Genomic DNA, 72,089 nt, shown 5'->3' on the forward strand with positions numbered 1-72,089 from the left:
AACACTCTGATTTTGCTAAGCTTTATTCAAGTGATCATGAAAAAAAACACAGGTACTGCAAAATATCTCAGCACATATCTAAACCCAGACAACCTTTAAGGCATAATAAAAGCATAGAAATATTCTTCATCAAATATATTTCCTTTATTCTTCTACCATTCCTACATAATATTTTAAGGAAGGAAAGAGTGCTCTAAGATTCCATCTAAAAGGATGAAAAGGTAATCTGCTTTAATTAATTTTGATAATGGTTTAGAGTCATGGCCTCAAAGTGAAGAATTTTCTTTACTCTTACACCTTAACAGTTGGTTTGGTATTATGCAGGAAAATGTCACTTTGTATTTTAGAGCCATTTCTAATTAACATGGAAAAAAATAACTTTAATATATAGAGAAGAAAGCAGATAAAGATAATTGTTGCTTCAGTTGCATGCAATTAGAACAACTCAAATTGCTTACAGGTAATTCATTCTCTTGACTTCCACTTTGCTTCACTAATCCATACCATGTGTAGAAAGAGCATCATGAGGTCCTGGATGCTAAGCTAAAAATCAGAATGTAATAACAAATATTTGTTATTGGTGATTCCCTTCTGCAGGGAACAGAGGGCCCCATATGCCGGCCAGACCCCTTCCACAGGGAGCTCTGCTGCCTCCCTGGAGCCCGGGTCAGGGATGTTACCAGGAGGCTGCCTACTGTAGTGCAGCCCTCGGATTACTATCCCTTATTAGTTATACAGGCAGGGAATGATGAGATTAATAACAGAGGGCTAAAAGCTATCAAAAGGGACTTTAAGACACTGGGGAAAGCAGTTGAGGGAACAGGGGCACAGGTAATCTTTTCATCTATACCCTTAGTCACAGGCTGGAATACAGAGAAGAACAGGAAAGCATATTTGATGAACGAGTGGCTCAGAGGTTGGTGCATCCAACATAACTTTGGATTCTTTGATATTGGGGAACTTCATCTTGCCACAGGTCTGCAATCAGCAGATGGGACACAACTATCACAGAAGGGGAGAAGGACCCTGGCACATAAGCTGGCTGGGCTTGTTGAGAGGGCTTTAAACTAGAATGGAAGGGGGAGGGGGTTAAACATGACAGCACCAGAGATAAATCAAAGGGAATTGAGGATGGTAGGCTAGAGCTAGGAGTAAAAGCAGCAGCCCAGCTGAAGTGCACGCAGTATGGGTAACAAACAAGAGGAGATGGAAGCTCTGGTGCTGGAGGAAAACTATGATATTGTCGCCATCACTGAAACGTGGTGGGATAGCTCACATGATTGGTGTGCTGTAATCAATGGCTACAGACTCTTCAGGAGAGACAGGCAAGGGAGAAAGGGCGGGGGAGTGGCTCTGTATATTAAGGATGCTCTGGATGTCGTGGAGGTAGAAATCAGGGATGATCAAGTTGAGTCATTATGGGTGAGACTTAAGGCGAAGGCCAACAAGGCTGATATCCTGGTTGGAGTCTGTTACAGACCACCCAACCAGGAAGAAGAGGTTGATTTATTACTCTTTAAGCAACTGGAGGCTGCCTCAATATCACCTGCCCTTGTTCTGGTGGGCGACTTTAACCTACCAGACATCTGCTGGGACTTAAACACTGCAGAGAAGAAGCAGTCTAGAAGGTTTCTGCAATGTGTGGAAGACAACTTCCTATCCCAGCTGTTACGTGAGCCTACCAGGGGGGCAGCCCTGTTTGACCTGCTGCTCACAAATAGAGAGTTTTCAATCCATGGAGAAACCAGGAGGGGCATCAACAGAACCTCCACACTGGACTTCCGAAGGGCAGACTTCAGCCTATTTAAGGAACTAATTCAGAAAGTTCCTTGGGAAATAGCCCTTAGAAACAAAGGGGTCCAGGAAGGTTGGACCTGCTTCAAGAAAGAACTCCTGAAGGCACAGGAGCAGGCAGTGCCACTGAGCCGGAAGATGAGCCGACGAGGGAGGCAGCCAGGCTGGATGGGCAGGGAGCTGCTGAAGGAATTAAAGATTAAAAAGAGAGTGTATCACCTTTGGAAAAGAGGGGAGGTGTCCCAGGAGAAGTTCAAGGAGGTTGCTAGGTCTTGTAGAGGAAAAATTAGAGAGGCAAAAGCCCACTTGGAGCTCAGGCTGGCCACGGCTGCCAAGGAAAATAAAAAGTGTTTCTTTAAATATATGAATGGCAAGAGAAGGGCCAAGGACAACCTCCAGTCCTTACTAGATAGAGATGGGAACATAGTGACAAAGGATGAGGAAAAAGTAGAGGTGCTTAACACCTTCTTTGCCTCAATCTTCACTAGTGGGACAGGTTGTCTCCAGGACAGCTGGACTCCTGAAGTGGTGGATGGAGTCAGGGACCAGTACAGTCCCCCCTCTAATCCATGAGGAAGCAGTAAGGGATCTGCTAAGTCACTTGGATCCTCACAAGTCCATGGGACCGGATGGGATCCACCCTAGGGTGCTGAGAGAGCTGGCAGCTGAGCTGGCCAAGCCACTCTCCATCATTTATCAGCAGTCCAGGCTCACTGGAGAGGTCCCTGAAGACTGGAAGCTGGCCAATGTGATTCCCATACACAAGAAGGGTCGTAAGGAGGAGCCAGAAAACTACAGACCTGTGAGCCTGACCTCAGTGCCAGGCAAGGTCATGGAACAGGTCATCTTGGGTGCCATCACAAAGCACCTACAGGATAGCCAAGGGATCAGGCCCAGCCAGCATGGGTTTAGGAAGGGCAGGTCCTGCCTCACCAACCTGATCTCCTTTTATGATCAGGTTACCCGCCTGGTGAATGTGGGGAAGGCTGTGGATGTAGTCTACTTGGACTTCAGCAAAGCCTTTGACACTGTCTGCCACAAGAAGCTCCTAGCCAAGCTGGCAGCTCATGGTTTGGACAGATTCACTCTGTGCTGGATCAAGAACTGGCTGGATGGCAGAGCTCAGAGAGTGGTGGTGAATGGTGCCACATCCAGTTGGCAGCCAGTCACTAGTGATGTTCCCCAAGGATCAGTGCTGGGCTCAGTCCTGTTCAATATCTTTATTGATGACCTGGACGAGGGCATTGAGTCCAGCATCAGTAAGTTTGCAGATGACACCAAGCTAGGAGCAGGTGTTGATCTGTTGGAAGGTAGGAGAGCCCTGCAGAGGGACCTGGACAGGCTGGATGGGTGGGCAGAGGCCAATGGGATGAGATTTAACAAGGCCAAGTGCAGGGTTCTGCACTTCGGCCACAATAACCCCAAGCAATGCTACAGGCTGGGGACTGAGTGGCTGGAGAGCAGCCAGGAGGAAAGGGACCTGGGGGTACTGATAGATAGTAAGCTGAAGATGAGCCAGCAGTGTGCCCAGGTGGCCAAGAGAGCCAATGGCATCCTGGCCTGGATCAGGAACAGTGTGGCCAGTAGGACAAGGGAGGTTATTCTTCCCCTGTACTCAGCACTGGTCAGGCCACACCTTGAGTACTGTGTCCAGTTCTGGGCCCCTCAATTCAAGAAAGATGTTGAGGTGCTGGAGCATGTCCAGAGAAGGGCAACAAAGCTGGTGAGGGGCCTGGAGCACAAATCCTATGAGGAGAGGTTGAGGGAGCTGGGCCTGTTTAGCCTGGAGAGGAGGAGGCTCAGGGGTGATCTTATTACTGCCTACAACTACCTGAAGGGGCATTGTAGCCAGGTGGGGGTTAGCCTCTTCTCCCAGGCAACCAGCAATAGAACAAGGGGACACAGTCTCAAGTTGTGCCAGGGTAGATATAGGCTGGATGTTAGGAAGAAGTTCTTCACAGAGAGAGTGATTTCCCATTTGAATGGGGCTGCCCAGGGAGGTGGTGGAGGCACCGTCCCTGGGGGTCTTCAAGAAAAGACTGGATGAGGCACTCAGTGCCATGGTCTAGTTGACTGGCTAGGGCTGGGTGATAGGTTGGACTCGATGATCTTGGAGGTCTCTTCCAACCTGGTTGATTCTATGATTCTATGATTCTATGAAATGCAGCATCTTAGGTTTATCTTTATGTCAATTATACCCCTACAGATGGTTTCTTCACAGCCCTCTAAACTTCCATAATCCCTTTCCTCATACATAAATCCTTTCACTCAGTTTGTCATGTAGACGCTCTAGGACACATGCTCTACAATTTTAGTACATCTTTCTTCAAAACCGAGTGAACTAAGTTCGACAATAAATGTCAGATGAAGATAAAATGAGTTCCACAAAGTGACAGCATTACACTCCTAGACTTACAGCTCACTTTATGCAAACCAGCATCTTATTAAACTTTATTATTGCTGGTGACTGGTCAAGGAATTTAAATATGGTGTGTATTAATACACCTCAATCAATTTTCTTCTTAGGCGTGTAGGAACATATTTGAAATGCCGTGAACTGAAGCCACAGATCATCTGTCATATTCCCCTTTTAAGAGCTGGCTGCATCATCACACAACTGTACAATTCAGCAAAAGGCAAACCTTTGTGTGGATACAAAACTAACTCAAACAACAAGAAAGGGAGCACAATTAACTACTGATTGATTCCCCTCTGCTACATACAATTATTCCCTCTCCTTACCAGCTTCCTCCACTGAAAGAGCTGCTTATTTTATGCTTCTGAACACATTTTCAGAAGGGTAAGGAAAGGACAAATTTGGGAAATTACGAGATCTTTGTTCTGCATGACAAAATTATGACAGAGCATAAATTTACATAAAGTTCACTTTCCTTCAGAGAAACTTAATTTCTATGCAGAGGTTTGTATGTCTTAGGAATTCAGGGACTGGATTTGTTTGGCTTTGTGCAACACTCACCATCTGGCTCCTTGTGTCCCTTCCGTAGACGAGTTTACTTTCCTGTCAATTCTGTGTATTTGAAAAGTTTTTAATCTTTCTTTTGAGATCTTAGAAATGGCTCCACAGAGTCTGGCATGTAGCAGCATGTGGAGAACTTTCCTGAGTGAATATTAGTCATTCATTGTGCTGTGTGCCAACTGTACTTTTTGCCTGTTTTGTCTGTTTTATAACTGCAGAGAGGACATTGAATAGAAGACCACGAGCATGGAAAAAACCCTCTGTTCTTCACACACTGTGGTCTGCAAGTGGGCTTGAAGACCCACTAGCATCTTGTAGTTTCTTGTTTTCTACTGTCTATTGAAAGGTTAAGGTGAATCTTCAATATACAGAGTTGCTATGATATCATTTGCATTTTTGCCAGCACACCTACAAACAAAATGTTTTAAATGTTTGTCTCCCTGTAATGGCAGCTATTTATCCAGTCTGATGCCTATTCTACCTTTACAGGGAGGAAATACTTCTTCACTGTCTGGATGTTCAGTTACAGATTCCTCTCATCTGAGGGCATTTTCTGTTCCCTTTTTATAAACAAGTATCTCTTGTCACTCTCTCAGGCTATCTTTTTCCTTGTCCATCTTCTGTTACCTATCCTCCCGTACTTCACGTCCTCCAAGTCTAGTTGAAATGGGAACATTTCCTTTTACACCATTTCAAAAATAAAGCATGAAAAGCAAAAAAAAGACAAAACACAAGGAAAAAATCAACAGAAGAGCTCATCAGAAATACATTTCTATGAGGGTAATGAAGAGGTAGAGGAAGGCTGCCAGCAGAATGGCAAGGAAGTCAACATAGCAACACAACTGGTAGGGGAAGGAAAGAGCAGCGCTGCTGGTTGGGACATAGGTCCATATGTTACATTCAGTAGACACAGGTGTCTGTTTTCTTTCACTGTATTGAAAATTATCCCTTCTCTTCTACTGACAATTTCTGTATTTTTTTCATCTCACGTGAATAAAACAGAACCCCTATGAAAGGCTGACACTCTGCACTGTTCCTACAGTACCTGGCTGCATAACTCAGGAGTGTTATGTTTGCCTGCAGATAGCTCTGCAGGCACTCCATGTGCAGCAATCCCACAGGAGAGAGTGGCAGGAGGAGACAAAACCCTGGCACCATCATGCATCTGACAGAAATCTCTATATAAGTTGTTTAACTGACCTGGAGAAGTAGACAACTTCTCTTTTGAGGCTCCTGGTCCCAGGTGACTCAAATCTGTTGACTGCATGTCTCTGCAAGCATTTGTATATGAAACTCTGCCTTTGCATGGGCAGAAGTAAAAGATTAGCAAACACTAGCTGGGGTAGTGGCCTCTGACTCACACAGAGGGAGCACAGAGGTGTATTTGTGTGAAGTAGATTACTGTAGTATTTCAGATATGAAGCTGCACTTGTTTACCAGCAGACCTTGAGTTCATCCTGATGTCTGCGCAAACATGGGCTGCAGCATGTGAATCATGGCTCAGAATCCTCCCTCCTGTGTGCCTGTATGGCACTCTCCATGTTCTCCAACCCGGTTCCTGTCTTCATGACAGGACATTTTTTTCTCCATAAGCACAGTGAGACAGATCAGATGCAATGAAAGCAAGAGACATTTAACATCCATAGTTACACACAGTCCAACACCATGCATCCTGGAATAAACTGGAACTCAGGAAGTTCCACCTTAACATGAGCTAGAACTTCTTTGTTGTGACAGTGCCGGGGCACTGGAACAGGTTGCCCAGAGAGGCTGTGGACTCTCCTTCTCTGGAGACTCACAAAACCCACTTGGATGTGTTCCTGTGCAACCTGACCTAATGTCCCATGTTGAGGCTATAGGGTTAAAAAAAAATTCCTGGGACTAGAAGATTGTTATTCAATCCCATAATTCTGCTATCTCTTTATAGACTGACTACAAGGTCATTTCGTGCTCCTTTCCTCCTCCTCCTGCCCTGAGTGTGTGGCAGGAGCCACTTTATTGGGAACATGTAAGCAGTAGGCCTCTTGGATGGTGGAGGCATTGGGGGGGGGGGGGGGTGGGAGGATTGGAACACTGGGGAGTGTAGATATAGTTTTTTGGGGATGGGGGAAACTTCAAGGGGGTTTGCCATGGTAATTGCTTTTGTAATGTCTATTGCTGTTTTCTCTCTCTACATATAATTCTGTATTTTCTATCCAATTTGATTTGAGAGTTTAATCTCTGTCGTGCTCTCTTTAAAAGAAAACTACGACACCTAAGCAATCCTGCTTTGGCATGTGTAACTCCCAAACCACCACACCATCACATCTTATTTTGGCACTTCAACATGGGGCTAATTCAATTTGACTGATTGCTAATTAAGTTTGGAAGTTAAGATGAATCTATTTTACATTTTATTTTCTATTCTTTATCCATTAGAGGTGTGGATTTTCTGCCATTGATTGAGAGAGAAATTTTTCTGCCTTTTTTTTTTTTTTTTTTTATTAGGCTATGGAGAAAGCTTAAAGTGATGTTCCTGAAATTCGGAGATTATGTTCTAAACTAGGTTGGCTTTAATATTACTGAAATTATTACCAACTCTGCTTTTACTAAGTCAGGAAATATTACAACTCTTCTTTCTCCTCCCACAGCTTTAATGCGTGTTGTCTGGACTAAAACTGAACTCCCAGATCCCTGTAGGAAGTTCTGTGCACACAATATAGTCGTGTATTTATCATGTATGAATATAGCCCTAATAATTCTGGGTTTAGGAATAGTGATAGCATTGTGTATGAAAAATTTCAATGTTACTGCCTTAAGACAATGAAGGAGGCATTTTCTAAAAGTTCTCAAGCTCCTGATATAGAAGGAAAACAATCCATTTCATGTTCCATAAACAATTGTTCACTAATTCCTATGGGGTGAGATAAAGGGGGACAGCTACTACAGATTCTGGGGAATTTGGCCAGAATTATTTACTAGTAGCATTGCAGACAGCCTAAGTGCTTCTTCTCCTCAATCTGTTCAGGCTTCAGCTGTTTGTATTCTGCACCTAGTTCAAATCCACAGACTTCTAACCCTAAATCAAATTCAAACTCACAGGCATCAGATTAGACACTTAGTGATTCAGACCCACTAGAAGGAACTTCTGCTACCTTTCTTGCTCCTGCAAAAAGTGCAGGCTAAGACCAAACATTTGACAAAGAGTGATTCAAGAGAAGACTTAGGAAAGGGAACCTCTGGTACACAAGAGAAGAAGAGGAGCCTTAGAGATTGACCAATACACTCAGGTTTCAATGCTCTGATGAAAGGAGCTTTGTGAGATTGGCTGCCAAGAAGGAGGATGTCTCTGAGGAGATAAGAGTGCTCTTAGGAAAGTTCTGTTTCTAGGCCAGGGACAACCAGGACACAGAAGAGGCACCCAGGATTCCAGTGATCCCTTCAGAGAAATCAGGGAAGTTAGAAAGGAATATTCAAGGGAATCAGGAGAACCAATCATAAGCTGGATGGTGAGATGCTGGTGCAAATGCCCTACAGGTAGGAGACAAGTCTGCAAAACAGCTAGGGCCACTCACAAAGGAGAGTGTAATGGGCAAATACCTAGCAAGTCCTCTTGGTAAGGTTAGCTTGTGGACACGCCTCCTGTTGGCTGTGGCTATGAGATATCCTTCCCGAGATGATCTGCCATGGCGAGCTAAGAAGTGGAACACAACTGAGCAGGGAATTAAGCTTCTGAAGGAGTCTGCTGTGAAGGAAGTGCTTTATGGAGATCATGACACAGGTGACCCTCATGACATCCTTCTTGGAACAGGTCTCATGAAGAAGCTTATTGAGCTTGCTCCTTCATCCTATGCTAACCTCTTGGCCAGCAATTTCTATCAAGGAGTGATAATGGAAGGCATTTCACTGTTGGTGAGTTCACTGACCAGCTGAGGCAGATAGAAGACAGCTTATTGCATTCTGCCCTAGTCTCTCCATAAAAACTCTGAGTACAGAGTACCATGAAAGTACTGAAGGAGGAACTTAAAGCCTCCATATCCAAAGGCAAAGGATACCATCCCTTCATCTTCTGAATGGGTGTATGTTTCTGACATCAGGAACAGACACCCACCTCCTGCAATGCAATTCCAGCCCAGCAGGAGACAAATTCCACCTAGACAGCAGCAATCACGTGCGTCACTGTGGATAATTCTGTGTGACCAATTCAGTGCGAACATGAACAAGTGGATGGTAAACCTACTTCAGCTCTTTCAAAGAGAGTCAGGGAACTGCAGAGTGGCAGAAACAGAGGCAGCAATGCCAGAAAGTAGCTGTCACTTCTTCAGCTCTCCAGAGCAACTGCAATTATTCAACAATTGCAATTTCTCTAATAATAATTGCAGTTTCTCTCACAACAGCACTATCACTATGCACACCTCATGTGTCATGTTCAGCATAGGGGTGCCCAGCCTCCAGCCAGGAGGAGGAGAGGGATAATGGGAGAAAACCAAATCTATTGGAATGTATTCATTAAGTAGCCTGGCGTTTAGCTGACACAGGTGCTCAGTGTACTTCCTGCCATCAAACTTCAAAGGGACAGAGTCTAACACTATCTCTGAAATCACTGCTGGATCTCAAGAGTTAACTAAGTTGCAGGCTGAAATATGTTGAACTGGATAAAGAGTGGAAGAAATGTGCTATTGTAACTGGTCCTAATGTGCCTTGCATTCTGGGAATTGGACTTTTTGAGGTGAGATTGTTTTCAAAGATCCTGAAAGTCACAAATGGGGTTTTTGGAATAGGCATCTGTAGCGATTGAGGAAGGTAAATTGAAATTGTCCATTAGACCAGAACTTTCAGATGAGCCTGTGTAGCTGTGGAATGTCATGATATAGAGGATCTGGAGCTGCCACTTGCTACTCTAACTGTGCACCACAGGCAGTACAGAAACTAAACTGTGACTCTTTGTTGCCCATTCATCAGCTGATTCATCAACTGGAAAGTCAGGCTGTGTTCCAGGGTGATACTATAGAGTTACAAATTCTTCTGGGTAACTAGAAGATTTGTTATTCAATTCCATAATTCTGCTATCTCTTCATTAACACACAACAAGGTCAGTTTGCTCTCCTTTCCTGCTCCTCTTGCCCTGTGTGTGTGGCGGGAGCCACTTCATTGGGAAGAATATGTAAGCAGTAGGCACCATAGGTTTGTTTAGGCCTCTTTGGATGGTAGAGGCATTGGAGGGGGGGTAGGACTGGAGCAGTGGGAAGTATTAGATTCAGTTTTTTGGGGTTGGGGAAAATTCAGGGGGGTTTGACAGGGTTGTGGTAATTGCCTTGTACTCTCTCTATGTCTCTGTTGTGCTAGTTTGAGCCTAGATAGAATGTTTTGGTGAGAAGAACTAGATTCCAGGCAGAGAAGGGAAAACAAGGCTGATGTCTACGTCGCTCATAGGCTTGCTGAGATGTATAAAAAGAAGAATCAAAACATTCTAAGCACTTCTGCTGGGGGAACTGGCTGAGCTGCATCTCTAACCTCACCCTTCTCTGCTGTTTCCTTGACTAATCCACTTTGCTTCCTAACCCCTCTGGCCGAACCCCCCATTCTTCTTGGAACTGGGGTAAGGAGTGAAATCAGCTTCTGAAGTGATTGAAACTGAGTCACAATTCCTGTTAGCTCCTAGATTGCCAGTTCTAAACTGGATGTTCAATGATAAAAGTTCACCACATCATGTCACAGATGCAACCTGGTCTAAATGGATGGCTTTGGTAACCCAACGAGCACAAATGGGTAATTTTTGATTGGCCCTGGTCTGGTGGAGGTGATCACCAACTGGCCGGAAGGCACAGACTGTACCAAACCCTGCAGAGGAGAAATAAACCCATGCTGAAGAAGCTCCTCCCTATGGTGATCTCTCTGATCAGGAAAAGAACCACGCTTTGTTCACAGATGGTTCCAGTTGTCTTGTTGGGAACAAGCAAAGATGGGAGTCAGCAGTCTGGAGTCCTACCAGGAGAGTTATTGAAGGAAGAGATGGAGAGGGTGAATCCAGTCTATTTGATGAGTTAAAAGCTGTCCAGCTTGCTCTTGATGTGGCTGAACGTGAAAATTGGCCTATCCTTTACCTCTACACTGACTCATGTATGATAGCCAATGCTCTACGGGGTTGGCTAAAAGACTTGAAAAAGAATGGTGGGCAGAGGAAAGGAAAGCCTCTTTGGTGTGCTGATCTCTGGCAGGACATTGATGCACGGCTGGAGAAAATTACAGTGAGGGTGTGGCACTTAGATGCACACATACATAAGAGCAGAGCTACTGAGGAACATGAACACAACCAGTAGGCAGATCAAGCTGCTAAAATTTCTCAAGTTGATACAAACTCTGACCTTGACCTTGATTGGAAACACTGAGATGAACTGTTCGTAGCTCGGTGGGCCCATGATTCATCTGGACATCAAGGCAGAGATGCAACATACCAATGGGCACGCGATAGGTCAATTGACTTGTCCATGGATGCTATCACCCAAGTCATTCATGACTGTGACATTTGTGCTGCTATTAAGCATGCTAAGTGAAGCAAGCCCTTATGGTATGGTGAGAGATGGTCAAAGTACAAGTATGGTGAAGCCTGGCAGATTGACTACATCACTTTATCTTGATCTCGTTCTGGCAAGCAGTATGTGCTAACGATGGTAGAGGCCAGCACCTGATGGCTGGAAACCTATCCATTTCCACATGCTACTGCACGTAACACCATTCTTGGCTTGAAGAGACAGATCATGTGGAGACATGGAACTCCAGAGAGAATCAAGTCAGACAATGATACTCATTTCAGGAACAATCTTATGAAGTACTGGGCCAAAGAGTACGGTATTGAGTGGATCTACCACATACCCTACTATGTACCAGCTTCAGGGAAGATTGAGCACTACAACGGTTTGCTGAAAACCACCCTAAAAGCCATGGGGGGTGGAACTCCGAAAACTGCAACAGACATTTAGCACTTGCCATCTGGTTGGTAAATAGTAGAGGTTCAGTAAACAGAGCAGGACCTGCACAATCCAATTTGGTCCAAACAGTAGATGGTGATAAAGTTCCTGTTGTATGTGAAAAGAATCTGTTAGGGAAACTGTTTGGGTATTTTCTTCTTCAGGGAAAAAGGAGACCTGTCTGAATGGTGGTTTCTGCTGACAAGGTCTGGAAGAAGATAAGGGAAGATTTATGGACTGCTGTGACTGCTGGTATTAAGTAGGCTAGAGAGCTTGCTCTGATCTGGAAAATGGTTAAAACTATGTTGGAGGAGGAGCTGGGGGAGGCAAAGGTCTATTCTGCAGTACAGGATGCTTTTAACAATGGGTTCAGAGGGTTCAAAAGTAGACCTAGTACTGAAACCTGAGAACACCATAAAATTGGAGGGTTTAAGAGCCTACCGGTATCACAGTCTGAGAGGGAGTTTTTTGGGGGTGATGATGATCTGCAGCCGGGGGCATGGACCTCTCCACTCTGCAGGGTGACAGCACCTCCGCCTCTGATCCTTCCTGCAGGGTGTTCTGCAGAGCCCATGGAAGTGGACAGGGCTGACGTGCAGCCGTCGGTGCCATTACGCCACACTCCTACCTCCCCAGAGTTGCTGGAGGCTCTGAATCAGCAGGATGTGCAGATGCAGGTGCTGTTAGACCAACTGGAAAGGTTAGACAAGGACTCCCCCCAAGCGGGCAGTCAAGGAAGCATACAGAAAGGCCCACCAGTCAATCGTTGAAGGCCTGCATAATCACAGTATCACAGTATCACACAGTATCACAGTATCATCAGGGTTGGAAGAGACCTCACAGATCATCAAGTCCAAACCTTTACCACAGAGTTCAAGGCATAGACCATGGCACCAAGTGCCACATCCAACCTTGCCTTGAACAGCCTCAAGGACAGCGACTCCACCACCTCCCCGGGCAGCCCATTCCAGTGTCCAATGACTCTCTCAGTGAAGAACTTTCTCCTCACCTCGAGCCTAAATTTCCCCTGGCGCAGCCTGAGGCTGTGTCCTCTGTTCTGGTGCTGGCCACCTGAGAGAAGAGAGCAACCTCCTCCTGGCCCACAACCACCCCTCAGGTAGTTGTAGACAACAATAAGGTCACCCCTGAGCCTCCTCTTCTCCAGGCTAAACAATCCCAGCTCCCTCAGCCTCTCCTCGTAGGGTTTGTGCTCGAGGTCTCTCACCAGCCTTGTCGCCCTTCTCTGGACACGCTCAAGCATCTTGATGTCCCTCCTAAACTGGGGGGCCCAGAACTGAACACAGTACTCAAGGTGTGGTCTAACCAGTGCAGAGTACAGGGGCAGAATGACCTCCCTGCTTCTACTGTCCACACCATTCTTGATGCAGGCCAGGATGCCACTGGCTCTCTTGGCCACCTGGGCACACTGCTGGCTCATGTTCAGGCGGATATCAATCAGCGCCCCCAGATCCCTCTCTGTCTGTCTGCTCTCCAGCCACTCTGACCCCAGCCTGTATCTCTGCATGGGGTTGTTGTGGGCCAAAGTGCAGCACCCGGCACTTGGAACTATTGAATGCCATCCCACTGGACTCTGGCCCATCTTCCCAGGCAGTCAAGGTCCCGCTGCAGAGCCCTTCTGCCTCCAACTCAGTCAACATCTGCCCCCCAGCTTAGTGTCATCTGCAAACTTGCTGATGGACTCACTCCATGCCCCTCATCCAGATCATCTAAGAAGATGTCAAAGAGGATGGGGCCCCAGCACTGATCCCTGAGGGACACCACTATGTGACTGGCCGCCAGCTGGATGTGGGCACCATTCACCACCACTCTCTGGGTCCGGCCCTCCAGCCAGTTCCTAATCCAGCACAAAGTGTTGCCATCCTAGCCATGGGCTGATAGCTTAGCCAGCAGTTTGCTGTGGGGGACAATGTCAAAGGCCTTGCTGAAGTCCAGATAGACCACATCCACAGGCCTCCCCACATCCACCAAGCGGGTCACCTGATCATAGAAGGAGATCAGGTTAGAAAGGCAGGATCTGCCCTTCCTAAACCCATGCTGGCTGGACCTGAGCCCTTTGCCATCACTCAGGTGCGCAGTTATTGCCCCCCAAGATAACCTGCTCCATCAGTTTCCCTGGCACTGAGGTCAGGCTGACAGGTCTGTAGTTCCCAGGTTCCTCCATCCGACCCTTCTTGTGAATGGGGACCATGTTGGCCATTTTCCAGTCTCCTGGGACCTCTCTGGTGATCCAGGACTGCTGGAAAATCATGGAGGGTGGCTTGGCCAGCTCAGCTGCCAGCTCTCTCAGCACCCTGGGATGGATCCCACCTGGTCCCATGGACTTGTGGGTGTCCAGATGGCTCAGCAGGTCCTGAACTAATTCCTCATGAATTTCCAGGGGAACACACTGCTCCTCGACCCCATCCCCCAGTTCAAGAGGCCACTTGCCTCCTCCTCCCTTCTTACTGTTGAAAACTGAGGCGAAGAAGGCATTCAGGACCTCAGCCTTTTCTTCATCATCAGTTAATAGTGTTCCCCCTCCTGGTCCAGTAAGGAGTGGAGGCTCTTCTTGCCCCTTCCTTTTTAGCGTTGATAAATTTATAAAAGTGCTTTTTATTATCTTTCATGGGAAGTGGCCAGCCCCTAAGTTCTAGCTGGGCCTTAGCCTCTCTAATTTTTCTCCTGCATAATCTGGCTACCTCCTTAAAACACATCAGGAGAAGCCTTCCCCTCTTTCCAAAGGTGATACGACCTCTCTTTTTTTTTTCCCCACCAATTCCCTTCAGGAGCTGTTTACTCATCCAGGCTGGTCGCCTTCCCCCGCAGGCGTCATCTTTCGGCACATGGGAACTGACAGCTCCTGCTGCACTAAGAGCTCCTGTTTAAAGTAGGTCCAACTATCCTGGACCCCTTTGTTCTCAAGGCCCCAGGGGACTTTGGAAATAATAGTTACTTAAGCAAATTGAAGTTTTGCCCTCCCAAAGTCCAGGTGTAGCGTTTTGTCTGTAGTGCCTCCCCTACCTACCCCTGCATATTGAAAACTACCACTAAGCCTCAGTGCTCACTACACACCCCAGGCAGCCTCCCCACTGTCACATCTCCTACCAAGCCCCTTCTCTGTTGAGAGCAGCAGGTCAAGCTGAGCTTGACCCCCTTAGTAGGCTTGCTTAACTGCTGATGCTCATGTACCTGTCCTCCATGCCACTCTAGAATCTCCGGTGTTACTGCCTCCTACTATGCTGAATTAAGTTCCCAGTAGGTATCTGTGCAGGTTAAGTCACCCACGAGGACAAGATCTGATCTTGAGACAGCCTCCAGTGTTTGTAGATATATCTCGTCTGTATTCCTCACTCCTGGTTGGGTGGTCTATAACAGACTCCAACCAGGATGTCAGATTTATTAGTCCTCCCTCTGATTTTAACCCACAAGCTCTCAACCTCTTCATCCAGCCTCAGTGGCATGGAGTGACTCCCTAATATACAGGGCCACCCCTCCTCCTCTTCTCCTTGCCTATCTCTCCTGAAGAGGTTATATCCCCCAGTATAGCACTCCAGTCATGCCTGTCATCCCACTAAGTTTCTGAAATGGCAACTATATCATAGTCACCCTGGTGGACCAGGACTTCCAATTCCTCCTGCTTGTTACCCAAGCTGCGGTGCATTGGTGTAGATGCACTCTTCAGCTGGGCTCTCGAATCCTCAATTGTCCCCTAGTTTCTCTTCCCACTCTCTCCTTCTCAGAGAGAGTAATTTCCTCACCCACCCCTCTTCAGACCTAGTTTAAAGGCCGCCTAATGAGCCCTGCCAACTCCAGTGCCAGGACCTCCTGCCCCTCCTAGACAATGTTAGAACACCAGATTTTTGGACCTGCTGAGTACTGGTCCATCTCCCTCTAAAGATAAAGCTCCCGTTCCTGCTCCTGCCTCCTGCCTCCTGCCTCCTGCCTCCTGCTCCTGTGGCAGAAGATTTAAGGAAAAGGAGAGACACCAGAGGGCCTGGATTAAAACACTGCCTGGGTTCAAGAGAAATTACAGTGGCACAAGCTGATCAGTATCTACAGACAAGATTTGGCTTCAGGTATCCTGGAGGAAGATCGCAAAGCATTGGAATGAGTGCGAAGCTTTACAACACCTAGCAGTTTCAGCAGACTCCACAACGTCATGGTTTTCATCTCCCCTGGCCAAAGAGAAGGACAAGCAAGTCCACGTTTGTTCCTACAACATCCATGTGGGACGCTTTGTCCCGCAGCGGAGCATGAAAGGTAACATCAGGCCCTGTGATGAGAAGTGTCCTTGGCAGCCTTGAGGCTCGCAGGGGCCTGAGACCGGCGGACTATGAGCAACCCACGCACAGCTGTCAGGGGTGGAATGAATCTGCCGGCCCCTTGGGCAGGCACGGCCCAGGGGGCTGACTCTGGCCATCCCCCCTGGGTGGGATCCTTAAGGTGTTTACTGTAAGTTAACCTATCTCTGCCTTACACATAACTTGGGGCCAATCTGTACTGTCCACTTCTGCCAGCCCCAGGCTGGCTGGAAACACCTCCTCTGAGCACTACATAAGACGCTGCACTACCCTAATAAAGTTGTACTGATGTACTGATGCACAGATGCCTAGAAGCTGCTGTCTCGAGTCGTCAGTACCCTGATCTCGCCTCTCGCCAGCCTCCGTACCCCGACACATCCACAGGGCCACTGGGGCATGGCCTAAGTGCATTGCTGCTAGGAAGATCTTCCACAACAAGACAAGGCATACTGGTATTACCTGTAGTTGCTGACGCAGATTACACTGGTCCAATTGGTATAATGGTTCAAGTTTTCTCCCCTCCGCTAACCCTCAAACAAGGAAGCAGAACTGCCCAGCTGGTTCCTTTTAAGTCACTGGTGCCAAATCCAGGAAAAGAGGAACAGGGCTCACGAGGGTTCAGTTCCTCTGGGCAGCCATTAGTTGCTTTCACACAAGAACTTTCAGACAAGAAACCAATGCGTGAAGTCACCATCACTGGATGTAGTGGTTTGGGTGTTATCTGCCCCCACAGACTTTGGAAATCACCCAGATTAGACTCAGCCAGCTCTGGAAATTTGAATGAAGCTTATATTTACAACTTAGCTCAATATACAAGCATATATTTACAGTATATACAGTTATATACAGAAATATACAAGGTAAAAGGTAATACAGAAACACAACTCCCCTCCCAGAAACCTGAGTCCCCAGGAGAGGCTCCCAACGACCCTTCCACCTCCTCCCACCACTCTCAACCTTATTCCAGTCCCAAGAAAGAATGGAGGTTCGGCCAGGGGGTTAGGAAGCTAAATGGATTAATCAGAGAGATGGCAGAGAGGCTAGAGAGACATGCAGCTCAGAGCTCCCAGACAGAAGTGCCTTATCTATGTTTGGATTCTTGTTCTTATACCTCTCAGCAAGCCTGTGAGTGAAGTAAACATCATCCTTGTTTTCTCTTTCACAGTCTGTAATCTAATCCTTCTCAACAAAACATTCTACCTATCTTCAATCTAGCACACTGGAAAAATGGAAGGCAACTGAAAAACCATAAAATGCTACTGGACTCAGGTGCAGATGTTACCATCATCCCTTGAGCTACATGTCCCATGGAGTGGATTTTGGACAATGTGACCAATGTCATGATGGGGATTGGCAGAGCCTCTCCAATGAAGATCAGCCAAGACTTCATCATGATCTGAGATGAGCAAGAAGGCCTTGTAGCATAGGTGAAACCCTACGTACTGAATACGACCATTTGGATCTTAGGACGTGATGTCCTGAGTCAATGGGGCTGTGTGATACAGACGCCTTTTCACTAGCAGCCATTGCAAAGAGTGACACCCCCCCTACCATGAAACTCACATGGAAGACTGAGACCCTGGGTTGGGTAGAGAAATGGCTGCTCACTGATGAGAAGCTCACTCATTTAGAAACCTTGGTTCAAGAACAGCTGGAAGCAGGTCACTTAGTACCATCAACTAGTCCTTGGAATTCTCTGGTGTTCACTATTCAGAAGTTTGGAAATGGAGGCTGCTACAGGACTTGAGAGCAATAAATGCAGTAATGCAGGACATGGGAACCTTGGAGCCAGGATTGCCCTCACCAACCATGATGCCAGAAGAGTGGAATATAATCATGATAGACCTTAAGGATTGTTTCTTTACAATTCCATTGCATCCCACTGACTACTAGAAATTTTCCTTTACAGTGCCATCAATTAATTGAGCCACACCAGCAAAGCACTACCAATGGACTGTGTTGCTGCAAGGTATGAAGAATTCACCGACCATCTGCCAATGGTATGTGGACCTCGCTATCAAGGAGTCTAACCAACAAAATCCAGGGGTCATAACATACCACTTGTGGTGATTTGGGTGTTCCCTGCCCCCACACACTTTAGAAATCACCCAGACTAGACTCAGCCATCTCTGGAAATATGAATGAAGCTTATTATTTACAGCTTAGCAGAATATACAAGCAGATAATTACAGTATATACAGTTATATACAGAAATATACAAAGTAAAAAGGTAATACAGAAACACAACTGTCCTCCCAGAAATCTGAGTCCCCAGGAGGGGCTCCCAACCACCCCTTCACCTTTCCCCTACCCCTCTCAACCTTAGCCCAGTCCTAAGGAAGAATAGAGGTTTGGCCAGGGAGTTAGGAAGCAAAATGGATTAGTCCAAAATGGAGGGTGAGGTTAGAAAGTAAGATGCAGCTCAGCCAGAAGCCCAAGTGAAAGTGGTTATCTATGTTTTCTATTTCTTGTTCCTATAAATCTCAGCAAGCCTATGAGGGAAGCAGACATCATCATTGTTTTCCTTTCACAGCCTGTAATCTAGTTCTTCTCATCAAAATATTCTAGCTTGCTTCAAACTAGCAAAATCTACCCTATCTACTTCACACGGAGTATTGCTGAGAACTATCTGATCTAATCTAAAGCAATATTTACGCTAATCAGTATTACAATCTCAGTTCACACTTCACTCGACCTATCTCAGATGTAGGTGATTCAAAAGCTCAGAACATCTTGTCTCCCCACAGATGACACAAGAACAAGGACTCCCAGGTGACATTGAGTTCATGCTTACGTACTGTAGATTCTCTCGTAGATTCTTTCATTGGACGCTGATGGTACCTAGAACAGAAAACTCCTAACATCTTGTATTACACACTCTGAATTTAAACTCTTTCAGCTAAGGTTAGATTTCTCTGTGGAATACACTGGATTTCACCATTCTCCTGCATTACCCAGTAGGCATGACCAGGACCTTCAGCAGACACCACCCCTCAAACAGGTATCCCTTCACCCGAAGGAGAAAATACCCAAACAGTTTTCCCTAACAGATTCCTTTCACATACAACAGGAACTTTATCACTGTCTACTGTTTGGACCAAATTGGATTGTGCAGGTCCTGCTCTGTTTACTGAACCCCTATTATTTACCAACCAGGTAGCTTGTGCTAAATGTTTGTCCTAGTTTTTCAGAGTTCCACCCCCCATGGCTTTTAGGGTGGTTTTCAGCAAACCATTGTAGTGCTCAATCTTCCCTGAAGCTGGTGCATAGTAGGGTATGTGGTAGATCCATTCAATACCGTGCTCTTCACAAGATTGTTCTTGAAATGAGTGCCATTGTCTGACTTGATTCTCTCTGGAGTTCCATGTCTCCACATGATCTGTCTCTCCAAGCCAAGAATGGTGTTACGTGCAGTAGCATGTGGAAATGGATAGGTTTCCAGCCATCAGGTGCTGGCCTCTACCATCATTAGCACATACTGCTTGCCAGAACGAGATCGAGGTAAAATGATGTAGTCAATCTGCCAGGCTTCACCATACTTGTACTTTGACCATCTCTCACCATACCATAAGGGCTTGCTTCACTTAGCATGCTTAATAGCAGCACAAATGTCACAGTCATGAATGACTTGGGTGATAGCATCCGTGGACAAGTCAATTGACCTATCACGAGCCCATCGGTATGTTGCATCTCTGCCTTGATGTCCAGATGAATCATGGGCCCACCGAGCTACGAACAGTTCATCTCAGTGTTTCCAATCAAGGTCAAGGTCAGAGTTTGTATCAACTTGAGAAATTTTAGCAGCTTGATCTGCCTACTGGTTGTGTTCATGTTCCTCAGTAGCTCTGCTCTTATGTATGTGTGCGTCTAAGTGCCACACCCTCACTGTAATTTTCTCCAGCCTTGCATCAATGTCCTGACATAGATCAGCACACCAAAGAGGCTTTCCTTTCCTCTGCCAACCATTCTTTTTCCAGTCTTTTAGCCAACCCCATAGAGCATTGGCTACCATCCATGAGTCAGTGTAGAGGTAAAGGATAGGCCAATTTTCACGTTCAGCCACATCAAGAGCAAGTTGGACAGCTTTTAACTCATCAAATAGACTGGATTCACCCTCTCCATCTCTTCCTTCAATAACTCTCCTGGTAGGACTCCAGACTGCTGACTCCCATCTTTGCTTGTTCCCAACAAGACAATTGGAACCATCTTTGAACAAAGCGTGGTTCTTTTCCTGATCAGAGAGATCACCATAGGGAGGAACTTCTTCAGCACGGGTTATTTTCTCCTCTGGAGGTTTGGTACAGTCTGTGCCTTCCGGCCAGTTGGTGATCACCTCCACCAGACCAGATTGATCAAGATTACCCATTCGTGCTCCTTGGGTTACCAAAGCCATCCATTTAGACCAGGTTGCAACTGCAGCATGATGCTATGATGAACCTTTGTCATTGAACATCCAGTTTAGAACTGGCAATCTAGGAGCTAACAGGAATTGTGACTCAGTTCCAATCACACTCAACAGAAATGCCACTGTCTCATGTGAATCAAATTCTGAACAAGTGCTTGCCACCTCAGTTTTATGAACTATTACCCTCATTAATACTTCCATTTCCTGTAATGTTATTGGTGAATGCCCCTGTAATATTACTGGTAAAAGACTCAGTGACACTGAATCCAATATAGCCAAGGAAAAAATCCCCCCAACTCCAAAAAATGGATGTAAGTTTAGCTTTGATCTTCTTCAAAATTAGATTAAACAAAAATGTAACCAATCTAGTCTTTGATCCAATTATAAAGAAGAAAAGAGAAAATAGACCACACAATAGCCCCCACTAAGTAAAATAATTTCATCAGCTTGATTCCGATTCCCAGAGTTAATTAACAATCACTCAAAATCAATTTGCCCCACATGGGAGTGCCAGAAATATAGATGTGGTGTTTTGGGTGTTCCCGACCCCCCCCTCACTTTAGAAATCACCCAGACTAGACTCAGCCAGCTCTGGAAATATGAATGAAGCTTATTATTTTCACAAGCAGATATTTACAGTATATATAGTTATATACAGAAATATACAAGGCAAAAAGATAATACAGAAACACAACTCTCCTCCCAGAAACCTGAGTCCCCAGGTTTCCCCTACCCCTCTCAACCTTACCCCAGTCACAAGGAAGAATAGAGGTTTGGCGACGGAGTTAGGAAGCAAAATGGATTAGTCCAAAATGGAGGGTGAGGTTTGAAAGTAAGATGCAGCTCAGCCAGCATCCCAAGTGAAAGTGGTTATCTGTTTTTATTTCTTGTTCCTATACATCTCATCAAGCCTATAAGCGAAGTAGACATCACCACTGTTTTCATTTTACATCCTGTAATCCAGTTCTTCTCACCAAAACATTCTAGCCTGCTTCAAACTAGCACACCGCTACATGGATGAAATATTAATGTGGTCTGAGGATTCTATTCAGCAGAATACCTACACTTGTTTGTTACAGATTCTGAATAAATGGGGGCTTGTAGTGGCTCCTGGAAAGGTCCAGCAAACATCTCTGTGGAAATATATGGGAATGATGTTAACATCGGCAGTGGTGCACCCACAGAAGTTACACATCTGAACCGAAATGAAGACTGTGAACGATGTTCAGAAATTGGTAGGGGACATCTGATGCATTAGAAATTTGTGCGGGATTATGAATACAGACATGGAACTGCTCTTTGAAATGAATCCATGGAAGCACAGCTCCACAGGAAGAAAGGCATTTATCTAAAGAGGCCAGGTAGGCTTTAGACATCGTTTTGAAAAAGATAGCAAATGGTTTTGCATGTAGAATAACCCCAGAGGCCCCAGTGGGCTATATGTTCACAACAAAGACAAGGAAGTTGCTGGCATTTTGGTGCAGTGGAGGCCAGAGCTCTGAGACTTGTTGACAATTTTAGAATGGGTATTCCTAGCAAACAGGGAGAAGGCATCAATTACCACAAGAACTGATATTGTTGCTCAGCTAATACTAAAGGGAACTGAGCATCTGGTTGACATCTTAGGAAGAACTCCAGACACAGTGCTGTTGCCTATTGCCTTGGACCTTGCGCTTCACATGTGTCAACAGAGCTCCACCTTTGCCACTGCAGTAATGGCTGTCAGAATGCAATTGGACAATCACTACCCTCGACATCCGCTCTTTGAAACTACCCTCAACATGGAAGAACAGTCTTGTGTTTCAGATCACCCATTGCTTGGGCCTACCATTTTTACAGATGCCAGCAGCAAGTCTGGGAAAGCTGGATATACATGGAGAGAATCAGGTTTCTGGAAGTCGTATACCTTAATCGCAGAAGGTTCAGTGCAGCTGCTAGAGCTGGAAGCAGTGATAACAGTGTTACAGCACTGGTCAGAGGTAGACATCAACATTGTTTGTGACTCACAGTATACAGTTGGAGTTGTACAGTGAATGCACAGACCACTAACTGGCCATGTGAATAACCCAAAGTTGTTCCAGGTGTTTTGTAGCCTTTGGGCAACGTTACAGCAAAGGACAGGCCAAGTGTTCATATCACACATCAAAAACCATATGACATTACCTGGAGGACTGGTAGAAGGTAATGTATGAGACAACAGGATTGTCGCTAATGCTGAAGATGTAGATAAGTCACATAAATTATAAGCAGCAAGGAAATCACACGCGTTTTTTCATCAATCACCAGACGTGATACCTCAAAGATTTGGGATACCCTTACCAGATGTGAGAGCGATCGTTGCAGCTTGCCTTGATTGTACTCATGTGCCAACCCTACAATGAGGAGGAGGGAACTCTTGAGGCTTACAAGCTTGACAAATTTGGCAGACAGTTGTGACTCAATATGCCCTTTTCAATAGATTGAAATATATTCATGTCTCTGTAGACACTTGTTCATATATGATGTGGGCTACAGTACACACATCTGCTTCATTGAAAGTAGCATGACAACACATGCTACAGGTGTTTGCTGTGATGGGAGTTCCCAAAGAAATAAAAACGGATAAGGGCTCAGCACATGGGTCCAAGTCAATACGACGTTTCTGCAAAGACTGGAACATCAAACATGTCTTCAGAGCATCTTACAACTCGATGGGACAAACAATAGTGGAATGCACCCATCAAGACTTGAAGAGACAGCTTCCAGACTTACAAAAACAGAGCAAGACAAGGACCCCACATGAAACCTTAGGGAAGACTTTGTTTGTTCTCAACTGGCTGAATGTTCAAGGAGAAGAACAGGACCCACCAGTGGAATTACACAGAGACAGTAATCAGAAAGACCTGTCAAAAAGTCAGATTAAAGTCAAAATCTTTCAACCAGAACTTAGCGCTTGGCAGCGACCACTTCAGTTGCTAATCTGGAGAAGGGGCTATGCTTGCGTCTCCACAGGTCACAAGACACCTTGTTGGCGGCCGGTGAAGTGGATGCAACCATGGATAGACAGGGAAGACCAAGAGTGAGCAAGGAGGGAAGAAAGCAGAGTCTTGTATCAGTTCACACAAGCCTTATGGCCGTGGCTTCGGTTTTTGCATCCAGATAACATCGAAACCCTACATTACCTGCCAGACAAACAAGCTTTCTTTAATGCAATAAGAAGTAGGGAGTTTAATGAGAGCCAGAAACAACAATTAGAGCAGTGCTGTCACCCACAGGTCTACTTGTCAGCTGTGGATATTGTTACATTTTAGGCACTGCAATTACGAAGGGTGGAGAAGTGTAAATGGGTTTGATCAGAATTTGCACTGGCAATGTCCAATTTGTCAAAATTGCATAGAAAGTTGGACAGTGGAACGGCATTTTGCAGCATTCCTGGGAAGACCTTTATCAGAACTGCCAGAAGCAGTAAATAGTCCTACTGTTTCAAGGGTATATGCAGCACACCAGCATTTCACAAATGCGTTAAGCTTAATAGAAAGTCTAGAAGTAAGGTATAGGGCATATATTTTGTTTTGTGTTCTAAAGTTAGTAGCTCTTAAGTGCGATAGACAGCAGATGCAGATCATATCACGAGAGTGTGGTGAGAACATCAAAATTCCTGAAAACTATAGGGTGAGACTAGAACAGTGGGAGTCAGAGAAAGAATATTGGGTAATTAGAAAGACAAAAGGAAAAACAGGAGTGCATTAGGGCTCCTAAAATTTATACACACACATTCTTTCATGATTGTGATGATCATCTGGATTTCTTGGTTTTGAATAGCAATTCAGTACTGCTTTCATAGCACCAGGGATAGCAGTGAGGAAAGTTCTGGGGTTACTAGATAAGCTTGGTTATTGGCTTGTTAAACAAACTGATACTACTAGCAAAGCTTTATCGGGTTTATTATTAGACATGCTACTTTGCAAAACAGGGCTGCCATCGACCTTCTGCCTCTAGCACAAGACCACGGGTGAAAAGACTTCAAGGAACCTGTCTGATCATCCAGAATTACACACACCAGCATCCAGCGCTTGAAAGATAATGTATCAAAACTCAAGAAAGAAGACAGATGAAATTGGCTTGACAAGATCTTTAGAGACTGGGGACTAACAGGATGGCTTAGAAGCCTGGTTGATATGATTGTATATATCATTGTATCTTTACCATATATAGCATGATGGGTGTGAGGTATGATCAGCAGCATAATATCTGCAATATTTAAAAGAAAGGGGATGATGCTGGGATTTGGGCAGAACTGAATAGTCTGAGAAAATAAGGAGAGTAAGCAGGATTGAGTAGCTGAACTGATAAGAACTTGGTCAGGTCTGCCTCTGTGCATGTGGACAGCCCATCTCTGCTTTGTAAGCCTGTCAAAAGTACATGCCCCTCTACCAGACTCCACTATATATGTATCACAATTAGCTTCAATAAACAGATTGACCACTGTGCATCAAATTGGTGTAAGTCTGTGGCTCTTCTTCTCCTGCGTGGCCTAGAAGAGAGGCCAACTCAGCATCAACCGTTTGCCTCAGGGGTGGAAACACAGTTAAACAATCTGTCACTCATTCATCCACAATGCGTTGGAGAAAGATACAACTCCAGAACACATGCAATTCATTGACGACATCATTGTGTGGGAACAAACAGCTGAGGAAGTCTTCAAGAAAGGTAATAAAATCATTGACATTCTGTTACAAGCAGGTTTTGCCATTAAGAGAGACAAGGTCAAAGGAGCTGCCAGAGAAATTCAGTTTCTGGGAGTGCGGAGGCAGGATGGTCACTGTCACATTCCACAGGACATGATCAACAAAATCTCCAGCCTGGCCGTTCCCACCAATAAGAAGGACACTATCTTTCCTGGGTGCAGTGGGATTTTGGAAACTACACATTCCTGGATTCAGTCAAATTGTGAAACCTCTGCACGATGTGACTCGTAAGAGAAACAATTTTGAGTGGGGACCTGAACAACAAGCAGCCTTTGATCAGATCAAGCGAGAAGTAGTCCATGCAGTGGGTTTGGGACCTGTTCACAGGATCACAAGATCACAGGATATTAGAGGTTGGAAAGGACCCAAGTTGATCATCGAGTCCAATCTCCCTGACAGAACAGGACAGTACTATCTAACAGAGATCACAGAGGAATACATTCAGACAGGCCTTGAAAATCTCCAGAGAAGGAGACCCCACAACCTCTCTGGGAAGCCAGTTCCAGTGCTCTGTGACCCTTACAGTAAAGAAGTTCCCCCTTGTGTTGAGCTGGAACCTCCTGTGCTGCAGCTTAAACCCATTGTTCCTTGTCCTATCACAGGGAGCAAGTGAGAAGAGCCTGCCCCCCGCCTCCTGGCCATCCTTCAGATACTTATAAACATTTATCAAATCCCCTCTCAGTCTTCTTTTCTCCAGGCTAAAAAGCCCCAGGTCCCTCAGCCTCTCCTCATAAGCCATGCCCTCCAGTTCTCTAATCATCCTCGTTGCCCTTCACTGGACCCTCTCTGTCCCTCTTCAACTGGGGAGCCCAAAACTGAACACAGTATTCAAGATGAGGTCTCACCAGTGTAGAGTAGAGGGGGAGGAGAACCTCCCTTGATCTGCTGGACACACTCTTCCTAATACACTCCAGGATCCCATTGGCCTTCTTGGCCACAAGGGCACACTGCTGTGCTGAGGTTAACTTGTTATCCACCAGGACCCCCAGGTCGCTCTCCACAGCACTGCTTTCCAGCAGATCACCTCCCAGCCTGTACTGGTGCAGTTTATTATTCCTCCCCAGATGCAGAACTCTGCACTTGGCCTTGCTGAACCTCATTTAGTTCCTCTGTGCCCAGCTCTCCAGTCTCTCCAGGTATTGCTGGATGGCTGCACAGCCTTCAGCTCTATCAGCCAAGCCTCCCAGCTTGGTGTCATCAGCAAACTTGCTGAGCAGACACTCTGTGCCCTTGTGTGCTAGTTTGAAGCTAGCTAGAATGTTTTGGTGAGAAGAATTAGATCATAGGCTGTGAAAGGTGATGTCTACTCCCCTCAGAGTCATGCTAAAGAAGAAACGAAAACATTAGATAGCACTCTCGCCATTTTTTTCACTCACTTTGCCTTGGGCTTCTGACTGAGCTGCATCTCCCTAACCTCACCTTCCACTCACCTTTGCTTCTTAACCTCTTGGCCGAACCTCTGTTCTTCCTTGAGACCGAGGTAAGGTTGAGAGGGGTAGGGGGAAGGTGCAGGGGTGGTTGAGAGCCCCTCCTGAGGACTCAGGTTTCTGGGAGGGGAGTTGTGTTTCTGTATTACCTTTTACCTTGTATATTTCTGTATATAACTCTATATACTGTAAATATCTGCTTGTATATTGTGCCAGCTGTAAATAAAGAGCTTCATTTATATTCCCAGACTCAGCTGAGTCTAGTCTGGGTAACTTCTAAAGTGTGGGGGGGCAGGGAACACCCAAACCATCACACCTCATCAATGTCATTGATGAAGATGTGGAACAGGACTGGCCCCAGCACTGATCTTTGGGGGACACCAGTAATCACAGCTCTCCAGCTGGACCTGGCACCATTGATCACCACCCTCTGAACTCTATCTTGCAACCAATTCCTAACCCACCTCACTGTCTGTTCTTCCATCCCACACTTCCTCAACTTGCTCTCTAAAATGTCATGGCAGACGGTGCCAAATGCCTTGCTAAGGTCATGGTAGACTACATCCAGTGGTTTCCCTGAATCTACCCACTCAGATATGGCATCATAAAGTGCTATCAGTTTAGCTAAACATGACTTCCCCTTGGTATCCATGCTGACTACTCCTGATAACCTTCTTCTCTTCCAAGTGCCTTGAGATGCCCTCCAGAAGGATCCACTCCATCATTTTTCCAGGGATAGAGGTGAGGCTGACTGGTCTATAGTTTCCTGGAACCTCTTTCTTGCCCTTTATGAAGATTGGAGTGACATTGGCTCTCCTCCAGTCCTCGGGCACCTCTCCTGTCTGCCACAATTTGGCAAAGATGATGGAGTGGTAGAGCGATAATATCAGCCAGTTCTCTCAGCACCCTTGGGTGCATCTCCTCAGGCCCCATGAACTTGTTACTGTTTAATTTGTATAACTGATCCCTAACCCAGTCTGCACTGACCAGTGAGGAGCGTTCTCTCCTCCAGGCTTCCTCTTCTTCATTCAGGGTCTGGAGTTGTTGTGGAGGGCCTGTAGGCCCAAAAAGAGGCTTATTTATGCCTTGACATGCCTGGACATGTTTTTCTGCCAGGACCCCCGATTGTAAACAGGTTGTGTAAGCACCCACACAGCCAGCTCGTGTCTCCCTGGTGTAAGCCAATGTGATCCCCATATTTGGGAAAGTCCAGGCAAGCAGCTTTTGCCTATTATGGTAAGGTTTGGCTGACTGCCAAGCTGATTGGTCATTCTAGTGGCCAAAGGGGCCATCAATCTCAGCCCACACTCAATAAATAGGAGTGCACAGGTAAATAAATTGCTCAGATCCCAGTGGCTCAGAACCCCATGCTTGGATTCCATTGCATAGCTCAGATGCTCAGAGGCTCAGACCCTCGTGCTCTGACTCACTTGCAGCTGCCTGCCTGTGTACCTTAGTTGCAGAGCTCATTTAAGCCTGCCTATATATATACTTATATATATATGTGGAGCCTATAGTCTCCTAAGCCATCTGTGCACACTTGTACGCCACTGTGTTATCAGGACCAGATCCTGCATTGCCTGCCTTTACCTACGGAGTTCAGACTCCCAGCAGCTGTGCACATCCTGCATGCCCTCTGCCTATCATTGCCTGGTAAGCACCGTTGCCGCTGAGATAACCAGGAAGCAGACTCTGGATTGTCTGCACACACGGCTTGCTAGCCACGTGAGAATCGTGCTGAGACTGCTCAACTTCCAACTCCTGCACCTGAGATCCTGCCTACGTATCCCTGGACAGAGCATCAGCAGCACCAAGGCAGAGATTGCATCCTTTGCCAGGAGAATCAGGTCAGAGATCACCATTTCCCCAGAAACTGGGAAGATTCATCCTTTCCCCTGAAGCCAGGAGGATTCCAGCCTCAAAGTCCATGGGCAGAGATCCCCTGAAGTTTGGACATTAGGCATAGGCTGTGGCGTAGCCCCGGAGGGTGATTAATAATTAATAAGAATTGTGAGTAAAAGCTTAAATGCCTCTGTAAATATCTGTTGCCTCTGCCATAGGGCAGAATCAGTTTCCAGCTCATTCTGCTGGATGAATTTTGTATAGACCCCAAACGGTATTTGCTGCAGGGAAAACTCCTCTCTCTGTTTATAGTTTGAATGTTTGCTAGTTAATTAATAAGTCACTGTACATATTTTATCCTAGAATGTTTTCATAACAGTGTAAGAATCCTTTTAACATTAATATACAGTGGTTGGGGGTGGTGAGAGTTCAGAATATTGAATTTAATAAATATACTTTTTATATAACATTATCTCGCTCCAATTAATTTGTCCCCTCCGTCAAAATTGGCGTAGGTGGCAGAATACCCCTCCTCAACAGGAGTCCAGAAAACTACAGACCTGTGAGCCTGACCTCAGTGCCAGGCAAGGTCATGGAACAGGTCATCTTGGGTGCCATCACAAAGCACCTACAGGATAGCCAAAGGATCAGGCCCAGCCAGCATGGGTTTAGGAAGGGCAGGTCCTGCCTCACCAACCTGATCTCCTTTTATGATCAGGTTACCTGCCTGGTGAATGTGGGGAAGGCTGTGGATGTAGTCTACTTGGACTTCAGCAAAGCCTTTGGCACAGTCTGCCACAAGAAGCTCCTAGCCAAGCTGGCAGCTCATGGTTTGGACAGATTCACTCTGTGCTGGATCAAGAACTGGCTGGATGGCAGAGCTCAGAGAGTGGTGGTGAATGGTGCCACATCCAGTTGGCAGGCAGTCACTAGAGGTGTTCCCCAGGGATCAGTGCTGGGCCCAGTCCTGTTCAATATCTTTATTGATGATCTGGACGAGGGCATTGAGTCCAGCATCAGTAAGTTTGCAGATGACACCAAGCTAGGAGCAGGTGTTGATCTGTTGGAAGGTAGGAGAGCCCTGCAGAGGGACCTGGACAGGCTGGATGGGTGGGCAGAGGCCAATGGGATGAGATTTAACAAGGCCAAGTGCAGGGTTCAGCACTTTGGCCACAACAACCCCAAGCAGCGCTATAGGCTGGGGACTGAGTGGCTGGAGAGCAGCCAGGAGGAAAGGGACCTGGGGGTACTGATAGATAGTAAGCTGAAGATGAGGCAGCAGTGTGCCCAGGTGGCCAAGAGAGCCAATGGCATCCTGGCCTGCATCAGGAACAGTGTGGCCAGTAGGACAAGGGAGGTTATTCTTCCCCTGTACTCAGCACTGGTCAGGCCACACCTTGAGTACTGTGTCCAGTTCTGGGCCCCTCAATTCAAGAAAGATGTTGAGGTGCTGGAACATGTCCAGAGAAGGGCAACAAAGCTGGTGAGGGGCCTGGAGCACAAATCCTATGAGGAGAGATTGAGGGAGCTGGGCCTGTTTAGCCTGGAGAAGAGGAGGCTCAGGGGTGATCTTATTACTGTCTACAACTATCTGAAGGGGCATTGTAGCCAGGTGGGGGGTGGCCTCTTCTCCCAAGCAACCAGCAATAGAACAAGGGGACACAGTCTCAAGTTGTGCCAGGGTAGGTATAGGCTGGATATTAGGAAGAAGTTCTTGACAGAGAGAGTGATTTCCCATTTGAATGGGCTGCCCAGGGAGGTGGTGGAGGCACCGTCCCTGGGGGCCTTCAAGAAAAGACTGGATGAGGCACTTAGTGCCATGGTCTAATTGATTGGTTAGAGCTGGGTGATAGGTTGGACTGGATGATCTTGGAGGTCTCTTCCAACCTGGTTGATTCTATGATTCTATGATTCTAAGTTCAGCCTTAAGTGTAAAGACTGAAGCAATGAAGGCATTCATCAACTCTGCCTTCTCTGCATCCTCAGTTATTAAGGCTGCTTCCTCATTCGGTAGTGCCTCCACACCTTCCCTATTCTTCCTTTTTCTACTGATGTAGTTAAAGAAGCCCTTCTTGTTCTGTTTTACTTCCTTTGCCAGCTTCAGTTCCAAGAGGGCTTTGGCCTTCCTTGTTGCTTTCCTACAAGCCCTGACTACTTCTCTATAGTTCTCCCAATTGACCAATCCCTTCTTCCATGAATTGTAAGATTCCTTCTTCTCGGAGATTTCCTTCAGGAGTTCCTTATTCAACCATGCAGGTCTCCTAGCATGTCTACCTGATTTTTTACTCATAGATACACTGCAAGAGCCTTTTGGACTGTCTGTGCCTGGCTTTGTGATCTTCCCAACAAATATCAGGGTGATTGAAGACTCCCATGAGTATCAAGGAGTTAGCTCTAGAGGCAACCTCCATCTGCCTATAGAAGGCCTCATCAACATCTTCCTCTTGGTCTGATGGTCTATAGGAGACCTCTACAACAATTTCATCTCCTCTTCCACATCCCCTAATTCTTACCCAAAAGCCCCCTGCCTTGGACAGAACTCAGCACATTTCAGTTGCTCTCGCACATAGAGGGCAACTCCCCCACCTCGTCTTGCTGGTCTATCCTTCCTGAACAGTACATAGCCATCCATGACAACAGTCCAGTCGTGGGAGCTGGCCCACCATGTTCTAGTGATGGCAATTATTTCATAGTCATTCAGAGTAACACAGATCTCCAGCTCCTCCTGCTTATTCCCCATGCTCTGTGCATTGGTGTATAAGCATTTCAGGGAGGGAGTTAGTCCATTAGCTTCCACTCTTGCTGTCCTGCCATTCCCAGACCCTTCCATGGCCTCCAACCTAGAAGTAAGCTCTGCATGTGCTGATTCCTCATTGCTTGATCCCCATGGCCCACCTCTGCAAGATTTAAAGAGTTCTTGTATGTCCCCAGTGTGCTGTAGAGTAACAGGCTGAAGGCTTCTGTTAGCTTCCCTCCATGATAGGCCATATCTTGCCTCTTCTCCAGCACAATACTCATTGTTACCTACGTCCCCCGAGCTACTAGTGTAGCTGACACATGGCCCCACAATTGTCTCAGGATTGGTTGTAGTAAGCCTGGCTTCCACCTTCCCCCTGTTCCAACCTACTTTAAAGCATGATTAACGATCCCAGCCAACACCTGCGATATAAAACACCTTACGCATGGAGAGAGGAGGTGCACCCCATCTGCTGCTGACCTGGTGTCACGTGGGGGTGTGACAGTTTCGGTGTTCCCCAACCCCCCCCACTTTACAAATTACCCTGACTAGACTCAGACGGCTCTCCTCTTGGGCATGAGTGTGTCTACGTGCCGCACCTTCACTGGAATTCTCTCCAGACATGTGTCAATGTCCTGCCATAGATCAGCACACCAAATAGGCTTTCTTTTCCCCTGCCAAATATTCTTCTTCCCGTCCTTTATCAACTCCATAGAGCATTGGCTACCATCCATGAGTCAGTGTAGAGGTAAAGGATAGGCCAATTCTCAAGTTCAGCCACATCAAGAGCAAGTTGGACAGCTTTTACCTCAGCGAACTGACTGGATTCACCCTCTCCATCTCTTCCTTCAGTAACTCTCCTGGTAGGACTCCAGACTGCTAACTTCCATATTCGCTTGTTCCCAACAAGACAACTGGAACCATCTTTGAACAAAGCGTGGTTCTTTTCCTGATCAGAGAGATCACCATAGGGAGGAGCTTCTTCAGCATGGGTTATTTTCTCCTCTGCAGGTTTGGTACAGTCTGTGCCTTCCGGCCAGTTGGTGATCACCTCCACCAGACCAGGTCGATCAAGATTCCCTATTCATGCTCATTGGGTTATCAAAGCCATCCACTTAGACCAGGCTGCATCTGTGGCATGATGCAATGATGAAACTTTGCCTTTGAATATCCAGCTTAGAACTGGCAATCTAGGAGCTAAAAGCAATTGTGACTCAGTTCCACAATCACTTCAGAAGCTGCTTTCACTCCTTCCTAGGTGGCTAGTATCTCTTTCTCTGTTGGGGTGTATTCTGCCTCTGAACCTCAGTAGCTAAAACCCCAGAAACCAAGTGGACAACCACATGTCTCATTTGGAGCTCTCTGCCAAAGACTCCAAGTTGGACCATTGTCACTGGCAGCCGTGTACAGAATGTTTTTAATGTCCAGACCAGATCGCACAGGTCCCAAGCCCACTGCATGGACTACTTCTCGCTTGATCTGGTCAAAGGCTGCTTGTTGTTTAGGTCCCCACTCAAAATTGTTTCTCTTACGAGTCACATCGTGCAGAGGTTTGACAATTTGACTGAATCCAGGAATGTGTAGTCTCCAAAATCCCAATGCACCCAAGAAAGAGAGAATGTCCTTCTTATTTGTGGGAACGGCCATGGTGGAGACTTTGTTGATCACATCCTGAGGAATGTGACGGTGACCATCCTGCCACCGCACTCCCAGAAGCTGAATTTCTCTGGCAGCTCCTTTGACCTTTGTCAAGGTCCGGAGGAGCAGAGATTAACAGTATCTCTGTCCAGAGGAGCTAGACCAGTTCTTATGGATTCTGTGTTGTGAAATTAAGGTGCAAACGAGACCAGATATCACCATGAAACTGTTTATTAAAGGATAAGGTTGGGAAAAACGGAGGGAGAGAGGGGAGAAGGGGGAGAGAGAAAGATCAGAACAGAGGGAGAGAGGGGAGAAGGGGGAGAGAGAAAGAGATCGATGAAGAAAAGAAGGAGCAGGGAAGGGGAAAAGGCTGTGATCATATTACCCTCAGCCGCCGATGAAGGGGAGAGAGAGAAACGGGTGCGTGTCCCAGGGATGATCTTCTGTGGAGTATGTCAGAGGTTCTTCAGGTGGTGTGCAGTTCTGGTGGTCTGGTGGGGATGGTCTGCCCTCGGTGATCCGGTGGAGATGTCACTGGTGGTCCAATGGAGGTGCCACTCTTGGTCCGGTGGGAATGGTGGTCCACTGGGAATGCTACGCTTTGTCTGGTGGGGATGCCACCGGTGGTCCAGTGGGAATACCACACTTTGGCAGGTATTTCTCCTGCCTTTTTATACAGTTTTCTGCTCAGTGTCCAGCTGCAGCCCCGCCCCCCCCAGGGCATCTTCCTGTGCATTCTCACACATTCGCAGGGGTCCGGCATCGCCGGGGGGGGGGGGGGGAGGTGGGCCTCCACCCTCTCTCGGCTACACCTGTCCACACCCTGCATACACAGCCCTTGGAGGCAGCTGAGATAAGATGGAGGCTTCCTGGGCAGTCCAGCCAGGGTGAGGTCTAGGAGTTTCAAAGGTATTGTCTGTTGATTTGCATCTCTGAGCTTTTGGGCCAAGCACCGAGTCTGAGTCCCAGAAGTAACAAGATTAAGGAGAGATGATGCAATCTTTGTTGATTAAGGAGGGACGATGCAATCTTTATCTTTGTTGATTAACAAGAGAGAGGATCAGACTCTCACATCACCCCGTCAACAAAGATAAAAGAGGGAAAAAGGATAGGGGCGGGGGAGAGAAAGGGAAAGAAAAGGTTTAGGGGAAAAATGGGGAAGTTTTATACTATTTTCACAATAGACATGGGTTTTGATCGGGTAATGGCCCGAACGTGTTTCACACCATCAGTGGATACAAATTGCATATTGCATAGTACATGTTGAATCAGTTGTATAAAACAGGGAATGATACATGGCAAGAAAAGTAACAATGCCAAAACACAGAACAAATAAAACAACATCTGTTTAACCCAAGGTCCCCCTGGAAGCCAGGAGAGCCAGTCCATATTCCATCCTTCCCAGGTCTGGACAGGTACATGAGCTAATTTTTGAATCCCAGAAGATACTTTTCTCACTACTTTCCCATTGTCATCAATCTGTAGACAACAGTAGGAATAATTTAATTTTCCACAAACTCTTCCTTCTTCTGCTAACAGATAATCAAGAACCATTCACAGAGTTTCCAGGTAGCAGGACCATAGTATTTAAAAGTCTGTTGGGGAGGTCCAGTCACCTTTTTCCCCACTTTTGACCACTACCATGTGCCCAATGAGTGGAGATGGACCTTTTCTTTCTTCCCAAATTATCATATACTTTGATTCCCAGACCCTTTCCTTCTCCACCTGGGAGTAAGAAAAAACGTGGGTGAACCAGTCCAATATAGCATACCCCAGTCCAATTAGGTGGTAACTTTTTATAGAATTTGTCCCTGCCAATGTGTTAGGGAAAAGGACATTGTTCCATCTCCCCTCAGGATGTGCATGATCCCTCATACTGCAATACCAAGCACCCAAATGATTTCTCACTAAGACAATATGCCAAAGACATATTTTAGACAAAAGAACAATGCTGAATTGCTTAACAAAACAGAACAGAATACATTAATTCCATATCCCCCCACCCCATCAATCCTTCAGGTGGGAGTCCATTGAAGCTTATGTAAAGCTTCCCTGTGTATCAGGCAAAAGAACAATGCTGAATCCTTTAACAAAACAGAACAGAATACATTAATTCCATATCCCCCCACCCCATCAGTCCTTCAGGTGGGAGTCCATTGAAGCTTAGGTAAAGCTTCCCTGTGGGTCTGATGAAACTGCCAGGCTGTGAGGAAAGTGCAGTCCTCTGGCGTAGTGCTGCTGGGAGACTTGTAGCCTGCAAAACTTGAGAAGTCTTTAGTATGGTAACAAAACAAATCCTTCTGACAATATCTCAAGGAATACCTCAAGGTATCAGTGCAAGGCACCCCCACCCGAAGAGAGGCTCTCTGAGCCTGCCCAGGTGAAGCTAATTGCTTTGAATGGGCCGGTAAGTGCCTTTTAGCGTTTCAGCTCAAAGCCAAGCTAAGCCAAACCAAATCCACCTCCCAAACCCTGTACAATTTGCAATTGATTGGTGAGCTCACAGATCTCTAGGCTTCACCTCCCCCACTCACCGCTGAGGAGTGAAGCTCTCAGCTCCTCTGAGGCTGAGAAGGGGGCACGCCTTTCCCCACATCAGATAAGTCTATCAAGGGGGGTGCAGTGGGCTCGGGTTTCTGGCTAGACTCTGGCCAGTTTTTTACAACGATTTCCAACTGCACTGAAGATAACCCATCAATCACTTCTTTTGAGATACCTTTCTTTCGGCCCATTCCCCACCAATACTGTCTCGTATTCAGGTGCTCCCTTCCCCCAGTCGAGTGTTGCCTGGGGGTTCGAAGCATCTGGCTCCAGGGCTGTGAACTTGGAGGTGGGTGGTTAATTTTCACATGCCTCAAGCCTCTAGGCTCAGGCTTATGAACTTCCTCAGGCACCCCATACTGCCTGGCATAATCTAATAGCTCTCTGGCCACCTCTTCCCACGTTCATTGTCTGCAATCAGGCTGGTTCCTCCCGGGTGTTAAGTTCTCCCTCAGAGCAGCTTGTATTCGGGAGGTAAGTGGGGTGTCAGCTATCTCCTTTTGAAGCTGAATGCATTTCATCTTAAGGGAGTCAGGAAGTCCCCTCACCAGAGGGGTCATTCGCTTTGGGTCCACCAAGAGAGAAAGGGGCGATTCAAAATGATGTTTCAGTTCTCGATCATAGATCATTTGCAAACAAGCTGCCTTCTGCACATTTTCCATTATCTGATTCATGCCTCCCCTCAGAACTAGAGGCTCTCCTCTCTCCTTTGAATCAAAGCCCCCAGCCCAGAAAGCTGCTCGCTGAGTAAGGCTCCAGGGACCACTCCTATTGCCTGTAGTTAGGAACACGTTAGCACCCCAATAGCCCGTAGCTTCAGCTTCTGTCAATCTAATTTGATCACCTCCGGTTTTAGACACACGCCATACATATTCCACCTCAGACTCTCCAGCAGAACGTGTAAACTCTTTACGCAGTTTGGCCAGCTCAGTGGAAGAAAAGGGTATCTCTTTGGTTGTGATGGCAGGGGTGCCATCCTCATCCTCATACAGCATCTCGGTTTTAATGAGAGGATGCATGTGAGCCGCAGCTTCCTCTGCTGCTGCCAGTTCTGCCTGGGGGTATATGGAGGCAGGCTCTGTCTGCTTTAACTCTTCCTCCTTCAAAAACCAATTTTGCCACTTCTATTCTGTTTTTAATCTATCCTTAAGATCTGCCACTTCGTCTTTTAAAGTTACAATATGCCCTTGCAGGGAATCTACCAGATCCTGTAAGGAGGAAATGATTTTATTCTCTCGTCCGTTTTGGCTTTGCTTTTCATCTATTGAAGCGGCCAAACACGCACCCAAAACTGCACAGATGAAGGCTTTGCCCTTTCCCGACTTAGCCCGTGCCTCCTTCTGCAGGGCCACAATCCGATCCGCCACACTCTGACAGTTATTCCAGTTCTCACGGGCCCAATCCAGCCCTTCCACGGATGGGCGGGCACCGTGAGCTTCCAACAAACAGAAAAGCCTCTCCACCGTGGCCATCTCCACGGGGAGGTCACAACACAAAGACCTTATACCTCAAAACCTTCCCTACAAAAACCGCTCAAAGAAAGCTCACTCACACACAATAAATTCCTCCAGGGAGATCACACCAAGATCTAGCTTCTCGGAGAGGACAGCCACAGTCACCCCGAGAGGACACACTTTACCAACAGAGAAGCTGTTCCGTTTGGGTTCATTAGACTTCTCGGGGGAAATTCTTTCCCCCAGGACACACTTTACCCAATCCTATTTACCGCAGGGTACTAAGAATTCTCGGGAAGGCCACACTATAAAATCAACACTTGTACCCTAAAATATTCTTTCCCAGGAACGCAGAGATCTAGCTTCTCGGAGAGGACAGCCACAGTCACCCCGAGAGGACACATTTTACCAACAGAGAGACTTCTCGGGGGAAATTCTTTCCCCCAGGACACACTTTGCACAATATTCACAAGTTTCCTAGACTTCTTGTGAACCTTTCCCCAAGGGGACACACTTTACCAATATTCTCAATTTTACTAGACTTCTTGTGGAGGTACCTCTCCCCAAGAGGACACACTTTACACAATATTTCCTATTTACCGCAGGGTACTAAGAATTCTCGGGAAGGTCACACTATAAAATCAACACTTGTACCCTAAAATATTCCTTCCCGGGAACGCAGACACATTTAGACATTTGAAAAATCCGCACACTCTGCTCCACAAGCATTCGTTTTGCTCTCAGAGTACATCTCAGACACACCCATGCACACTTTGGGGTTCTCAGAAATCCAACAGTTTCCGATGATACTTTCACTACACAGAATCCTGTCCGCGACGCCAAAAAATGTCAAGGTCCGGAGGAGCAGAGATTAACAGTATCTCTGTCCAGAGGAGCTAGACCAGTTCTTATGGATTACCGTGTTGTGAAATTAAGGTGCAAAGGAGACCATATATCAGCACGAAACTATTTATTAAAGGATAAGGTTGGGCAAAACGGAGGGAGAGAGGGGAGAAGGGGGAGAGAGAAAGATCAGAACAGAGGGAGAGAGGGGAGAAGGGGGAGAGAGAAAGATAAAGAGATCGATGGAGAAGAAAAGAAGGAGCAGGGAAGGGGAAAAGGCTGTGAGCATATTACCCTCAGTCGCAGATGAAGGAGTGAGAGAGAGAGACGGGTGCGTGGCCCAGGGATGATCTTCTGTGAAGTTTGTCAGAGGTTCTTCAGGCGGTGTGCAGTTCTGGTGGTCTGGTGATGGTCTGCCCTTGGTGGTCCGATGGAGGTGCCACTCTTGGTCCGGTGGGAATGGTGGTCCGCTGGGAATGCCACACGGGTGGTGTGGTGGGAATACCATGCTTTGTCTGGTGGGGATGCCACCGGTGGTCCGGTGGGAATACCACACTTTGGCAGGTATTTCTCCTGCCTTTTTATACAGTTTTCTGCTCAGTGTCCAGCTGCAGCCCACCCCCCCACCCCCCACCCCCCCCCCCCCCCCCCCCCGCCCAGGACATCTTCCTGTGCATTCTCACACATTCGCAGGGGTCCGGCATCGCCGGAGGGGGGGTGGGCCTCCGCCCTCTCTCGGCTACACCTGTCCACACCCTGCATACACAGCCCTTGGAGGCAGCTGAGATAAGATGGAGGCTTCCTGGGCAGTCCAGCCAGGGTGAGGTCTAGGAGTTTCAAAGGTATTGTCTGTTGATTTGCATCTCTGAGCTTTTGGGCCAAGCACCGAGTCTGAGTCCCAGAAGTAACAAGATTAAGGAGAGATGATGCAATCTTTGTTGATTAAGGAGGGACGATGCAATCTTTATCTTTGTTGATTAACAAGAGAGAGGATCAGACTCTCACAACCTTGTCTCTCTTAATGGCAAAACCTGCTTGCAACAGAATGTCAATGGTTTTGTTACCTTTCTTGAAGAATTCCTCAGCTGTTTGTTCCCACACAATGATGTCGTCGATGAATCGTATGTGCTCTGGAGCTTTACCTCTCACCATGTCATTGTGGATGACTGAATGACAGATTGTTGAGCTGTGTTTCCACCCCTGAGGCAAATGGTTGAACTGGTATTGGATGCCTCTCCAGGTGAATGTAAACTGAGGCCTGCACTCCTTTGCTATGGGGATAGAGAAGAAAGCATTCGCAATGTCTATGGTAGCATCCCATTTAGCCTCCTTCAATTCCAGCTCGTACTGGAGTTCCAGCATGTGCAGCACAGCTGCGCTCATGGATGGAGTCACCTCGTTGAGGGCACGAAAATGAACTGTCAGTCTCCAGTCTCTGTTAGGCTTGTGCACAGGCCAGATGGGACTGCTGAAAGGTGAATGAGCTTTCTCGATGACAGCCTGACTCTCCAGCTAACGAATCAGCTGATAAATGGGCAACAAAGAGTCATGATTAGTTCTGTACTGCCTGTGGTGCACAGTTTGAGTAGCAAGTGGCAGCTCCAGATCCTCTCTGTCATGATGTCCCACAACTGCAGATTCATCTGAAAGTTCAGGTCTAATGGACAATTTCAATTTACCATCCTCAATCGCTACAGATGCTATTCCAGAGGCCCATTTGTGACTTTCAGGATCTTTGAAACAATCTCACCTCAAAATGTCAATTCCCAGAATGCAAGGCGAATGAGGAACAGTTATAAAAGCACGTTTCTTCCACTCTTTACCAGTTCAACATATTTCAGCCTGCAACTTAGTTAACTCTTGAGGTCCACTAGTGATTCCAAAGATAGATTTGGACTCTGTCCCTTTGCAGTTTGATGGTAATAAAGTACACTGAGCACCTGTGTCAACTAAAGCCCTGTATTTCCAAACGTTTGAACTGCCAGGCCACCTAATGAATACATTCCAATTGATTCAGTTCTCTCCACTACCCCTTTCCTCCTCCTGGCTGGAGGCAGGGCACCCCTAATGCTGAACATGGCATGTAGGGTGTACACAAGGATTGGTGTTGTTGTGGGAGAAATTGCAATTGTTGGAATAATCGCAGTTGCTCTGGAGAGCTGAAGAAGTGATAGCTACTTTCCTGGCATTGGTGTCTCTGTTTCTGCCACTCTGCAGTTCCCTGACTCTCTTTGAAAGAGCTGAAGTAGGCTGACCTTCCCACTTGTTCATGTTTTCATTGTATTGGTCACGCAGAATCATCCACAGTGACGTACATGATTGCTGCTGTCTAGGGGGAATTTGTCTCCTCCTGGGCTGGAATTGCCTTGCAGGAGGTGGGCATCTGTTCCTGATGGCAGAAACTTGCATCCATTTAGATGATGCAGGGATGGTATCCTTTACCAGATCGGCAATGTTTTTAAGATCCTCCTTCATTTCTTTCATGCTGTCTTTGATGCCATCCTTAATGCTATCTTTAATTACCAGATTGGAAACAGAGGTTCTAAGATCCTCCTTCAGTTCTTTCATGCCATTCCTAATGCCATTCTCAATGCTACCTTTCATCTCTGTACCCAGAGTTTTTATGGGACAGATTATGGCAGAACGTGGCAAGCTGTCCTCTATCTGCCTGAGCTGGTCAGTGAATTCATCCACAGTGAAAGACCTTCCATTATCACTCCTTGATAGAAACTTGCTAGCCAAGATGTTAGTATAGGATGAAGGCGCAAGCTTGATCGGCTTCTTCATGAGACCTGTTCCAAGAAGAATGTCATCAGGCTCATGTGTGCCCTGATCTCCACAGAGCACTTCCTTCACAGAAAACTCCTTCAGAAGCTTAATTCCCTGATCAATGGTGTTGCACTTCTTGGCTGCCCATGGCAGATCATCTCGGGAAGGATATCTCATAGCCACAGCCAACAGGAGGTGTGTCCACAAGCTAACCTTACTATGAGGACTTGCTCGGTATTTGTCCACTCCACTGTCCTTGGTGAGTGGTCCCAGCTGCTTGGCAGACTTGTCTCCTACCTGCAGGGCATTGGCACCAATGCTACGGCATCTCACCAGCCATCTTAGGATTGGTTCTCCTAATTCCCTTGAGTATTCCTTTATAACTTCCCTGATCTCTCTGAGGGGATTGTTGGATTCCTGGATGTCATCCTTCTCCTCTTCCTCTTGTTGATCTGGATATCCCTGGCCTAGAAACAGAACTTTCCTAAGAGCATCCTTAAACTCATCAGAACCACCCTCTTTCTTGGCAGCCAACCTTACAGCACTCCTCTCAACAGAGTGCTGGGATCTGAGCATGTTTGCCAAATCCCGAAGGCCATATGTCTCCTCTTCTTTCTCTTGCTTACCAGGGGTCCCCTCTCTTATATCCTTTTTTGAATCACACTTTGCCAAATGTGGTGTCTGTGTTTTCACCTTAGAAGGCGCCAAGATGGCCTACACTGTGACAGACTTTGATGTGTCTACTGGAGGGTTTGAATAACTGGGAGTCTGACCTGAGGCCTGTGAGTTCAGATCTGCCTTAGAGCTAGAAGGGTTCTGCTTGTTTGCTGGCTGGGGATTCAAACTGGCTGAGTTAGTGTTACTAGTGTTATTAGTAGAGGGAACATCCTGGCTTTGAGTAGTCACCTGTGTTCCCGGGAATCCTGCCAATCCTGACGTGCTATCATTCCCACTAGGAACATTGGCAGCTTTCTCAGAATCTGGAGAGGGAGGTGTAGTGGCTCTCCCTTGCTGTGCCCCTGAGTTATCTTTGTTTTGGTTTAGACCACTGGATTGTTTATCTTTCTTCTTGGACACAGACAGTTTCCTAGTTCATACAGGCATTGCACTCAAATTTTTCTTACATAATGCCAGAATTAATACGAAAATCAAAATTACAAGTTCTAAAATCACACCCATCAGAAATACCTCAGTCTGACATGAACAAAATCCCAAAGAAGGGTCTGGTATCTCAGTTTTGGGCTGAATAGCTCTCATTAGTGAGGTAGATAAAGCAAAAGAAGTACTTTGATTGCCTGTAATATTATTGGTAAACACCCCTGTAATATTACTAGTAAAATTTTCAGTTACATTAAAACCAACATACCCAAGAATGAAATCTCCCCCATTCCAGAAGACAGATCTAAGTTTAGGTTTGACCTTCTTAAAAATTATAGTAAACAAGAAGTAACCAGTCTGGGCTTTGTTCCAATTATACACAATAAAACAGGAAACAGGCCACACAGTAGACCACACTAAGTAAAACAGCTGCTTCATTAGCTTCATTCTGATTCCCAGAGTTAATTAACAATCACTCAAAATCAATTTGCCCCTCGTTGGAGTGCCAAATAAAAATAAGTGATGGTTTGGGTGTTCCCCGCCCCCCCACACTTCAGAAATCACCCAGACTAGACTCAGCTGGCTCTGGAAATACGAATGAAGCTTTTATTTACAGCTAGCACAATATGCAAGCAGATATTTACAGTATATACAGTTATATACAGAAATATACAAGGTCAAAGGTAATACAGAAACACAACTCCCCCCCCAGAACCTGAGTCCCCAGGAAGGGCTCTCAACCACACCTGCACCTTTCCCCTGCAGGGGGGAACCACCCTCAACCTTACCCCAGTCCTAAAGAAGAATAGAGATTCAGCCAAGAGGTTAAGAAGTAAGTGGGTTAGGCCAAAAGGAAGGTGACGTTAGGGAGTGAGATGTTGCTCAGCCAGCAGCCCAAGCAAGAGTGAGAGAAAAATGGCGAGAGTGTTATCTAATGTTTTCATTTCTCCTTCCCATGCTCCTCAGCAAGACGGTGAGGGAAGTAGACATCACCATTGTTTTCCTTTCACAGCCTGTAACCTAGTTCTTTTCAGCAAAACATTCTAGCTAGCTTCAAACTAACATATGTGGGACCCATGGGCAAAGAAGCCAAAATCCTGTAGGGTGCACCAGTCTCAAAGCCAAGCATTGAGCATGTGAGTCCTCCTCACTCTCTCTGGGTTGGTCCCTCCAACAGGGAGGATAGAATGGAATATTACTTGGGCTCCCACTCCCTTGACCACTTGACCCAAGGCCCTGAAGTCTCTCTTTGTAGCCATTAATTTTTTTTTCTTCCAAGGTCATCATAATCTATCTTGAAGGTTAGCAATGGGTAGTAATCCATGGTCCATACCAGGGAGGGAAACCTTCTTATTACATCCTTAACTTGGGCCCCTGGTAGACAGCAGACCTCCCTTTGGAGTGGGTCAGGTCTGCATATTTGGCCTTCTGCACCCTTCAGAAGGAAGTCACCTATGACAATAACTCTTTTTTTTTTTTATGCAAGATATTTGTAAGGAGGGCTTACAATGCTTTAATTTAGGGAATTCCTCCAAGCCATATGGTTCACCTTCCTTGCTGGCCAATTGTACCTGCAGGACATCAAACCTGTTCTGCAAAGGCACCTGGGGAGCACTGTTAATAACTGAAAAAACATTCCCACCACGGCAGGTGGGAATTTGTTGCCACAGCTCCCCATTGATTTGGTAGAGGGAGTTCAGGGGGTGGGAGATGGACAAGTCAGGAGTTTCTTTACTGCCTTGACCATGGACTTGCCTCCCCTCCCTCTTTTCCTTTGAATTACTGGCTTCAGTCTGACAGGAGGTGGATACAGGGGTACTTGACCCTCAGTGTCTGATATTGGGTAATCCCGTCTCTCTATTGAAACTGCCAAATCCTGGTACCACCTGTCTATTTCTTCTTCTGCTTCTCTGATTTTTCTAAGCCTATGAACTTCATCCTTAAATCTTTCAACTTCGTCCTCTAGTTGCAACGGTCTTCTGAGTAGGAAATCCACCTGTTTACAGTGTATACAATTCCCTGCTACAGAGGAGAGACTGGGGCATTGACTGCAGCCTGTGGTCTGTGTCTTAGCCTGTTTCATCTCAACTTCCACTTGTGTTCCCATTTCCATCTTAGCTGGAACCAGGAGCCTGCCCTTCTTCTGTGGTGTGGAGATCATTATGCTTACCTACTATAGTGATGTGGTTACAGGCAAGTAGGTCAGGTTTTGGGTTGTGTGGGTTGTGGGTCTTTTTGGGATGGTTTGGTTTTTTTTATGTGTGTGTTGTTTTGGTTTGGTTTTTTTCCCACTCTCATTGCAGTGAGAGGCTGTTGGCTCTCCCTCTGCTGATCTTGTGTTCAAATGAGGGGCTCACATTATTGGGCTATCTAAAATCCTTGTGGTCTCCTGGCAACACCCCCCAGCTACGTCACTTTTTGAGCAGGCATGCTGAGGACAGCTCTCACTGGTCCTGCCCTTTCCATGGGATTCTTCCACTTACAGAAAGGCCTCAAGGAAGCCTGGAAGCCAAAACAAATCAAATCGAAAACACACCTCAGCTAGCTGTTACTGAGGCTCTCCCTCCACTGATCTCACGTTGGAATTCGAACTGGTCCAGACATTAAAAAACACTCCATACACAGCTGTGAGAGACAATGGTCCAACTTGGATTCTGTGGCAGAAAACTCCAAATGAGACACTGTGATGGTTTAAGTGTTCCCTGCCCCCCTCCAGCCCCACTTTAGAAATCACCCAGACTAGATTCAGCTGGCTCTGGAAATATGAATGAAGCTTATATTTACAGCTGGCAATATATACAAGCAGATATTTACAGTATGTACAGTCATATACAGAAATATACAAGGTGAAAAGGTAATACAGAAACATAACTCCCCTCCCAGAAACCTGAGACCCCAGGAGGGGCACTCAACCACCCCTACACCTTCCCCTCGACCCCTCTCAACCTTACTGCAGTCCTAAGGAAGAATAGAGGTTCAGCCAGAGGTTAGGAAGCAAAGTGGGTTAGCCCAAAATGGAGGGTGAGGTTAGAGAGATACAGCTCAGCCAGCAGCCTGAGCGAGAGAGATGCCGAGAGTGGTATCTAACGTTTTTGTTTCCTGTTCCTATACTTCTCAGCAAGACTGTGAGCGAAGTAGACATCACCATTGTTTTCTTTTTCACAGACTGTAATCTAGTTCTACTCACCAAAGCATTCTACCCTGCTTCAAACTAACACAGATACGTAGTCATCCACTTGGTTTCAGGAGTCATAGATACAAAGGTTCCAAGGCAGATTACACTCCAACAGAGAAAGAAATATTTGCAGCCTAGGAAGGAGTGAAAGGAGCTTCTGAAGTGATTGGAACTGAGTCACAGTTGCTTTTAGCTCCTAGATTGCCAGTTCTAAACTGGATGTTCAATGACAAAGGTTCGTCATCACAGCATGCCACAGATGCAACCTGGTCTAAATGGATGGCTTTGGTAACCCAACGAGCATGAATGGGGAATCTTGATTGACCTGGTCTGGTGAAGGTGATCACCAACTGGCCAGAAGGCACAGACTGTACCAAACCTGCAGAGGAGAAAATAACCCATGCTGAAGAAGCTCCTCCCTATGGTGATCTCTCTGATCAGGAAAAGAACCACGCTTTGTTCACAGATGGTTCCAGTTGTCTTGTTGGGAACAAGCAAAGATGGAAGTCAGCAGTCTGGAGTCCTACCAGGAGAGTTACTGAAGGAAGAGATGGAGAGGGTGAATCCAGTCAGTTTGCTGAGGTAAAAGCTGTCCAACTTGCTCTTGATGTGGCTGAACTTGAGAATTGGCCTATACTTTACCTCTACACTGACTCATGTATGATAGCCAATGCTCTACGGGGTTGGCTAAAAGACTTGAAAAAGAATGGTGGGCAGAGGAAAGGAAAGCCTATTTGGTGTGCTGATCTCTGGCAGGACATAGATGCACGGCTGGAGAGAATTACAGTGAAGATGCAGCATGTAGACGCACCCATGTCTAAGAGCAGAGCTACTGAGGAACATCACCACAACCAGCAGGTAGACCAAGCTGCTAAAATTTCTCAAGTTGATGCCAACTCTGATCTTGACTTTGACTGGAAACACCAAGGTGAACTGTTCTTAGCTCGGTGAGCCCATGATTCATCTGGACATCAAGGCAGAGATGCAACATACCAATGGGAACGTGATAGGTCAATTGACTTATCCATGGACACAATCACCCAAGTCATTCATGACTGTGACATTTGTGCTGCTATTAAGCATGCTAAGCGAAGCAAGCCCTTATGGTATGGTGATAGATGGTCAAAGTACAAGTATGGTGAAGCCTGGCAGATTGACTACCTCACTTTACCTCAGTCTTGTTCTGGCAAGCAGTATGTGCTAACAATGGCAGAGGCCAGCACCGGATGGCTGGAAACCTATCCAGTTCCACATGCTACTGCACGTAACACCATTCTTGGCTTGGAGCGACAAATCATGTGGAGACATGGAACTCCAGAGAGAATCAAGTCAGACAATGATACTCATTTCAGGAACAATCTTATGAAGAACTGGGCCAAAGAGTACGGTATTGAGTGGATCTACCACATACCCTACTATGTACCAGCTTCAGGGAAGACTGAGCACTACAACGGTTTGCTGAAAACCACCCTAAAAGCCATGGGGGGTGGAACTCCGAAAACTGCAACAGACATTTAGCACTTGCCATCTGGTTGGTAAATAGTAGAGGTTCAGTAAACAGAGCAGGACCTGCACAATCCAATTTGGTCCAAACAGTAGATGGTGATAAAGTTCCTGTTGTATGTGAAAAGAATCTGTTAGGGAAACTGTTTGGGTATTTTCTCCTTCGGGAAAAAGGAGACCTGTCTGAATGGTGGTTTCTGCTGAAGGTCCCGATCATACCTACTGGGTAATGCAGGAGAATGGTGAAATCCAGTGTATTCCACAGAGAAATTTAACTTTAGCTGAGATAGTTTAAATTCAAAGTAATACAAGCTGTTAGAAGTTTTCTCTTCTAGCTGTTACCTGGCATCCAATGACACAATCTACGAGAGAATCTACAGTACATGAGCATGAACCCAATGTGACCTGGAAGTCCCTGTTCTTGTCTCATGTGTGAAGAAACAAATTGTTTCCTGTTTTCTGAGTTTTTGAATCACCTACATCTGAGATAGCCAAAATGAAGCATGACCTGAACTTGTAATATTCATGATTGTAAATATTGTTCCAGATCAGACAGTTCTCAGGAAAACTCTAAGTAATATAGAGGGGTGGGTTGTGCTGGTTTGAGGGTAATTGGAATATTTTGCTGAGAGAAATTAAATCTTTAGCTGTGAGAAAAAAGGAAAAAAAAAAAAACAACAGTAACCTGTACCACCCATTCTTCTACTGAGAAATGCAACTAGTCAAAATACAGACAAGTCACTCCTCCACACTTCTCAGCTCTCAGTTCTGTTCTTTCCTTATCTCTGAGAAGTCTGTGTGGTTGCCTCTGCCTAACTTTACCTAACCCTTTTTTCCTCTAACCTCCTTGTTGTCTTTTCGGCATTTCAGCTCTCTAGAGTTATCACATGATACATATGTAGGTTGATCTGGTTATGTCTGAAGAGAGGTAAAGAGGGGAGGGGAGGCGGAGGGGGTTTGGGTCAGAAGCCCTCCTGACAATCTGATTTCTGGGAGGTATGTTATGTTTCTATATTACTTTTAACTTGTATATAACTGTATATATATCACTGGGGAGGTGTAACTCTCAAACCATCACAGACAAGTATTACACACATCACACACACATACGGAGCTTAAGCCACATATGAAACTTCAAACTTCTGTGGGTTTATTTCTTTATATTAGTAACTGTGAAAATAAACCTGAGGCTCTCTTTGCCCACAAAAGCCAGACACTAAAGCAACTCAAGTGCTGTACCCCTGAGCTGAAGGTAACGTGCTCAAGTAGACTTCTATTCCTGTATCCCAGTTTCTCTACGTCAAAGCAACCAAAAGCATCAAACCCTTCTAGGGGCTGAAACATGTTTCTGTGGGCACAGAGACTGCAGTGAGTTCAGACACCTCTTTGGTGTACCCAGGATCTGTACTTTGCTCAGCAACTGGAATGGCATCTTGGGGAAACTGAATCTATTTACTAATGAGCTGACTATTGAAATAGGAGCAAAAATGGGGGAAAAAATAACAACATACCTTACACTGTTTCTCATACTGGATTCCCAAGATTCTGAGGTTAGATTTGCAAACAGGAAAAGAACAAGTTCCCCAGAGATAACAGCTTTCCTTTCCTGCTTCAGCCAGTCTCCTCAATGAATCTGAAACTCAAAAGAGAAGTGAGAAAAAGATCACACTCATATTACCAGATATCCATGCAGTTGGACTAGATGATCATTGTAGGTCCTCTCTAACTAGAACTATTCTATTCTGTATCTGGATTTCCAGCTACAATAACATTTTCCTTATAGATTTTTTCTAGAAGAATAATAAGTTGCAATTGTCTGTGAACACCTTACCACACATTCCAGTACAGCTGTAGGCAACAAATAACTATCCAAGTATGATTTAAAATCTTGGCTCAATGTACGTTCCCAGTTCAAGTCTATGAAGAATGTAAATGCCAACGTCTGGGCACTCAGAATGTCTCCTCATTTCTTTGAGCTATGCAATAAAGGCAGACTAGGTCAATCCTTTAACATCTCTATGCAATATGCAATGATGTTTCAAATAGACCAGCACCTTTCTGTTCACCTGTTTGTTACACAGGTGGGTCCTATAGCAATTGTGCTAACACCACAAATGCCCAGAATGTTCCCAGTTTAGACAGATTTCTGACTTAAACTAATCTTCATCAACACAGGTTTTGGGGATAGGCACAATGCTTTGATGTGAGCTCCCCTTCCTGTCCTAATTAAAGGCAAGAGAGAGTGAGCTGGGCATTGCGGGTTCCCCAACAGCTCTGGGGGTTAATCCTTAACTGCCTGTAGGTCAGGGACATCCTGCAGAGCTGATGGGTTTCTGAACACAACAGATTGAGCAGAAAAGTTAAAAGGGAAGAGGGTTTGACTTCAACAACATCTTTTCTTGAATCTTGATATTTTAAACAATGCTTAATGTTGTTAAATCCCCCCCCCCCCCCCCCCCCCCCCCAATGCTTATTCTATGGACAGAGCAATTCTCTTCTGGTGTTTTTCACACAGCCATATGGGAGAAAATATTGCAGAAGGAACCATATTTTGCTTGCTGGTTTTAAATCTCAGATACATAATGCAACAGCCTGGTAGTTCAAAACCACATGAAAACATGAAAAACCTCAGGAAAATTTACTTTAAGTAATACTCTATTGTGGAAGAATTTCTCACCAGTCGAGGACATAAAGTCATAAACATGGGTAACTTGCGCTGAGAACGTCCTTGGTTCCCAGCAAGGCTAGGAAATCGAGATGTAAACAACTGAGCACCCCACACACAGCTGCAGTGGGCAGAGACTAGATAACCAAGGGGGCTGGAGTGGGTGGTCTGGGAGGCTGACCCTTAGAATGTTGTGATAAGTTAACCTATGCACACCTTACATGTAACTCTGGACCCTCTGACTGTAACCAATCTTAAGCTTAGCACGCCTCTTGCTAGAATGCATTTAAGTCACTGTATCACGGAAATAAAGTGGATTTGACCATCTAACCATATTGGTGAACAAAGAGTCATCTTCCCATAGCACTCCACCGAACGTGTTTCCCAACACTCTATCACTTTAGAAAAAGCTTTTTTTTTTTTTCCTGATAAATAGTAATGTTAAATCTCATCAGGAAATCTGGAGGATTCTTCAGGAAGATCAAAATGCTTCTTAACAGTTAAGCTTATACTTAAAACCCTGCAAGAAACAACAAAACTATGCCATCACAGGTTCTCCTAGATAGACAGAGGATTTGTTCCATAAAGAGTACGGAAACAGAAGTGTTTGATGGAACTGCACTGTACTGCAGGATGTCTGTAGGGAAGAAGGCTCCAAGGAAGCCTTAGCATGGCTTTCCAGTATCTAAAGGGGACTACAAGAAAGCTGGGGAGGGACTTTTTAGGGTATCAGGTAGTGATAAGACTGGGGGAAATGGAGCAAAACTAGAAGTGGGTAGATTCAGGTTGGATGTTAGGAAGAAGTTCTTCACCATGAGGGTGGTGAGAGACTGGAACAGGTTGCCCAGGGAGATGGTAGAAGCCTTATCTCTGGAAGTTTTTAAGGCCAGTCTGGGTGGACCACTGAGCAACCTGATTTAGTGTGAAGTTGTTGCGGAGGGGGATTCTCAATATCTGTACGCCTGTTTGGCGCAGGGGAGAAATTAATTGGGGAGAGATAATTTTAAATAAAAATATATATTTATTAATCTCGATATTCTGAACTCTTGTCACCCCCAACCACTGTATATTAATATTAAATTGTTCTTTACACAGTTATGAAAACTATCTAGGATAAAGTATGTACAGAAATTTGTTAATTAACTAGCAAACATTCAAACTATAAACAGAAAGGGGAGTTTTCCCCACAGCTTAATGCTGTTTGGGGTCATATACTATTTGCCCAGCAGAGCAGGCTGAAACTGATTCTGCTCTAGAGCAGATACAACAGATATTTACTGAAGTATTAAAGCTTTTACTCACAATTCTTATCAATTATTAATTAATAATCACCCTCTGGGGCTGCGTCATTGCCTATGTCTAATGTCTAGACTTCTGGGGATCTCTGCCCGTGGACTTGGAGGCTGGAATCTTCCCAGCTTGAGGGGAAAGGATAAATCTTCCCAGCTTCTGGAGAAATAGGTTTCTCTAACCTTGTTCTCCTGGTGAGGGACGATCTCTGCCTTTGGTGCTGCTGGCTTCTTCTGGATGCTTCTGTCCAGGAATTCTCAGCTGGCAGGATCTCAGGAGCAGGAGGAGAATATAGTGCTGTCTCTGGCACAGTTCTTCAAGGATAGCAGGCTGTGTGTGTGTGCGGACAATTCAGAATCTGCTTCCTGGTTATCTCAGCAGCAATGGCTCTTACCAGGCAATAATAGGCAGTGGGCATGCAGGATGCATGCGGCTGCTGGGAGTCTGAGCTTCATAGCTAAAGGCAGTACAGGATCTGGTCCTGATAACATGATAGCATGCAGACTGTGCACAGCTGTCTTAGGAGACTATAGGCTCCTCATATATATATATATTATCGGCAGACTTAAATGAGCTCTGCATCTAAGGTACACAGACAGGTAAGCTGCGAATAGGTCAAAGCATGAGGTCTGGGCCTCTGAGCATTGGAGCTATGCAATGGCGTCAGAGTGTGGGGGTCTGAGCGACTGAGCGCAGCAAGTGAGGGTCAGAGCAGCTGAGCTATGCAGGGTCTGTGCCTGAGGGTCTGAGCCGAGCACTTTGTTTACCTGTGCACCCCTATTTATTGAATGTGGGCCGAGATTAACGGCCTCTTTGGCCACTAGAACGACCAATCAGGTTGGCAGTCAGCCAAACCTTACCATAATAGGCAAATGCCACTTGCCTGGACTTTCCCAAATATGGGGATCACATTGGCTTACCCCAGAGAGACATGAGCTGGGTGTGTGTGGGCTTATACAACCTGTTTACAACCAGGGGTCCTGGCAGAAAAACATGTCCAGGCATGTTAAGGCATAAATAAGCCTCTTTTTGGGCCTACAGGCCTTCCACGACAGAAGTGTCGCTGACTATGGCAGGGGTTTGGAGATAGATGATCCTTGAGGTCCTTTCCAGCCCTGACAATTCTATGATTCTATACCATGTCTGCTTTACCTACTTAGCATACACACACATCCACCGATTGCACAAACTGTTGTTATACTAAAGAGTTTGTGACAAAGTACCAGCATGTCTGTAAATCCATGGTATGTTCCACAGGTGGGAGAATGGTGGACTGAACTTAGCAGCAGATAATTCATGCCTACATCATTCCAGAGAGAAAAATCTTCTCGATTCTTACATTATTTCTAAGGTCTACAGGATTCCACACTCAATAAAGGGACTTTAAAAGCCTGCTGTGATCACACCACAAACTTCTCAAAAAATGTTATCAAACTCTGCTATCGATGCATGGCTAGTTAAGGTCTTATCTTTACTTACCATATGTGGTATCACTGTGCGAACTGCAGGGTCTGCCACACCACCTTCCCACTCCATGAGGCAGAACAAAGACACAAGATTCAAGTGTGGAGATCCACCCCATTGGGTGGATCAGGAGAAATTATTCCTTCGATATCTGTGGCCAAGACTCTACTGTGAGGCTGTACTTTTATCTCCCAGCAGTGCAGGCTGTAGTAGCACAGGCTGCAATTCAAATGAAACTGCAATCTGTGAACATCTATTTTCAAAATAAAAGGCAACTCATGCAAACTCACAATCTAGTGATACCAGCTGCATTTCTGAACCCAAGCTCGACTTCTAGGCCTCCAGGTAATGGACATACCAGAACAGGTTGCCCAGGGGTGTGGTTGAGGCCGTGTCCCTAGAGACATTCAAGATCAGACACGATGTGTCCCTGTCTGACCAAGTTGGAGGTGCCCTTGCTCACTGGAGGCCAGTTGGATAAGATGACCTTTGAGGGTCCCTTCCAACATGATTCAATCTGTGACTCTGTGACGTGGTAAGTTTGCCACAACTCTCCTCATTGCAACATCCCATTTTAGTGTCACAGCCTTGCCTCTGACCTAACCTAGATGAAGAAGCACCTTGGCTTCTCTATGAAAAACAAAACCGAACAAGAACTCATCCCACAACAATGAAAATTAGTTTCTACTTAATTTTATGTAAACTGTCACACAATACTTCATCACATGTAGGGAAGCCATCAGTTCAGTAAAAATGGACATCCTCAGTGCACAAGGGACAAAAGAGAAGAGCTCTGTAGTTCTGCTGTCATCACCTCTGAAACAAACCAGCAGATGAACATCACGGCAGGCTCTCCTTTGCTCAGCCAGTCACTGCTGTGCTATTGGAAGTTCTCTAATCAGATTTTGTTCATATTTTTTCCAGGACTGCTGAGCTGTGTGAGCAAAAAGCATTCGGAAAACACCAACAGACAGCATTTTGTGATCAATTTGATGTTTTCATTTGAAATACCTTTTGCAATCCATGTACCTTGTTCCAGAATGTAGCGGGGAAAAGCACCAACCATAACCACTAAACTTGAAAATAAACCTGTCAAGTTTTTAAAAACACACAAAGAACTCCTGAGGTTGGGAGCCAGAAAAAAAAAAAAAAAAAAAAAAAAAAAAAAAAAAAATTTTAAAAATTTTGGGCTGGTCAAAAAAAAAAAAAAAAAAAAGAAGACGGAAAAAAAAAAAAAAAGAAAAAAAGTTTTAAAATATTTTAAAGTTTTCAAGTATTTTATCCTTACACATTCACTGGGACAGAGACAAGCATCTGTTTTTGAGCACCTTGGAAGTGTTTACAAACATGTATACATTGCACTTCAGGACATGGTTTAATGTCCGTGGTGCTGGTGTTGGTCAACAGTTTGACTCAACAGTCCTAGAGGCCTTTTCCAACTGAAACAATTCTCTGCTTTATGTGTTAAAGAACAACAAAGCAAACAAAGATTGGACAGTTAGGCAGAGATTGCTCACAAGGAGATGAGCACCTCACATAGAGGTGAAAAACAAAAATACTAGGGAAAGAAGTAGTTAGTAAGGTACTAAACATGCCATGTAAAGCAGAATCCAAGAGGTAAGAAAGTACTGCAGGTGTTGCTTTGCACCCTGGTTTCTTGCGAACCACATCAGCAATGTTTGAACATACTGTAGAAGCAAACCTGTAGCAGCTAATTAGAGATGGTTGTTTCCTTGTCCGGATATACAGAAATGATTACACCAAGACCTGTGATTAAGAGGAGGCGCATTACATTCTCATGCAGTAGAATTATAAAAACTGATGTCCTACTAATTCCCCATCTTTTGTCTAGAAATAGTTGCCTAATCTTCATCAGTCTATTTCTCAAGTAGTTACACTAACTAGGAAAGCATCATTTCTCCTGTTTTGTTTTTTTCCTACTAGCTACAGAAAAAGAAGAAAAATATTATTTCCAGTGCATAATGCAAGAAAAGCAAGATATTTTTCCATTTTCTATTTATTCTTTATTCTTGCATTCTCTGCAGCTATATTCTTCCTGTCTTGACACAACGTGCTACTGATGTTGTATGCAGCTCAGAACATGTGGAAGGTGCTTCAGGGCTTAAATGTCGTTATTCATATATATATATTGTGGCCTGACTCTCTAATCCTTGGAGTTTTCACTACCTCCAGAATAATACTTCTACAAGCAAAGGCATGCATTAGTATCTAAATCACAGGAATACCAAGGGGCAGAAGGACACCACCACTTCTGCCATGAGGAAAACCTACAGTCATATCAGTAAGGGACACAGCTGAAAAAAGTCCTTGCACTAAACAAAAGATAGGTTCACCAACAAAACCAAGTTCCTACTAGAGCACTTTCAGAAGCTCTTGAGTATAAGGGCATAAAAAAGAAGTCTCTGGCTTCTTTTCTCTGCTTTCTAGACTGTTTTCACTATATGTGCTGGAGACATTTCAATTGCTACCTACAATTGGATGAAACACATGGCAACAGGAATTCCCATACCATTCTCTTTTCCCTCTTCCCACATGGCACAGGCTTCTTCTTATGCTCAGGGTATCATTAATAGCTAGGATGGCTGCTAATCTGTCAAGCAACTTCTCCTTTTAACTATCAAGTAATTCTCAGAAGGAGTTGTAAAGGGCTGCTTGTCTTTCACATTCCTTTTGATCTAGGCTGATTCCCCATGGGAAATTACACCTAGTGGACCATCTAATTGGAAAGTCTCGCCAAATATAATATAGTATAATACATTATAATACAATTAAAATTGTAATAGTAACTGGCAACAAACAAGATTAGCTGCTGCCCATTTGCCAGAGTCCCTGCTTGCCCCATGAGCATTTCAACATAGAAGAAATCACACTGCTTTGACTGTGTTGCTGTCTCATGAGATGTGGTCCAACAGGGTCTTGTACCACATAGAAATACTTGGAACTAAAACCGAGGTCCATTCCTCCTATAGGGAGAAGACAAACAGCCCCAAAGATCAGGAAAGACTGGTTAAACAAAACTCCAAAAATCAAGCGTTTGAATTTGGTTTTCTGGGGGGAAACATTCACAAGCTGACCACAGCCGTGCACAGCATCGTCTGCCAAAACCTGATAACAGGAAGGCTTCCTTCACATTTTGGTAAAAGGAAATGTACAGACATTAAACTGTAAGCACAAATAGCATAAGGATATTGACCTAGAGTTATCACGAAGCACAGAAGTAGGCTAATCTGTTTTGCATGGATGTTGCACAACAAAAAAAATCCTCATCCATCCCCAAAAAAGGAATGGGTGGGCATGATTGATTCATTCATTTCCCATGCATCATTTTAAGAAGTGCTGTAAAACCTCAGCCAAGCCAATGCCACTGCTTAACTATGCAGATGTTGGGAGATAAAATGATTCCAACCTCAATCTCTTTTTCCAGTTTCTTGCTGCAAAACACAGCAATAAATTGCAGACAGTTCACTGCAAGGCTAAGATGTAATGCTGTAAAAATCTCTATCAAGCCTCAGTCCAAGTTTCAGTGCACTGCTAGCCTGCATCACAAGGTCCTCGTGCTGCAGCAGGTGATGGATTTGCTCAACAGTGGCAGCAAATCCATTAAAAATTACAGGAAAGAGCACAATCCCTTAAAAGCATTCACAGCACAATCATGGAGATGCTTAATGTTATATTTAGGAGTAGGATTATAAATTACTTACAACTGCATTTGCAATGCTTCAATTTTGCTTAAAGATGAAACATAACTGTGTAGTAATTATAGCTAAGGACGTTCAAGGGACTTTTAGGGAGGCTCTGCACAAGCCCAGTTAAAAACAGCTGTGATGGTTTGGGGGTTACCCCGCCCCCCCCCCCCCCTCACTTTTGAATTTGCCCCAGCTAACTCAGACGGACCCTGGGAATATAGATGAAGCAATTTATTTACAGCTAGCAAAATTTACAAGCAGCTATTTACAATATATACAGTTATATACAATTATATACAGAAATATACAAAGGATAAACAACACAAAAGCACAACTCCCCTCCTAGAAACCTGAGTCCCCAGGAGGGGCTCTCAAACCACCCCAACACCTCCCCCCGGCCCTCTCAACCTTACCCCAGTTCTCAGGAAGAAGAGAGGTGCAGCCAAGAGGTTAGGGAGCAAGGTTAGTGGGAGCAGGGTTAATGAGATGTGACCAGGTCTAAGGCAAAAGCAAGAGTGAGAGACAAAATGGAGAAAAAGTCTTTCTTCTTCCCAGAGTTCTCAGCGAGACTGTGAGAGAAGTTGACATCAATTGTTTTCATTTCAATGCCCGTTACTAGTTCTTTTACCAAAACATTCCAGCTTGCTTCAAACTAGCACAATCCACCCCTGGTCTACTTCGCTCAGAGTATCGCTGAGAATTGTCCAATCTAATCTAAACCATATTTACACTAAAACAATATATACAAGTTCAGTTCACACTTTCAATCAGATGTAGGTGATTCAAAGCTCAGAACAGGGACTCCCAGGTGATGTTGGGTTCGTGCTCACGTATTGTAGATTCTATCATAGATTTCTCTCAGTGTTGCGGGCGCTGATGTTACCTAGAACAGATATCTCCTAACAACTTGAATTTAAACTCTCTCAGCTAAGGTTAAATTTCTATGTGGAATACACTTGATTTCACCATTCTCCTGCATTACCCAGTATGTATGACCAGGACCTTCAGCAGAAACCACTCCTCGGACAGGTTTCCTTCGCCCGAAGGAGAAAATACCCAAACGTTTTCCCCTAACAGATTCCTTTCATGAACAACAAGAACTTTATCACCGTACTGTTTGGACCAAATCTGATTGTGCAGGTCCTGCTCTGTTACTGAACCTCTACTATTTTACCAACCCAGGTAGCTTGTGCTAAATGTTTGTCCCCAGTTTTCCAGAGTTCACCCCCCATGGCTTTTAGGGTGGTTTTCAGCAAACCATTGTAGCGCTCAATCTTCCCTGAAGCTGGTGCATAGTACGGTTATGTGACAGATCCACTCAAACCATGCTCTTTGGCCAGTTTTTCACAAGATTGTTCTTGAAATGAGTACCATTGTCTGACTCGATTCTCTCTGGAGTTCCATGTCTCCACATGATCTGTCTCTCCAAACCAACAATGGTGTTACGTTGCAGTAGCATGTGGAACTGGACAGGTTATCCCAACCATCCAGTGCTGGCTTCTACCATCGTTAGCACATACTGCTTGCCAGAACGGAGATCGAGGTAAGTGATGTAGTCAATCTGCCAGGCTTCACCATACTTGTACTTTGACCATCTATCACCATACCATAAGGGCTTGATTCGCTTACCCTTCTAATAGCAGCACAAATGTCACAGTCATAGATGACTTGGGTGATAGCATCCATGGACAAGTCAATTGACCTATCACGAGCCATCGGTATGTTCCATCTCTGCCTTGATGTCCAGACGAATCATGGCCCCCTGAGCTAAGAACAGCTCACCTCGGTGTTTCCAATCAAGGTCAAGTCAAGTTCAGAGTTGGTATTAACTTCGGCAATCTTAGCAGCTTGGTCTGCCTTCTGGTTGTGTTGATGCTCCTCAGTGGCTCTGCTCTTAGGCATTGAGTGCATCTACGTGCCGCACCTTCACTGGAATTTTCTCCAGCCGTGCATCAATGTCCTGCCATAGATCAGCAACCCAAATAGGCCTATCCTTTCCTCTGCCAACCATCCTTCTTCCAGTCCTTCAGCCAACCCCATAGAGCATTGGCTACCATCCACGAGTCGGTGTAGAGGTAAAGGATAGGCCAATTTTCACGTTCAGCCACATCAAGAGCAAGTTGGACAGCTTTTATCTCAGCAAACTGACTGGATTCTCCTTCTCCATCTTTCATTTAGGTAACTCTCCTGGTTGGACTCCAAACTGCTGACTTCCATATTCGCTTGTTCCCAACAAGACGACAGGAACCATCTGTGAACAAGCATAGTTCTTTTCCTGATCAGAGAGATCACCATAGGGAGGAGCTTCCTCAGCACGAGTTATTTTCTCCTCTGGAGGTTTGGAACAGTCTGTGCCTTCCGGCCAGTTGGTGATCACCTCCACCAGACCAGGTCGGTCAAGATTACCCATTCGTGCTCATTGGGTTATCAAAGCCATCCATTTAGACCACGTTGCATCTGTGGCATGATGTGGTGATGAACCTTTGCCTTTGAACATCCAGTTAAGAACTGGCCAGTCTAGGAGCTAAAAGCAATTGTGACTCAGTTCCAATCACTTCAGAAAGCTGCTTTCACTCCTTCATAGGCTGCTAGAATCTCTTTCTCAGTTGCAGTGTAATTTGTCTCTGACCTCTGTAACAACGTCCCCAGAAACCAAGTGGACGACCACGTGTCTCATTTGGAGCTCTCTGCCAAAGGCTCTAAGTTGGACCATTGTCACAGGCAGATGTGGACACAATGTTTTTAATGTCCGGACCAGAATGCACAGGTCCCAAGCCCACTGCATGGACTACTTCTCTCTTGATCTGATCAAAGGCTGCTTGTTGTTTAGGTCCCCACTCAAAATTGATTCTCTTACGAGTCACAACGTGCAGAGGTTTGACAATTTGACTGAATCCAGGAATGTGTAATCTCCAAAATCCCACTGCACCCAAGAAAGAGAGAGTGTCCTTCTTATTGGTGGGAACTGCCGTGGTGGAGACTTTGTTGATCACATCCTGAGGAATGTGACGGCGACCATCCTGCCTCCGCACTCCCAGAAACTGAATTTCTCTGGCAGCTCCTTTGACCTTGTCTCTCTTAATGGCAAAACCTGCTTGCAACAGAATGTCAATGATTTTGTTACCTTTCTTGAAGAATTCCTCAGCTGTTTGTTCCCACACAATGATGTCATCGATGAATTGTATGTGCTCTGGGAGCTTTACCTCTCTCCAGTGCATTGCGGATGGAATGAGTGGCAGATTGTTAAGCTGAGTTTCCACCCCTGAGGCAAATGGTTGAAGTGGTACTGGATTACTCTCCAGGGAGTGCAGTCTGAGGCCTGCACTCCTTTGCTATGGGGATAGAGAAGAAAGCATTAGCAATGTCTATGGTAGCATCCCCATTTAGCCTCCTTTGAATCCAGCTCGTACTGGAGTTCCAGCATGTGCCGGCACAGCTGCGCTCATGGGTGGAGTCACCCTTGTTGAGGGCACGAAAATGAACTGTCAGTCTCCAGTCTCTGTTAGGCTTGTGCACAGGCCAGATGGGACTGACTGAAAGGTGAATGAGCTTTCTCGATGACAGCCTGACTCTACAGTTGAGAGATCAGCTGATAAATGGGCAACCAAGAGTCATGATTAGTTCTGTACTGCCCTGTGGTGCCACAGTTGAGTAGCAAGTGGCACTTCCAGATCCTCTCTGTCATGATGTCCCACAACTGCAGATTCATCTGAAAGTTCCGGTCTAATGGACAATTTCAATTTACCATCCTCAATCGCTACAGATGCTATTCCAGAGGCCATTTGTGACTTTCAGGATCTTTGAAACAATCTCACCCTCAAAATGTCAATTCCCAGAATGCAAGGCGAAATGAGGACCAGTATAATAGCATGTTTCTTCCACTCTTTACCAGTTCAACATATTTCAGCCTGCAACTTAGTTAACTCTTGAGGTCCACTAGTGATTCCAAAGATAGATTTGGACTCTGTCCCTTTGCAGTTGATGTAATAAAGTACACTGAGCTCCTCTGTCAACTAAAGCCCTGTATTTCCAAACTTTTGAACTGCCAGGCCACCTAATGAATACATTCCAATAGATTTCTTTTTCTCCGCTATCCCTTTCCCTCCTACTGGCTGGTGGCAGGGCACCCCCTAATGGGACATGGCATATGGGGTGTACACAAGGATTGGTGTTGTTGCTGGGAGAACATTGCAATTGTTGGAATAATCGCAGTGCTCTGGGGATCTGAAGAAGTGACAGCTACTTTTCTGGCATTGCTGCCTCTGTTTCTACCACTCTGCAGTTCCCTGACTCTCTTTGAAAGAGCTGAGTAGGTGACCCATCCCATTTGTTCATGTTCTCACCTACCGGTCATGCAGAATTATCCACAGTGACGCACATGATTGCTGATGTCTAGCTGGAATTTGTCTCCTCCTGGGCTGGAATTGCCTTGCAGGATGTGGGGCATCTGTTCCTGATTGCAGAAACATGCACCCATTCAGATAATGCAGGAATGGTATCCTTTACCAGATCGGCAATGTTTTTAAGATCCTCCTTCATTTCTTTCATGCTGTCTTTGATGCATCCTTAATGCTATCTTTAATGCCATCTTTTATCTCTGTACCTAGAGTTTTCATGACACAGATTATAGCGGAATGTGACAAGCTGTCCTCTATCTCCCTGAGCTGGTCAGTGAATTCACCAACAGTGAAAGACCTTCCATTATCACTCCTTGATAGAAACCTGCTGGCTAAGATGTTAGCATAGGATGAAGGAGCAAGCTTAATCAGCTTCTTCGTGAGACCTGTTACAAGAGGATGTCATCAGGCTCATGTGTGCCATGATCTCCATAGAGCACTTCCTTCACAGCAGACTCCTTCAGAAGCTTAATTCCCTGCTCAACGGTGTTCCACTTCTTGGCAGCCCATGGCAAATCATCTCGGGAAGGATATCTCATAGCCAACAGCCAACAGGAGGTGTGTCCACAAGCTAACCTTACTATGAGGACTTGCTAGGTATTTGTCCACTCCACTGTCCTTGGTGAGTGGTCCCAGCTGCTTGGCAGACTTGTCTCCTACCTGCAGGGCATTGGCACTAATGCTATGGCATCTCACTAGCCAGTTTAGGATTAGCTCACCTGATTCCCTTGAGTATTCCTTTCTAACTTCCCTGACCTCTCTGAGTGGATCGTTGGAGTCCCAGATGTCATCCTCCTCCTCTTCCTCTTGTTGATCTGGTTGTCCCTGGCCTAGAAACCTTCCTCATAGCACTCTTAAACTCACTGGAACCATCCTCTTTCTTGGCAGCCAACCTCACAGCGCTCTTCTCATTTGAGTAATGCGATCTCAGCATGTTTGCCATTTCCCAAAGACTAAATGCCTCCTCTTGCTCACCAGAGGTCCCCTCTCTTACATCCTCCTTTGAATCACACTTTGTCTAATGCTGTGTATTGGCTTTCGCTTTAGCAGGTGCAAGAATGTCCTGTGCAGGAACAGACTTGGACATGTCTACTGGAGGGTTTGAATCATTGGGGGTCTGGCCTGTGGTCTGTGAGTTCAGATCTGCCTTGGAGCTAACAGGGTTCTGGTCTTCTGGCTGGGGGTTCGCACTGGCTGGGTTAGTGTTACTAGTATTATCAGTGTTAGTAGGAACATTCTGACTTTGAGTGTTTGCCTGTACTCCTGGGATGTCTGCCAATCCTGTTTTGTGGTCATTCCCACTAGGAGTGTTGGCAGCCAGAATCTGAAGAGGGAGGTGCAGGGACTGTCCCTTGTTGTGCCCCTGACTGGGAGAGAGGTGGTGTTATCAAATTATCTGTGTTTTGGTATGGTTGCAAAACTGCCCCTGAATTTGGCTGGGGAGAAGGTAGTTGTTGTTGAGACACTGTCCCTTTCACTTTTGAGACAGAGATCTTCCTAGTTTTTACAGGCATTGTATTTGAATTTTTCACACATAATACCAGAATTAATATGAATATCAAAATTATAAGACCCAGGATGACACCTGAGAGAAGCATCACAGTTTTACATGAACAGAATCCTGAACAAAGGTCTGGCATCTGAGTTCTGGGATGAATTACCCTCATCAATGCAGTAGTTAAGCGTATTTTGATTGGATGTAATATTATTGGTAAATATCCCTGTAATGTTACTGGTAAGATTTTCAGTGACATTAAAACCAGCATACCAAAGAATGAAATCACCCCAGGACCAGAAAATGCTTGTAAGTTTAGCTTTGACCTTCTTAAAACTACATTAAGCAAGAAATAAACAATTTGGTCTTTGATCCAATTGTACACAAGAAAACAGAAAACAGGCCACACAATAGCCCCCACCAAGTAAAATAGCTGCTTTATTAGCTTCTTCTGATTCCCAGAGTTAATTAACAGTCACTCAATGAATTGCCCCACATTGGTCGCCAATTAAAAATATGTGATGGTTTGGGTGTGACCCCGCCCCCACACACTTCCGAAGCTACCCAGACTAGTCTCACCCAGCTCTGGAAATATGAATGAAGCTATTTATTTACAGCTAGCACAATATACAAGCAGATATTTACAGTATATAGAGTCATATACAGAAATATAACAAGGTAAAAAGTAATACGGAAGCACAACTCCCCTCCAGAAACCCTGAGTCCCCGGAGGGGCTCTCAACCACCCCTGCACCTTTCCCCTGCCCCTCTCAACCTTACCCCAGTCCTAAGGAAGAATGGAAGTTCGGCCAAAGAGGTTAAGAAGCAAAGTGGGTTAGGCCAAATGGAGGTGAGGTTTAGGAAGTAAGATGTTGCTCAGCCAACAGCCCAAGTGAGAGTGAGAGAAAAATGGTGAGAGTGTTATCTAACGTTTTCATTTTCTCCTTCCCAAACTCCTCAGAGAGATCTGAGGGAAGTAGACATCAGTGAGAGTCAAAATCCTCTCTCTCGTTCATCAACAAAGATAAAGATTGCATCATCTCTCCATAATCAACAAAGATAAAGATTGCCTTTGTTAACTTCTGGGACTCAGACTCGGTGCTTGGCCTAAAGCTCAGGATGCAAATCACAGACAACACCTTCAAAAACTCTTGGACCTCAGCCTGGCTGGAATGCCCAGGGTGCCTACATCTTGTCTCAGCTATCCCCAAGGGAAAAAGTTTTATGTGTATTCAGGGTATGGACAGGTGCAGCCAGGGAGGGGGCAAAGGTCCTCTCCTCAGTGGCACCGGACCCCTGCAAATGCATGAGAGTACACAGGAAGAATTCCTGGGGAGCTGCAGCCGGACACTGAGCAGAAAACTGTATAAAAGGCAGGACGAATGCCTGCCAAAATGTGTTATTCCCACCGGACCACCAGTGGCACTCCCAGCAGACCACCAGTGCCACCTCTACCAGACCACCAGAGCTGCACACCACCGAAAGAACCTGTGACAAACTCCACAGCAGATCATCCCTGGGCCACACACCCATCTCTTTCTCTCCCCTCCATCTGCAACTGAGGGTAATACGATCACAGCTTTTTTCCGTCCCTGATCCTTCTTCTCTTCTCCATCATTCTCTTTATCTCTCTCTCTCTTCCCCCTTTCTCCCCTCTCTCCTCTGTTTTGCCCAACCTTATCTTAATAATAGTTTCGTGCTGATATATGGTCTCCTTTGCACCTTAATTTCACAACACGGTAATCCATAAGAACTGGTTTTGCTCCTCTGGACAGAGATACTGTTACTCTTCTGCTCCTCCAGATCTTGACATTTTTTGGTGTCACAGACAGTGATTTGTGTAGTGAAGTATCATCAGGAAACTATTGCATTTCTGAGAAACCCCAAGTGTGCACGACTGTGTCTGAGATGTATTCAGAGAGCAAAGTGATTGCTTGTGGAGCAGAGTGTGCGGATTTTTTCTAAAGTCTAAATGTGTCTGCGTTCCCGGGAAGGAATATTTTAGGGTACAAGTGTTGATTGTATAGTGTGACCTTCCTGAGAATTCTTAGTACCCTACGGTAAATAGGAAATATTTTGTAAAGGTGTGTCCTCTTGAGGAGAGGTACCTCCACAAGAAGTCGAGTAAAATTGAGAATATTGTGTAAAGTATGTCCTCTTGGGGAAACAGTGTGACTGTCCTCTCCAAGAAGCCAGATCTTGATGATCTCCCTTGAGGAATCTATTGTGGATTTTCCTGGGGAACAGTGTTTTTGACTGAGCTTTCTTTGAGTGGTTTTTGTAGGGAAGATTTTTGAGGTATAAGGTCTTTGTGTTGTTGTGACCTCCCCGTGAAGCTTTTACCTTAAAACAAAGGCAGTGGCCACGGTGGAGAGGCTTTTCCGTCTTTCGAAAGCTCATGGTGCCCGCCTGTCGGTAGAAGGTGTGTCCTGGGAGTCCCTGTACCCCTAAATTCCTCTCCGCTGCCCGGACTTCGGGGGGAAAGGGGAAAAGCCGCCTGGTTTCCCTCCCCCTCTCGCCTGCCCTGCAGCCGTGAAGGGGGGGGAGGATTGCCCCGTAAAGGGGGGGGCGACTGCCCCGTGAGTTCCCGCGCTGGAGCCAGGCTGGGATTGGCCGTGTGCTTTCACGCCTAAGGTGTGGTAACTCTGCCCTTTGTCTAGAAAAGGTTATAAATATTGGGGATCTTCCCCGCCTTTGCGGGTTCCCGCTTTGGAGTTTGCCTGTGCCTGGACGTATGTGTCTGCCTGAGCTCACACACTCCCCTGTGCCTGGACTGCAGAGAGACCAAGGATTCGCTTTCCTATTGACACCCTTGTGTGCCTAACGACCCTTAACAACCCTTAACGATTCACCTGCAGCCACTGGAAAACCAGAGGAAGACAGACCACACGAGTCAGCCTGAGTGAGTTATTTGGCTTAGCTTAATTTAGTAAGAAACTGCCTATTAATTCATAGCTGAGGCCTTTTCCCAACTTCTGACTTCAATATAGTCAGATTATCGATGGTAACCTTGTAGGTTAATTTTCATGCAACTGAATCTGCTTATTATAACTAAATTAATCTTTGTATATATAGTTGTGGGGGCAGGTTTTTGGGAAAATAAAAAATAACTATTTTTGATAAATTCCGACTCGGCCACATATTATTCCTGCTCTGCACAGTATGGCGCAGTGTATGCAGGGTAGTTCAATCGTAGAATTTCTACATGAAAAGGGATGCCTAATCACAGACTTGATTTAATTTGGGCTCAGTAAAATTGTAAAAACCCAGAGAAATCTGGGAAATTATCTGAGCTGCTCAGACCTGTGATTACGATTCTCCAACAGAGAATTTCTCTGTTGTTCTAGGGTCAGTCGTGACCCAGACTCTGGCTGAATTTGAAAATTATGAAAAAAGAATCCAGGCCTTGGAAAAGGATTTATTAGCAGAAAAAGCTAAGAGCCAAAATATCTGGGAAAACATGCTGGCCGCAGACAAAGAGCCTGACCACGGCACTGACTGCCCGATGAAAGAAAGGCTTGTAATGCCTGCAGACACTACCTCTTCAGTCTCCATATCTGAATGTGAATTGAGTGATTCGCGGGAATCGGGGAGAAAAGCAGAGAATGCCCCGAGGGGCTCTTTGGGGGAAAGGAGTTCCCCTAAACCAGGCAGAAAAGACTCTGCTAGTGACTCAGAGAATTCCTCTGCACGTGCCTCTGTGTGGCAGAAAGCCTCAAAGCCACGCAGAAAGCCCAGGTCCCAACTGGACTCCCCCATGGCTAGCGGAGAAGAGAGCTTCGGTAAGGAGGGCACCATGGTGCAGAAGCACGTGCTGCCTGTAATAAAGACTCAGTCCGTGAAGGGCAGAAAACGCGGTGCATGGACCACCGTTATCAAAAATCAGTTCACAGACGCACAGCTCAGTGACTTACAAGTCAAATATGCAAGAGATCCTGGGGACTCAATCGCTGATTATGTGTATCGAGTGTCCCGAGCTGGTGGGGACCGGGTCCTTCTAGACTCACAGGAAGCGGCTGGAGACTGGGGGGACGATGTGTTCCTGACACGGTAACCCGAGGGGACACACAGCCTCACTGCCCGGATAGCTTACTGGGCAAGCAGCGTCCGCCCAGCCTACTGGGGGGAGCCAATGGAACTAAGGGTCACCAGCTCCTCTGAGCTCATCACTGCTCTCCGCAGACTTGCCTGTGTCCAGGCTATCTATGATAAGGGAAATTATGATTGCCTGTTTTATGCCTCTGTGGACCCGGAGAGACTGCACCCTATTATGAAGGGTTTGCCAGCAACTCTGCAAATCCAGCTAATGAGGAATGTTGAAAAGATTCAACAGGTGCTTGCAAAAAATGCAGAGGACAATGCTAAAGAGCATGTAATGACTTGGGCTGAACTGTTAGCCGACTTGAATGCCCACGGGCTGCAGTTTGAGTTTGGGTCTCCTGAAGGAAAAGGGGCTGGGGAGAGACAGTCTCGTGCTTCTCCCTCAGAAAATTCCAGGACTCTGCGCAGGCAGGTCCAGCCAGTGCAGGACTGCCCCCCCCAGGGGGATGGGTCCTGCAGGCTTCTCCCCGAGGGGAAGGGGCAGAGACCAACAGAGTGACTGGAGACACAGAGGAAAGAACAGTTGGTATCTACAAGCCCTGACTTTAGGGGTACCAAAAACTGTCTTAAAGCAGATGGCAGACTGGCAGCTGAAGGATTTAGTGCAGTGCCTCCAGAGATCAGCTACAAAGCCCAGAGGCATCCGCGAGAAGCCCAGGGCCAGTGGCAGCGGCACGCCCAGCGATGGCTCCCGGAGCGGCATGCCCAGAAGCGGCAGCCCCCCCACGATTGTTTCTGCTGCATCTCCAGGCAGGAAGGTTAACTCTTCCTTACCTTCCCGGCAGGAGTCAAAAAACTAAATGAGTCAGTGGCTGCGTCAGGCCTCTGTCACCACTTTGTAAACATCTGTCAATGGTCTGAGAATGACGAGCCCTTTATCTTAATCCCGACTGGACCCAGTAGAACGGACGTAAAATTCCTAATTGACACAGGTGCTCAAATTAGTGTTTTAAACTTGGAATTGGCAAAGAGCCTGGGGATACAGCCATCCCGTAAAAGGATAAGAATACAAGGTGTTACAGGGGCACCTGATAGCTGCTACTAGCTAAAGCAAGGGTATGGCTCCCAGGGGACCAAATGCCGCGCCTTGGTGGAAGTTGCCCTTAAGTCCCTACCGGGGAATATATTGGGTTTTGATGTGCTGGCTGGCAAGAGGTGGCATCTTCCAAACGGCTCTCTTTGGAGCTTCGGTGCCTACGGGGTGGAGTCAAAGAAGGTGAGAACAGCCCATGTAAACACCTTGCAGTTGGCTCCAGCATTACCTCAATCTGGCATCACCTATGCATCTCAATACCCCTTACCTGCAACAGCCAGGCAAGTATCTCTGAGGTGATTGCCGACTTGGAGAGGAGGCAGATAATCTGTAGGACTCACTCTCCATACAATTCCCGGTACTGGCCCACTGAAAACCGGATGGATGCTGGAGACATACTATAGATTATAGGAAGCTGACTACTAATACTCCTCCCCTCACAGCAGCAGTGCCCTAGCCTATCACCGTCTACAGTTTGGACAAATTGGATTGTGCAGTCCTGCTCTGTTTACTGAACCTCTACTATTTACCAACCAGATTGCAAGTGCTAACTGTTTGTCCCGGTTTTTCAGAGTTCCACCCCCCATGGCTTTTAGGGCAGTTTTCAGCAAACCGTTGTAGTGCTCAATCTTCCCTGAAGCTGGTACATAGGGTATGTGGAAGATTCACTCAATACCATGCTCTTTGGCCCAGTTCTTCACAAAATTGTTCTTGAAATGAGCGCCATTGTCTGACTCGATTCTCTCTGGAGTTCCATGTCTCCACATGACCTGTCTCTCCAATCCAAGAATGGTGTTACGTACAGTAGCATGTGGAATTGGATAGGTTTCCAGCCATCCGGTGCTGGCTTCTACCATCGTTAGCACATACTGCTTGCCAGAACGGGATCGAGGTAAAGTGATGTAGTCAATCTGCCAGACTTCACCATACTTGTACTTTGACCATCTCTCACCATACCTTAAAGGCTTGATTCAATTAGCCTACTTAATAGTAGCACAAATGTCACAGTCATGGATGACTTGGGTGATAGCATCCATGGACAAGCCCACACCTTCTCTGGAATTCTCTCCAGCCGTGCATCAATGTCCTGACATAGATCAGCACACCAAATATACTTTCCTTTCCTCTGCCAACCATTCAATTTCCAGTCTTTTAGCCAACCCCATAGAGCATTGGCTACTATCCATGAGTTGGTGTAGAGGTAAAGGATAGGCAAATTTTCACTTTCAGCAACATCATGAACAAGTTGGACAGCTTTTATCTCAGCAAACTGACTGTAGTCACCTTACCCTCTCTTGCTTCAGTAACTCTCCTGGTAGGACTCCAGACTACTGACTCCCATCTTTGCTTGTTCCAAACAAGACAACAGGAACCATCTGTGAACAAAGCGTAGTTCTTTTCCTGATCAGCGAGATCACCATAAGGAGGAGCTTCTTCAGCATGAGTTATTTTCTCCTCTGCAGGTTTGGTACAGTCTGTACCTTCCAGCCAGTTGGTGATCACGTCCACCAGACCAGGTCGGTCAAGATTACCCATTCATGCTCGTTGGGTTATCAAAGCCATCCATTTGGACCAGGTTGCATCTGTACCATGATGCAGTACTGAACTTTTGCCTTTGAACATCCAGTTTAGAACTGGCAATCTAGGAGCTAAAAGCAATTGTGACTCAGTTCCAATCACTTCAGAAGGTGCTTTCACTCCTTCATAGGCTGCTAGAATCTCTTTCTCAGTTGCAGTGTAATTTGTCTCTGAACCTCTGTAACAACGTCCCCAGAAACCAAGTGGACAACCACGTGTCTCATTTGGAGCTCTCTGCCAAAGAATCCAAGTTGGACCATTGTCACTGGCAGATGTGGACAGAATGTTTTTAATGTCTGGACCGGATTGCACAGGTCCCAAGCCGACTGCATGGACTACTTCTCACTTGATCTGATCAAAGGCTGCTTGTTGTTTAGGTCCCCACTCAAAATTGATTCTCTTACGAGTCACATCGTGCAGAGGTTTGACAATTTGACTGAATCCAGGAATGTGTAATCTCCAAAATCCCACTGCATCCAAGAAAGAGAGAGTGTCCTTCTTATTGGTGGGAACTGCCAGGCTGGAGATTTTGTTGATCATGTCCTGTGGAATGTGACAGTGACCATCCTGCCTCCGCACTCCCAGAAACTGAATTTCTCTGGCAGCTCCTTTGACCTTGTCTCTCTTAATGGCAAAACCTGCTTGCAACAGAATGTCAATGATTTTGTTACCTTTCTTGAAGAATTCCTCAGCTGTTTGTTCCCACACAATGATGTCATCGATGAATTGTATGTGCTCTGGAGCTTTACCTTTCTCCAGGTCATTGCAGATGAATGAGTGACAGATTGTTGAGCTGTGTTTCCACCCCTGAGGCAAACGGTTGAAGTGGTACTGGATTCCTCTCCAGGGGAGTGCAGTCTGCGGCCTGCACTCCTTTGCTATGGGGATAGAGAAGAAAGCATTAGCAATGTCTATGGTAGCATCCCATTTAGCCTCCTTTGATTCCAGCTCGTACTGGAGTTCCAGCATGTCCGGCACAGCTGCGATCATGGGTGGAGTCACCTTGTTGAGGGCACGAAAATGAACTGTCAGTCTCCAGTCTCTGTTAGGCTTGCGCACAGGCCAGATGGGACTGTTGAAAGGTGAATGAGCTTTCTCGATGACAGCCTGACTCTACAGTTGATGAATCAGCTGATAAATGGGAAACCAAGAGTCACAATTAGTTCTGTACTGCCTGTGATGCACAGTTTGAGTAGCAAGTGGCAGCTCCAGATCCTCTCTATCATGATGTCCCACAACTGTAGATTCATCTGAAAGTTCAGGTCTAATGGACAATTTCAGTTTACCATCCTTAATCTCTGCAGATGCTATTCCAAAGGCCCATTTATGAACTTTAGGATCCTTGAAACTACCTTGTCTCAAAAAGTCAATTCCCAGAATGCAAGGCACATCAGAACCTTTTACAATAGTATCTTTCTTCCACTGTTTACCAATTAAACTTATCTCAGCTTGTAGCTTAGTTAACTCCTGAGATCCAGCAGTGATTCCAGTGATAGTTATAGACTCTGTCCCTTTGCAGTTTGATGGCAATAAAATACCCTGAGCACCTGTGTCAACTAAAGCCCTGAATTTCTGGACTTCTGAACTGCCAGGTGTGCTAGTTTGAAGCAAGCTGGAATGTTTTGGTAAAAGAACTAGATAACGGGCAGTGAAATTAAAACAATTGTGTCTACTTCTCTCACAGTCACGCTGAGAACTCTGGGAAGAAGAAAGACTTTTTCTCCATTTTGTTTCTCACTCTTGCTTTGGCTTTAGACCTGGTCACATCTCATTAACCCTGCTCCTACTAACCTTGCTCCCTAACCTCTTGGCTGCACCTCTTTTCTTCCTGAGGACTGGGGTAAGGTTGAGAGGGACGGGGGGAGGTGTTGGGGTGGTTTGAGAGCCCCTCCTGGGGACTCAGGTTTCTGGGAGGGGAGTTGTGCTTTTGTATTGTTTATCCTTTGTATTTTTCTGTATATAATTGTATATAACTGTATATATTGTAAATAGCTGCTTGTAAATTCTGCTAGCTGTAAATAAATTGCTTCATCTATATTCCCAGGGTCCGTCTGAGTTAGCTGGGGCAAATTCAAAAGTGTGGAGGGGTGGGGTAACCCCCAAACCATCACATTTTTTATTGGCGCCCAACGTGGGGCCAGATATTTCAGTGAGTGGAAATTAGCTCTGGGAATTAAGATGAAGCTAATCAAGCAGCTATTGTATTTGGTTGGTGCATTGCTCTGGTCTGGTTTTGTTTTCTTGGCATTTAGTTGGTTAAAAGGTCAAATTGTTGCTTATTTCATTGATCTGGCTTATAATAAGGCTAAAGCTAAGGTTTCAGATATGTTCTGGAGCTGGGGTGATTTTATTCTTGGTTATGCTGGTTTTAATATCTCTGAGAATATTACCAAGGATATCACAGGAGCTCTGGTCAATAATGTGACAATCAATGGAAATTCTGCTTTAAATATGGCTCTAATGAGAGTTATTCAGCCTAAGACAGGAATTCCAACTGTTTGCATAGGCACATGCTCTTGTAAAACTGTTTTTCTTCTCACAGTTTTTAATATTTGCCTCATGATTTTGATATTCATATTAATTTTGGCATTATTGGTGAAAAATTCAAAACCAGTTTCTGTAAGAGCTAGGAAAAATTCTGTGTCTCAGAAGCAGTCTCTTTCACAGCAAAACAAGGGAACACAGTCATCGGCTTCCCCCTTGCCAGCCTCTCCACCCTCCTCTATAGGTTCTGGGAACACAGCCAGTGTTCCCACCACTAACATAAACACTGATAACAAAAACAACAACGCCACAGAGTCTAGACAGGAATCGAACTTGGGACCTTTTGCACACCAGGCAAGCACTCTACCCCAGAGCTACCATGACATTGCTAATGCTTTCTTCTCTATTCCCATAGCAAAGGAGTGCAGGCCTCAGTTTGCATTCACCTGGAGAGGAATCCAGTACCAGTTCAACCGTTTGCCTCAGGGGTGGAAACACAGCTCAACCATCTGTCATTCAGTCATCCACAATGTACTGGAGAAAGGTAAAGCTCCAGAGCACATCCAGTACATCGACGACATCATTGTGTGGGGCCAAACTGCTGAGGAAGTCTTCGAGAAAGGTAACAAAATCATTGACATTCTGTTGCAAGCAGGTTTTGCCATTAAGAGAGACAAGGTCAAAGGACCTGCCAGAGAAATTCAGTTTCTGGGAGTGCGGTGGCAGGATGGTCGCCGTTACATCCCTCAGGATGTGATCAACAAAGTCTCTACCATGGCAGTTCCCACCAGTAAGAAGGACACACTTTCTTTTCTTGGTGTGGTGGGATTTTGGAGACTACACATTCCTGGTTTCAGTCAGATTGTCAAACCTCTGCATGATGTGACTCGTAAGAGAAACAATTTCGAGTGGGGACCTGAACAACAAGCAGCCTTTGATCAGATCAAGCGAGAAGTAGTCCATGCAGTGGGCTTGGGTCCTGTGAGATCTGGTCCGGACATTAAAAACATTCTGTACACGGCTGCCAGTGACAATGGTCCAACTTGGAGTCTCTGGCAGAGAGCTCCAAATGAGACACGTGGTCGTCCACTTGGTTTCTGGGGACGTTGTTACAGAGGTTCAGAGACAAATTACACTGCAACTGAGAAAGAGATTCTAGCAGCCTATGAAGGAGTGAAAGCAGCTTCTGAAGTGATTGGAACTGAGTCACAATTGCTTTTAGCTCCTAGACTGCCAGTTCTTAACTGGATGTTCAAAGGCAAAGGTTCATCACCACATCATGCCACAGATGCAACCTGGTCTAAATGGATGGCTTTGATAACCCAACGAGCACGAATGGGTAATCTTGACCGACCTGGTCTGGTGGAGGTGATCACCAACTGGCCGGAAGGCACAGACTGTTCCAAACCTCCAGAGGAGAAAATAACTCGTGCTGAGGAAGCTCCTCCCTATGGTGATCTCTCTGATCAGGAAAAGAACTATGCTTTGTTCACAGATGGTTCCTGTCGTCTTGTTGGGAACAAGCGAATATGGAAGTCAGCGGTTTGGAGTCCAACCAGGAGAGTTACCGAAACGAAAGATGGAGAAGGAGAATCCAGTCAGTTTGCTGAGGTAAAAGCTGTTCAACTTGCTCTTGATGTGGCTGAACGTGAGAATTGGCCTATCCTTTACCTCTACACCGACTCGTGGATGGT

The 72,089-nt window shown here is 45.8% G+C and overlaps 1 pseudogene; it reads right to left on the bottom strand.

The window, feature by feature from the left end:
- Nucleotides 1–35,350: 35,350 nt before the first annotated feature.
- LOC135178933 (uncharacterized) lies at nucleotides 35,351–36,811 on the bottom strand (annotated as a pseudogene).
- Nucleotides 36,812–72,089: the final 35,278 nt, after the last annotated feature.

The sequence above is a fragment of the Pogoniulus pusillus genome, chromosome 10 (assembly GCF_015220805.1).
Source record: "Pogoniulus pusillus isolate bPogPus1 chromosome 10, bPogPus1.pri, whole genome shotgun sequence".
Lineage (NCBI taxonomy): Eukaryota > Metazoa > Chordata > Aves > Piciformes > Lybiidae > Pogoniulus > Pogoniulus pusillus.